This window comes from Triticum urartu, chromosome 2 (genome assembly GCF_003073215.2).
Source record: "Triticum urartu cultivar G1812 chromosome 2, Tu2.1, whole genome shotgun sequence".
Classification (NCBI taxonomy): Eukaryota; Viridiplantae; Streptophyta; class Magnoliopsida; order Poales; family Poaceae; genus Triticum; species Triticum urartu.
In genome coordinates this window covers 12367332-12439420 of record NC_053023.1, presented here as the reverse complement: position 1 = coordinate 12439420, position 72089 = coordinate 12367332, and the positions used below count along the sequence as shown (strand labels likewise).

The window sequence follows — 72089 nt, the reverse complement described above, 5'->3', positions numbered from 1 at the left end:
GAACAATCTAAACGGAACCCTTTTTTGTTTAAGTTGGAAATAAGAAACATCGTGTCAGTTTATAAAAGCCACGCAAAACATTACTTGTTGACTCATTCAACACCATAAGAACTCAAACTAAGTTCAAGTGGCTTCCTTAAAAAAATCCAGCATTGATCATGAATTGTTTAGCAAAAAAAGTGCATGAATATAGGCTATCACAGTATATTTAATATGCAATTGATAATTCTCGTAAGTGAGAAAATACATCCATTGCAAGAAGGTGCTTGCCTAACTTGATCTCAACTATTTTCATTACAGCTTTACAAATTTTACATATTGTATTAGATATGTCACTAGTAGAAAACAGGGCTTTGGTCCAAGCTCAATGCACCCTTTAGTCCTGGTTGCATTACGAACCAGGATTAATGTGAGCATTAGTCCCGGTTCGAGCTGCTAGGGCGTTGGGAAGGCATTGGTCCCGGTTTGAGACACGAATCGGGACTAAATGGTGCGATTCCCTCTGGTCCCGGTTCGTGACTCAAACCGGGACTAAAGATTAGACCTTTAGTCCGGGTTTGAGACACCAACCGGAACTTAAGGGGTTCAAACTCTACCCCCCCCCCAGTGTATCGCCATTTCAGTTTTGAAGAAAAACAAAAGAAAATGATAAAAACTTCAAAAATTAGAATCCGAGATGTAGTTATGTTACTACATCTACTAGTTAGGAAAATTTTAAAACTTAAATTTGGACATGTTTTGCAAAAAAGTGTGATGAAAAAGTAAAATGACTATATCTTTTGCATACGATGTTGAAAAAAGTATAATATATCAAAATGTTCATCACGAAAATCCGCATCCGTAGGCCGTTTTGCAAAGTTTTAGAATCCTCAAATTCTAAAAACGAAAAAATTTATGCTCAAATTTCAGTTTTTTTGAATTTTGGCTAAATCTGGTCAAACTACTTATTCAAGAAATATTAGTGTAACTAAGTAATTATTCAAGAATATTAGTGTTACTAAATAATTATTTCAGTTTTTTTGAATTTTGGTAAAATCTGGTCAAACTGTGGTCAAACTACTTATTCAAGAAAAATTATTGTTACTAAGTAATTATTGATTTTAAGAATAATAGTTTCAAACTCAAATAGTATAACGTGTGACTTCATGCTCAAGTTCAACTCCTAAGGGTTAATAGGATTGACAGCTTACTATTGTCAGGAAAACAAGTGCAGACTTGGAAACAAGGGGGAATAGAACTCAGAAGTTAGAGATTAAATTGAGCAGTGATGAGGGGGTGATTATAGATCGAGAAAAAAATTCAAAATTTTTTCCAAAAAAAATTTCAGAAAATTTCCTTTATTCCTAAAGGTGGAGCTCCAGACAGCGGCCACGTGGAGCCCCAACCCTTTAGTCCCGGTTCCAGAACTGGGACAAAGGCCCTCTGGAACCGGGACTAAAGGTCTGTTTTCTACTAGTGTGTCTTTCTGTTCTCAGGTTCTTAAGTTGAAAAAACATGATATTATGCAATTTCTCCTCACCCCCGCAGTCTGGTCAGTGGTATGGTCATGGCTCACCTTTGGCGTGCTTCGGTTGTGATCACGTTTGGCGTGTAGTAAGGTGCAGGTTGCGCTGAGTGATGCTATGTTGTCACATGATCATCACTACAAGAAATATGTCAACTTGCGACCATCACTATTGGTCACTGAAAGGTCATTGTTTTTCATTTGCGACCTTTTGTGACCAAAAACAGAAGGTCAAAAGCTGGCAGTCGTAAACTGAAATTAACGACCTTCTCTGTGATATGTAAAAGGTCTTGGTTCTTCGACCAAAATTTTGGTCACTAGCAGCCTCCCCAAGCCACGTAGGATCCAGCATGGCAAGCTGACGTGGATAAGAATAAGCCCGGTCCAATTCGGTGTTATATGGGCCGAGCCCATTAATTCAGCCTATTTATATATATTTTTCCTATGAATGTTTTGTCAGCTACATGGGCCTAGCCCAGCAATTCAGCCTTTTTATTTTCTCGGCCATGGCCTTTTTGGCTCAACAATTCCAATTTTTTTATAATTACATTTTCCTTTTCTTTTTCTACGATGGGTCAATTAGTCAGATGGGCCCCAACTGTAAGTTCTGGTAATTGGTCCCAGTTGTCAGGTTTTAGTAAGTGGGTCCCAATTGTCAAGGTCATATTCTTTGGATTTCAATTTCATAGTAAATAAATAGCCAATATTTAAATTGGCCAGACAAAAAATACAAGTAGTACTTCAAATAACAGCAGCCAAAATCTGTATGGAGCTGCTACTCTACACATAATACATTTTCAATCACGGTTTTACAAGCTCTATATGTAATAACTAGAGAATATACAAGCTCTACAAGTGTCTTCAATCTTCTTCAACATGGAGCTCATTTCGGTAGCGAGCACAAACTGGGCACCTGCATCATCACAGGAAGGCAATTTTAGATCATAAAAACGAATGTTCCAAGCACAGTTTAGAGAAAAGAACCAAGTAAATTTGCCCTCAATCATACAAACAAAGTTTAGAGAAAACCAAACACGAACAAGCACTTATTATGCAGGACACATACATACACATCTCAGGAAAAGCTCGAAAAGAGCAAGGTGTGAGAGCATGATGTTATCGGAAGCATGATTTACAAGTTTGTCTCTAAGACATACGATAGGTGCTTTTCATAGAAGACAGAATAAGTAAAACTATTCATGTTTGCCAACCCAGACTCTAAACAAGACGATCCAGAAGTGACCCGAAGAGTGGCCCAATATAGTGACTGCTACAGTTCATATTTTGATAGTAAATCTGATGTGTAATCATATAGATAATAAAATACATGGCACAATATCAGTACATCTCCAAACAGCCAATAAATCTCATAGTACCACAAGGACATGCACCTGCAGTACATCCTGCATTGCAGGTTCACATCAACAGCTAATAGCAAGGCTATCAGTTCAACAACACTAATACCACCTCAAGAATCATGAGTTTAAAAAGAATGAGCACCAAAAAAGGGCAGCAGATACCTCTTCAAACTTTTTTTCAAAAATCAGCTCATCCTCTTGAGCGCTCCAGATATCGTCCTTGTGCATTGCTCAGGAAATTACAAATTCTGGTATAGCACACAAGAAAATATCAGAGTAGAAAAGTGGCATAGAAACTACCAAAAAATTCTCATGCTTATTGTTTTTGCAAGAAGGCATCGATCAGATTTTGAAGCTAATAATAATTAACATGTACTTATCACTTGTTGGAGTTGGTTCTCTTCAATTAATAAATTCTTGAAGTAGAACAAGACATGTCATTCACGGTACAGTCAAATAGAACTAATCTTTGCTCAGTAGGGCTACACACGGCACAGTCAAGCAGCTAAATTATTCAACATGACAACATTCCCCAATTGTAAAAAGATATGGCAATTATGCACTTGAGATCATACCAGTCATACTGCAATAAAGAACACACCATCCTGAACTACATAGCTAAATAATTGTGCGTCAGTTGTTTCAAACAGAACAAATGAGGCGGTTCCACCAAACAACAAACACCACATGTCTACCACCGAGGAGCAAATGAGGCAAGGAAGAACAAAACAAACACTCGGCAAAATAATGAGAGCTCGGATCTTCCACAAGATGGGGATAGGCAGCAAGACCAGGCTAAACAGAGGCATGCGCGTGTTCATTCTAATTTAAGGGCAACAATGGCAGGCTAGCAAGAAAGTTTAGTCAATGCACTAATGCAGCAAGATGTTGTTACAGCGTTGACAGTAGGAAGCTTAGGCAGAGAGCCTAGAAATATCAAGTTTTACCTTTTACTTATTTATCTTTGAATGAGCCCCCATAAAATCTTTTAAGAAACAGAAATGCATTTCTATGTGGTAAAATGATGTGCCTAGTTGCTGAAAAATGATGTTTATTTATGTTGACAAAATGCTTTTGAGGAGTTGGCATCCAGTTCTTATTGAGCTATATAAGGAGGCTAGAATTGAGCACTGCCGTGCAACTAGGGACTTGAGTAGCTACGGCTGCTATGTGCAACATGTGCTCATCAACAACAAAAATTCCCACGCTCCTCAACTAGTAGAAATGAAACTGGTAGTAGTATAGTAGGTGTGGTCTGGTCCTAGCAGCAACAAAACCTGGGACTTATGGATCGGAGAAGGGGGGCTACCAAATTGAGCTGCTCTTTAGGGAGGCATCGGCAGCTCCAATCGGGACTTGAGTAATTTAGAAAGAGCTTCGATGGGGCACAGAACCTTGAGGCCCTGTTATGGGGCTGTGTCTGATGAAGGTTGCCCTTTGGGGCGGCATCGGCAGCTCCGCCAGATGCAGCAGCAGTGTTATCAGCACAGTTCACAATGGCTGCCATAGGCAGACCTAGAGACATCCTGAACTTGTTTCCAGCAGAATCTCCGTGACCTGCAGTTCAAGAACAAGCACATACAAGCTAGTTAGATAAAAGGATCACATATCTACAGTACACTAAACTAATAATCCAGAGATGCATGGCAGTCACACACTAGTGCTATGATTCATGAAAGTCCCTTCATAGCTAAGTAAGTATTATATCGATTTAGTGAGCCAGGATACATACAAGCATCTGAGAAACACTTGACCCAAGAGATGCAACTACCCGAATGCTTCATTCAAGATTTAACACATTAACTCTACAGGCAGAAAGTAAATTGAAGGCAACCTCTTTGCACATCACTTATTTATGAATGGAGGAAGTGATATTCAGCTTCCGCAGTCAAAGGAGACCCGTAAACTCATTGCGCACAGTTACAAAAACACATTATGCAACAGCAATACAGCATCAGCGTGTGTGTGTGTGTGTGCCACGGTTACCTACATATCCTACTAAGCGAAGCCGGCAGTCAGGTTGTTGGTCTTGTACTTATCGAACTAACAAGCTATGGATTTTTTAGTCTAAATGAGATCAGTATAAACTAATTGCACACAATTGCAGCAGCGCCATCGAACCAACGTACGAACAAACAGACCCAGGGAGACCAAGAAGGAAAACAAGCAAATCAGATGGGAGGGGGGTGGTTACCATCCTGGCGCGCTCGCCCTTCTCCTGGATGGCATCATCCTTGAGCACCCTCTCCATCTGCCCAACCATAGAGACGGAGAGAGAAAAATGCCAGGAACGCATCGCCTAAGCGAGTTTTCATTTTCTTTGCACGGAAAATTCATTTTCTATTTTTTGAGTGCCCGAAATGAGTTTTTTTTGTGAAGGACCTACCATATATTTGTTGCAAAATTGGACCAAATCAATTTTATAAAATACTAGGCCATATTTAATGCACAATTGACCAAATGGTTGGGTGTCAAAAGCCTTGATCCACCTATGGTGAAAGAGACAAATTTCTACCAATTCGGTTGGAAGCGGGTCACATTTGAACTGCAACTGCCTCATATTTTGCTCTTTATTTTTCCCAAACATCATTTCTAGGTACATAAGTATGTATTTAATCATAGAAACACCAAAAAGTTTCCATGATTCAACCACTAGCTAGGAATGGTCATGCCCGCCGTTTTGACCGCATTTTGAAACAGGCATAAAAAATTCAAAAAAAATATTGAAAAATTCAAAAACCTTCGCATTGTGTCATTACATGTGACCAAGTTTCCAGGAAAAATAATAAACTTGTAGTACGATAATTCATTTGAAAAAGTGTTCTCAGAAATGAGCTATCATGCATGAAGATTCATGGCTTTCAAGCCAAATGATCAATCTTATGGCCATATTCATGGCATAGTTTGTTCAAATGATCTCATATTGTGCACAAGGGTGCATCCTGAAATTCCAAACAATGTTGCCTAAGGGAGTTTTCATTTTCTTTGCACGGAAAATTCATTTTCCATTTTTCAAGTGCCCGAAATGAGGTTTTTTTGTGAAGGAACTACCAGATAATTGTTTAAAAATGGACCAAATCAATTTTATAAAATACTAGGCCATGTTTAATGCACAATTGACACAATGGTTTGGTGTAAAAAGCCTTGATCCACCTTTGGTGAAAAAGACAAATTTCCGCCGATTCAGTAGGAAGCGGGTCAAACTTAAACTGCAGCTGCCTTATAGTTTGCTCTTTATTTTTTTTCCAAAAATCATTTCTAGGTATATAAGTATATATTTAAGCATAAATACATGGTTTGCTGGCGATACGTTGAGGTTTGGATGGTGGCCCAGGGCCCTAACTCGAAAGCGCGTAGACTCGCATGCCCGCCGCGTGGTCACCGTGTGTCCGTGGCATTGCCATGCGTTCTGGGAAGCCTAGGCATGTCTAGTAGGTTTGGCACTCCCCACATAGGTGCTTGGAAGAAAATAACAATAGAAGAATCTCACGAGGAGATCGAACAATGCTCAAACATGAATTAGCACCCAAGTGTTTGATTAGTGGTACGAGAAATGCACATGGCCAATGGGCCTGAGTTTTGGCCGAGGATGATCATCTACTAAGGACACTCTTGGAAAATTTGCAGCGTACCACACTAGACAGAAATATGAATGTTGAAGCCACACTCACATGTATTGTTAGATGGGGCTAAAATTTTGTGGAGAGCTATGATTTGGGAATATAGAAGATGTGGCACAAATTCAGCTCATTAGGATATGCCTAATTAGTACTTCCTTCACAACAGTTCGAGTTGAACAAAAACTTTGGAAATTTGCCGAGGAAGATTTACCAGGAAAATGGAGTTGAATATTGTCATGAGGCAATGATTTGGATAGTAAAGAATGCCCAATTGTTTTGAGAATTTTGGGAATGACAGAAATATAGGTTGCTTCACAACCTAGGGCAAAAATTGACACATGGACATGACACATAGGCAAAACTAATGAGGTGGCGCCTAGTCATAGCAATCCACCACAACTTACAAGGTTATGACCATCTATATTGGTCGTGATCAGCTAGAAATAAGGCAGCGGATCAGTGTTGTCTGCTTTATGACCATTTCGTGTAAGGAAATTATGACCTTTATGGCCAAAAGGGTCGATATAGTTGAGGGTTTGGAGCCCCCCGAGCAGCTTTTGACCAATTGGTCTCAAATGGTCGTAGATCTATGACCAATTCTTCCACGGTCACTGACAGAAGGTCACTAGTTGACATATTTCTTGTAGTGCATGTACCTGTAATAAAAACTCTGGGTGAAAGAATATGTGCGGGAAGACAACTGGCCAGTTCATCATAATTTCCTGTCACCATCTACAAGATGTAACATTATCCACATGTTTTGTATCCCCTGTCACCAACTACAACATGTGAAATTGACAAGTCACAAATTGGTAACTGAGCAACATCTATGTTGTCATGTAAACAACAATGTCGAGCTTCAGAATCAAGATGTCATTGTGTTGTCCCGCACGCCACTGCTAATGTGAAAACAATTTCGTGTCAGCAGCTCAATAGTACTAAGATATACCTCTTAGCTAGTTTAATGGATGGCGCAACTTCAAAATAAAACAAAAAATATTCAAGATTGCATTTCTTACCACGTTTAGTAATTTTCTACTCACCTATACTCCATGAACATTTCTTCAAGACATTATTTTCCAAGTCCAACATTGTATCTTCTTTAAGTATAAGACACTCCATTCCAGCACACACACACATGATGATTGGCATTTTAATAATAACGTCGTGGCATTAGCCGGAACAGTGGAAGAAGACAGAGTAAAATAGATATTGCCCAGGGAATAATTTGGTGAGGATTTTTTTCCCTACACAACTCATTGCTCTTCTGCTCTATGTGTTTTTTTTCTTCAAAGAGTCAAAAGCCCACACACCTCACCTCAACATCAAGCTCGACCGAGCGCTTGCTAAACTGTAGCTAATATAGAGCTATGTTGTACAAACTAATGCTTGAATAAAATAAATTGTCATGGTGGTACCTTCAGTATCTTGCTAGCAAGTTCAAGATAAAGAACTATCTCTTCGCAAGGATTTTGGAGGAATGATACTTTGGTAGGAGCTACAGACAAATCAGTATTAAATTCACAAATCTCTTTCTGTATACTTGAGGTTTGACACATCTCATATTATTGTTTATGCTTAACGTTTCCCCAATCCAAATAAGATCATTCAAAGGAATAAGCTGTAATTTTTTATCACAAAAAGATTTATGTTAAATACTAATGTACAAAACATTTCCATGGACATACAGCTAGCATGGACAAAATATAAACAGTGGAAGACCATGTATATATCATGTAATTTGAGTCTCATGGTCATACGCAACTCATGAACTCTTTTAAAGATAGGGTAGTTCATAGCTTAATACCATTAAAGAACATAGGACGGTTCATAGTGATAGACGCCTCTATTCCGAAGTGGATTATCGTGGTAATTTCTCCTTTAGAAGGGCTATATCTGGGGAAAATCTAGAGTTATGGGAAAGTCTAAAGGATAGGTGTGAAGAAATCTAGATGTATGGAGGCAAAGACCAAATTAAATGGATGTTGACTACTGACAGAAAATATTTTGTCAAATCTTTATATTCCTTTCTTGTTAAATCTGGTGTTGGTTTGCCATAGAAGTTCCCGCGAAAAATCAAGATTCTTGGTAAGATTGAAGTTTTTCTTTGGTTGGTTAACACAAAAAGCATACTAACCAAAGACACCTTGCTGAAAAAGGTGGTAATGGGACAGAGGATGTGCATTTTGTTGGTGTGACCAATCTATAGATCATTTTTTTCGGTGCTCTACTGCTTGATTGGTTTTGAATATTTTGAAATGTGCGTTTGATTTGAACTCTACCCGTGTGAATTTAGATGAGTGCTTCTCTAGTTGGATCAAAACATTCCCAAACACATGGTAGGAAATTGGTCCTGGTGTGGATTTCTGCTATGTTTTGATCTTTGTGGAAGTGTAGAAATGATATGTGTTTTAATAGGAGATTTGATTTTGATCCTGTGATTCTGATGAAAATGGTGTGTGCTTGGATTTTCGACTGGTTCGTTTTGCACATAAAGGAGCCCAACAAAAATTGCTGACGCTGGGAGCAAGACTGGTCGAACTAGTAGCAAGTGAAATATATAGACCATCGCAAGGATGAAGGCCAGGGATGCTTCAACTAGGTGCTAGTTTCATCCTAAAGAAGGCTGGGGGTCTCTTTTCATGCATGTCTGCTTTTAGGCTGATGTTACTTGTTGCTGATGGTAGTAGTAAATGTTGGTACTAGACTCTAGACTTTATGCCCGTATTTTGTGGCTCTCGAATGGTTTCCAGCTGTGCTGGCCTTCGTTTGATCTTGCAAGACTAGTAGCAAAAATGGCGGCTGATCCGGGTCGTTGTGCCTCCCGGTCTCTATTGACGCAACTTATATTTTCATGCTTATAGTCTATCCTAAAACATATGATTTTTTGTAATGACTAAGACAGTGTCCGTGCGTTATAATGGAATATAAATATTCCAGCACGCTAGTTTGTGATTTACCAATTTATATTAATGTGATTGTGTAAATAAATATTTATCAAATCCTATGTGTAATTTACCTTATATTTTGATGAGAAACTTGGTAAATAAATTAAAATAAAATTTGTCGAGAAGATAGTAAATTAAGATGATTAATTATTTTATGGGGAATGTTGGACCAAAAGGTGGTGGGAAAAGAAAAGTAAAATATGAAACCTTACAATCATTTTAAATAATACTCCTTCCATCGCTAATTACGTGCCTAGATACATCTAGACAAATCTAAAAATAATAATTCAGAACGAAAGAAGTAATATAGGAAGAAAATGTCGAAGATGATAGCCTCTCTTTCTTCTTTAGAGGAGATGACATTTGCCCCGGTTCCATTTCATCAGAAACGAAACCATACAGGAGTACACATTAAAGGAAAAAATTTGTTAAATAAAAACAGACTGACAAGTGCCACACGTGTGGTATAAACACATGGCAACTATGAAAGTTTTTAATGGCAAATTTAGTGACGTGAGGATGGCAACTTTAGTTGTCAAGCATGCAACTTCTATTCGAATGGTAAGTTTGTGTATACTTTGATGTTTTTTGGACAATAATTTTAGTTGTAAAAATGTGCTGGAGTGTTTAATGCCACACATATGATACCTATCATTTTAAATAAATAAAAAAAGCTTATCATTTTGGATGGCAATTACTCCTACATAGGGGGCACAGTAGAATTTTGGGATAAGGCAAAAAAGAAGAAGCCTTGGGATGAGTGATGGTGGTGCGCCCCGGCAGCCGCGTGACCGTGGTCGCTGGGTCACCGGTATCCGCGTGGGAGCCTCCCGGGGAGTTTCCGGGATGCCGCCGTCGCGCCCTCCCTCCAGGGGAATTTCCGGGAAGCCGCCGCCGCCCCGCGAATCGCGACCACAAAGCGGCTTGCTTTACCCACAGAGACCAACTGACCTCACTCTCGCGGGCGACGTGTGGCGGCGGCTGGCGAACGAGAGCGTCGGCGGCGGCAGAGGTCAGCCTCCGATCCCCTCTATTCTCCCCGGCCTTCCCCGCTCTCTCTCCTCTCGAATCTCCTACGTCGCGGCGGCCACGGCTGGATTCGCCCGGCTGCGGCCCGGCGGATTTTGGGGCCGCGGGTGTCTCGGCGAATTTGGGGTCACGGCGGTCCGGTGGATTTCGGGGGGCGCGGCTGTCCCGCGGATTTGGGGGCGCGAACGACGGGGCCGGATTTTGGGGGCGCTGCGGTGGCGGGGATCTGAGGGTGAGCAAGGACAAGCACCCGCTAACCACCCGACAAAAGATAAAAAAGAGCCTACTGACCAGATGGAGAAAGGAGCCGGAAGATCCTGAAAAGCCGGAGAGGCTGATCGTCTACGAGTACATGGAGAATGGCACGCTCCAGGACCTCCTGCGTCCTGATGACGGCTCCTCCATGCTGTCGCCAGTGACGGTGTCCTGGAAGATGCGCATCAATGTGCTCCTTGGCGTGTCACACGCCATCGAGCACTTACACTGTCATGCCAACCCGCCGATCATCCACCGGGACATCAAGTCAGCTAACATCCTTTTTGACGCCAGTTGGGTGCCTCGTTTGTCAGACTTTGGCTCCTCGGTTGTATGGGACATGGCAACTCAGGAGGAGGGGATGGAGGTCGCAGTTATAGGCACATTTGGGTACCTCGCCCCTGAGTACCACTTTTATGGTCTTCTGAAGCCGGCGAGTGACGTGTACAGCCTGGGCGTGGTGATGCTCGAGGTTCTGACAGGGAAAAGTGCATATTCTCAATTGAAGGATGATGGGACAGGTGGACCTTTGACAGACTTCGCACTCCCCATCATTGAAGTCGGTAATATTGAGGAGTTGTTGGACAGGCGACCTGTACCGGAGCCAACGCCTTGGCAGCTGCAGGCGATGAAACGTGTGGCGCAGATTGCATGGTGCTGCGGGAAGTTGGATGCGAAGGACCGGCCGGTCATATCAGACATTGTTGCCAACCTCGAGATGGCGTATGAGTTACTCTGCAGAGACGAGCACGGTTCAGTTGACGAGCCATGTTTGTGGCCCTTCGTCGAACAAGTTGACCTCCCACTGGAGTCACCACACTCCAGGAGCTCGTCATCGGCAGGCTACCATTCCGAGCTGGTACGCTACAAACTAATAATTGAACTCTGTTCACATAAATTCAACCATGTTCATACGGTGATGAAGGGGGCTCACTACTCACTTTGTGGTCTCTTAATTAGGAATCTGAGGTGTTGGAGGAGGGGCGTTGACAACAATTGTTGAAGGCGTCCTCTGGAAGGTGGTTCTCTTAATACACTGATGAAGGTGCATTATAACGCTTGTTGTTGCTGGCAGTTTAGGAAGAGCTTGGGATGGACCCCCCAGTGTAGTTTCAGTTTGCTTCCTCACCACCCACACTATATATTCTCGTTTTATTTTTGAATGTCGATATTTTTTGTTAAAGTTGCACATGAAGGACCAACCAGCCACATCAGACATGGTTGCCAACCTCGAGATGGCATACAAATTGATAATCATCAGAGACGAGCCAGCTTCAGTTGACGAGTTAGTCACCGCGTGTCATCAGCAGGGTCCCAGTCCGATCCAGTACACTACAAAACTGATTGAATTCTATTCATGTTAATGAATTCAATCATGTTTATACACGAATTTTTTTTTGAAACTATGATGATTTTTATAGCAAATTCGGAAACTATACACCCTAATGGAGAAAAATCAAAAGTATCACCCCGTCGGCCTCTTGTTAGCCGAAAAGGGACTTTTCGGCCTCCTGTTGGCCGAAAAGGGACTTTTCGGCCTCCTGTTGGCCGAAGAGTGACTTTTCAGCCAACAGTTGGCCAAAAAGGACTTTTCGGCCAACGGTTGGCCAAAAAGTACTTTTCGACCAACAGTTGGCCAAAGAGTTCCTCTTCGGCCAACACCTGCTCTACTTTTTAGAAAATTCATATCAAATAGGATTTTTAGTATTTTAATTTGATTCTTTTTGCATTAGATTAGAAATTTTACGAAGTTTCTGTAGATATCAAGTTTGACTAGATTTGGAAGTTTGAATTTGAATTTTCATGAATTTTCTCAAATCACTAGATTGCCTATAATTTGAGCTAGGAGTACTCTTTTTAGATGATTCTTTTTGCTACTGGTTCTTTGTGACTTTGTTTATCAGTAGTAATTAATTGGTGAATTTTAGGATTATTTAAAATTAGGTTTTTACGTCATTCCCTCCCTCCATTTTCTCCCGCCATTTTATTTCTCGCCATTATCTCCCTCCATTTTCTTTCCCGCCATTCTCTCCCGCCATCTTCTTTCCCGCCATCTTCTTTCTCGCCATCTTCACTTCTCAACTTATAAAACGAGCCTCATGGTGTCCACGATCGTAGATAACATCGTCTGACACGGTCTGTGTCTCCTGCGTCGGTGCTGCTGGTGGAGTGTGAAACACTGTCAGAGAGAAGTCATAAGTGTTTGCAGCTTCGTCATCATCATCGGAGAGTGTTTCGCACTTATGACTTCTCTCACACAGTGTTTCACACTCCACATGAAGGCATCATCATCATCCTCCGTCGATGCAGCACTCCTTAGTGTGGCGGGAGAGAATGGCGGCAAAGAAAATGGAGGGAAAAATATTGCGGGAAAGTATTTTTTGTCATGTATAAAACGGCAATGGTTGTACAGGATTTACAAGACACTTTTAAATATAAACTCCTATGAAGCTCAAAACAAGTTTTCTAGTAGGATAAAAGAAATAAAATACAAAAAAATACTACAAATAAAATAGCTACTGATAACTAAACAGAAACAAAAAGAATAAGTCAAAAAACTAAAGAAAAAATTTGAAGCAATTAAAATTAAAAGAAATAGCATAAAACCTAACAAACACTAAAACAGAACTGTTTTCATAAAAACCTAATTTTAAATAATTATAAAATTCGCCAATTAGTTACTACTGATAAACAAATTCACAAAGAACCAGTAGCAAAAAGAATCATCTTAAAAAATACTCCTAACTCAAATTATAGGCAATCTAGTTATTTGAGCAAATTCATGAAAAAATTAAATTCAAACTTTCAAATCTAGTCAAACATGATATCTACAGAAACTTCATAAAATTTCTAATCTAATGCAAAAAGAATCAAATTAAAATACTAAAAATCCTATTTGATATGAATTTTTTTAAATAGTAGAGCAGGTGTTGGCCGAAGAGGGACTCTTTGGCCAACGGTTGGCCGAAAAGTCCCTTTTCGGCCAACAGAAGGCCGACGGGGTGATACTTTTGATTTTTCTCCATTAGGTTGTATAGTTTCCGAATTTGCTATAAAAATCATCATAGTTTCAAAAAAAATCCTTTATGCACCAGCTGAGGTGTTGGAGGAGAGGCGTTGACACCGATCTTTGAAGGCGTCCTTTGGAACTGTGCATTGCACTGGAGCAGGCTCCACAACGGGTCACAGGTGACCGTCATCTGCTTCAATCACCCGATGAGCATCCCATTACTGCACATAGGTAATGCCCACTTTTGGTAAATCTACGGGCGCTTGTTAGCTCGGGTGGTTTATGACCGGATCGATCCCACTATAGTTTGCTTCTTCACAACCAACCCTCCTTTGATTTTCCCAGTGGCTTCTTAGGAAAGGAACATGGGGTTGATGGTAAGCACTGACTCTGTTTTTTCATCACTTTCTTTTTGTAATATATCTTGTTTTTTTTTACCCTGGGGCTGTTCATGGGTACAGTAGCCTACTTTATTCGTGTAGCTTCTCTTTCAAAGCCATTCATTCCTGAAAGTGGTAGTTTTGTTATCTCTCTTTTATTTTGGAAAGGTAGGATTTTAGATAAAAATAAGACTATATCTGGTATAAAGTTGGTACTTTTGATTTTGAACTACTCCCTCCGTTCCTAAGTATAAGTCATTTTAGAGATTTCAACACGGATTACATACGGACTTATATTTAGGAACAGAGGACCTGGATTTGTTGATTGAGTATTTGATTAGCTCTCTAGTTCGGTGGTCGGATTTTTTTTTCCCGGAATTTCAGAGCCTGGACCCAATTGTACACTGTGATGCTGACCCAATCCGAAAGAGCCAAACCTATGTTTAATTTATTTGGAAATAGATGTGAGTGAAATGTTGCATCGATGTCGTGGCTGGGGCCACTCATGCAGAGGTTGGAGAACGGCGGAAGGTCTTTCTTCCTCTCCATGCAAGCAGTTTCTTCAGGAAAGAGAAATGATGATGTCCAACTATATATGTCGCTCTAGTTTAGAGAAGTCTGCTGTAGGATGTAGTGCGTATGGATTGATGCTGGCAGTTTGGCCTGCTTTTGCCTTGGTTTTTCGCTGAGTTGCAGTTTTGTGTGCTGAAACCATAATGCAGAGTTAGCTGCGGCTGAAAACCTGGAGGCAGAGTTCCCCTTGAACTGTTTTGGGGTCAGGTTGTCTTGTCGGTTCAACGGTATTTTCATATATTAATTAAATAGAGTACGTATATACAAATGAAGCAAAATACAAGAATGGTTTATCCAGTACCAGCCCTAGGTAACATATAAATCAGAGTAAGAGATCACAAAAAAGAGACACAAGCATAACAGATGGGGTGTCAAGCCACTCTTTTAGACAGTCTGCATTTTTGCCTTTAATTCTATGTCCCGGAAGGATCAGATCCTGCCTTGTTTCTTCCCCCGGTTTGTTAAAGAAACACATTGGGTTGATAATCACCATTGTAATTTGTTTGTTTTAGCCGGTTTCTTGTGGTAGTTACTCTGTTTCTAGCCTCTGTCTCTTTTTGGTAATTCCTTTCCCTTTTTTTTATCCTGGATTTGCGCATTTCATGGCCATAGCACAGCAGGCCCACTTTGTTTGTGTAGTTTCTCTTTCAAAGTGATTCATGTGGTAGGCCCCATCCTAGATCGTTGGTATTTCGTTATATTCATGGGAAGTCGGGATTTTAGATTAAAATTTGATTTGGATCTAGTATAAATTTAGTGTGTGTTGTGGTATAGCTATGTCGCTGTAAGGTAGTGTGGCCGTAGTTTAGAACAAGCAAGCCTGATATAGAATGTACTGTGTATGGATCGATGTTGGCTGGGCAGTTTGTCCTGTTTTCTGTTTCTTTGTAGAGCTGCAGTTTTCTATGCTGAAAGCCTGAAACTCAGATACTGTAATAAGAAGGTCGTATCGGCAGGTTGTTTGGCATAGTTTGAACTGTTTTTGGATCTGCTTGTCTTATCAATTTCAAATGAAATGAATTAGGGGACTGATGCTCCTTTTATCGAACTAAAAAAGATTCAAAACTGTGCTGGTGTGAGAAGAAATGAGTAAACGACCATAGGACATCATGATGTTAAGTTACAATGTGTGCCTATGGTGGACGACCCACATTAAAGGTTGTGATCAGATCTTGTCGGTGCTAGAGCCGCAGGGGCAGGAACGATAGGCTTGTGAGCCTTTGAGGACGAAGCACTTTGACATGGCGACCTATACCGGAGCCAACCCCATGGCAGTTGCAGGCACTGAAAGCGTGTTGCATGGATTGCATGGTGCTGCAGGAAAATGCATGGGGAGGACCGGCCAGCCATATCAGACATAGTTGCCAGCCTTGAGATTGCGCACGAGATAATCTGCTGGGACGAGCCAGGTTGAGTTGACCACTCACCGGAGTCGCCACATGCCAGCGGCGTCTCATCGGCGGGCTACCAGTGCAGTCTGGTATACCAGAAACTGATTGAACTTTGTTACATTATTAATGAATGATATCATAGTTCATACGGTCATGAAGGGTGCTCACATCATCTATGTTGTAAAAGTCCTTCCACAACATTACCTTTTTCGATAATGGGAATATATTAATGGACGCGTCTACACAGCGGCCGGCTGCTCCCTGACGTTCCGGAGCAGCCGGCAAAAATAAAGAAATTTTGATCTTTTCTGGCAAGTATTTGTTTCCTCCATCTGATTAGAAAAGATTTTATTGTCTCAAATGACTAAACAAAAACAACCCATTAACAGGGCATTAAATGATCCACATGCATGCATTCGGTTGTTGTCTTTTTCCTGCATGGTGTGGGTGGATGACTTTCTAGCATTTAATTCATGATTTATGAATTTTTGAAAAGCCATAACTTTTAAACCACGAATCCGAATTAAGATCCGTTTTCACCTTTGAAATCCTTACGACGTGCTCTTCGAAACTAGATCCCGCATGGGTATGTTTCGATGAAATATTTTTTGTGTAATTTTAGTACATATTTTGTGCAACCATCTAGCAGCCAATGTGCAACTAACCGTAGTGGATGTGCAACTTCGCACCTACCATGTGGACGTGCAGTTTTTACTAATGGCGCCTCCACCCCCAAAAGTACCCACTTGGAGTGAGATGTGCAACTTCGTCTCTTGTCAAGGCCAACTGTCTAGTAGTTGACGTGCAACTTTTCTCCTACCCGTGGATGTGCTTTCATTATTTACTGCATCGGCCAACTGCCTAGCAGTAGATGTGCAACTTCATATACTACGATGGCCAACTATCTAACAATGTGTGCAACTTTCTCTTGTATCACTCGTGGATGGTGCAACTTCGTGTGTTGCCCCGGCCAACTGCCTAGCAGACTATGTGCAACTCCGTCTATTGCCCCCGCCAACTAAAACTAATACGTATCCACAAGTAGGTAGGGGAAGGAGTTGCACATCGACTAATAGGCGGTTGGCGTAAACAACAGACTAGTTGCACGTCATAAAAAGTTGGTTGTCATGGTTTCTTTGTTGCAATATCAAAAGAATTGGATCGTGCAGCTGCAAACTTGGTTTTCAAAAAAGTTGCACAATCTGGTACTAAAGTTGCACCATGTGGTAATAGAGTTGCACAATATAGCGTCAAAGTTGGCATCAAAAAAATTTCGTCAAAACATACCCATGCGGGATCTAGTTTCAGAGATCTCGTCGAGAGGATTTCAATAGTGAAAACGGATCTAAATTCCAAAGCACGGTTTAAAAGATATGACTTTTTAAAAATTTGAAAACCCGAATAAATGGACATGCGCATCCATGTAATAATGCGGTGTCTTGCCCATGTGACGATCCTAGTAGTACATGTCACGTCACGAATAAAGACGAAATTTAGACTATAAAACTACATGCATGCGTGTGTATGACCGGCCGCTCGTTTTCTCTAATTAGTGCGTAAGCACTTTTTAGAATTTAGATATATTAATATCAAGCGGATATCAATTACACCCGGCCTCTGCAATAACATAATGTCAAGAGCTAGTCGAGACATCAAGGATGCACACAGCCAAAACAAAAAAGAAAAGGAAAACGCCGAACAGATCAGCGAAGTAGGAGGAACTACCACCACCAGAGACCACACAAGGACTGCAAAAAAGGTTCCACAACATTATCTATGTTGCGAAATAGTGAAGACGAAAAAAATCCCGCAACACAACCTTTGCTGAATATTTCTGCACATGAGCTCTGTTGCAACAGGTTATGCAACACTGACTTTGTTGCAATAATAAGGACAGGCTAGACCGCTGGATGGGCAAGATCTAACGGCTGTTGAGGCGGTGTATATTTTCAAATTATCCGCCAGTGAACGCCTAGCGCTGCCCAGGAAATTTACACACAAATAGCATTGGTTAAAAGGTTTTCCCATATATCAGATCAAAAACAAAAGTCTTTCCACATCTCTTTCACCTACACAATTAGAAGAAAAAGGAAAACAAGAATTTAGCGTGCATCTCATGCACGCCGCCGATGTTGTCATCGCCTCCTCGGTGCCCTATCCGGTCCATCGGGTGGATTAAGCGTGTGCTGAAGCACGACACCACGATGTTGCCCCATGTGCCGTTTGGTTGGTTGCCCATGCATCTACTCCTTTCTTGATTACTGCACATCATCAAGCGTGTCTTGATGTGTTCTATCACCGATCAAAATGTGTTTCCAACGTGCATTTTCTTTCTGGGGAGGAATCAATCGTCTAGCTTGGAGGTGGCCGGTGCTAAAGAAAGACATGGGCAATGATCATCATTGTCTATCATTAGTAAATACGTGGCAAATGCAAATGTGAGGAGCATAACTACTTGGAGGCAATTTAGGAAAAAAAAACATCCTTCAAATAGCTCGCGTAAGTCCTTGCTTGCATCTTTTGCCCTATTCATAGTTGCTTCCCTTCTTGGCTCCAATTTGGCTGTGTGCCAATGATGCAACTTTTCATCTATTATGAATAAGGCCAACATGACAAGGACGACTCAGTAGGGTGGGGGGCACTGAGTTGAATGATGCTAGAGGAAAGGGGAGATAATAGATTGCTTAACAAGAAGGCTAGCACGGTATAAGAAGTTGTTGATCCAAAGATAATATCATGACTGGTTTTCCCAAAAGTAATCACAAGAACAAAATGATGACAATATGGCATTGCTCTCTAGACTCTGCTAAGTGGGTGACCTAACCTAACACACATAATTTCCTCATTGTGGGCCTCCTATATTTTCCTTCAGTCTTCTTACCGGAACTCCGTAATAGGAACTGACCTTGCTAATTACTTAATAATCTGAATGTACCAATAGCAGTTGATGTTGTTTCTTACTAGCTAAATGTTTCTATACAAATGGCAACACAAGTACAAACTTGCACGGATGGAGTTCCGTGGGCGGGTAGATGCCGAATCAAACTAGAAAATCTTTTATCTGGTGCTTACACTAGTAGAAAACAGGGCTTTGGTCCAGGCCGGGTCAGCCCATTAGTCCCGGTTCAGTCCAGAAACTGGGACCAATGGGGGCATTGGACCCGGTTCGTGAGCCCAGGGGGCCGGCCGGGCCACGTGGGCCATTGGTCTCGGTTCATCTGGACCTTTTGGTCCCGGTTGGTGGGACGAACCGGGACCAATGGGCCTCGCTCCTGGCCCACCACCATTGGTCCCGGTTGGTGGCTTGAACCGGGACCAAAGGCTCCCCTTTAGTCCCGGTTCATGCCACCAACCGGGACCAATGAGGTGCCTATATATACCCCCTCGCGTAAGAGCAGAGCAGACTGCTCTGTTTTTTTCTGGCCGAGGGGGAGAGGGCTTGGTGGTGCTCTAGCTCACCTCCTATGCATACAAGGTGTTCGATGGAATGCCCGAGCCACACTACTTAAGCTTTCTCCTCTCCAAGCTCGACCTCCAAGCTTCATTTTCCACAATATTTGTCTAGGTTTAGTGGTCCGTCACGCCCCGTCCCCGTCTTCACCGCCGTCGATCACCCGCGCCGAGCTCATCGTCGGCACCACCGTGGTGAGCCTCTTGTTCTTATCTTCTTTCTGAAAGGAAAAATATTCTTACTTGTATGTTTACATAGATACTTGTATTATTTTCTTACTTTTATTATTGCATCTTATATAGTGCGATGGTTTTGGTATCCGCCCCCGTCAGCCCTCGTCCTGTCTATGATTCGGATGTGGTATATATATATTATTTTTATAACTATTGGTTCATTTATTGTTTATGAATATTATGCCGACCAACGTGACATAGATTTTATTTATGTAGGATGTATGTGAATCGGAAATGCCAACCAACCCTATTGTCGAGAGGTTAAATTTAGTTGAAGAAGAAAACAATTTATTGAAGGAAAAAATAAAAAAAAATTGAGGAGGAGAAGATGATATTGGAGTTGCATGTTGCGGATGTCGTCGATGGTCACACGATCAAGATGGATGCAATGCGCTTGAAGATTAGAAAGATTAGAAAATATGCCATTCATACCGAGGCTTGGTATCATTATGTTGTTGGATCAATTGTTACCTTGGTTGCGATTATGATCGCATTTGTTTTCGCATTGAAATGTTTTACATAGTTTCAATGTATGGTTTAATTAATTAGATGTTGTGGAGAGCTATATGTTGTTAGATGAGAACTATGTATGCACTTTGGTTTTAATGTGATGATGAACTTCTATTAATTTGGACACTTAATTATATATAATGCACGCAGATGAACCAGCAATGGATGTACGGTGACAGACACACCTGCGAGTACATTAAGGGCGTGCATGAGTTTCTCGATGCGGCTGAGGCAAACAAGCAGAATGGTTTTATGTGTTGTCCATGCACTGAATGTGGGAATACGAGGTCTTACTCTAACCGGAAAATCCTTCACTCCCACCTACTTTACAAGGGTTTCATGCCACACTATAATGTTTGGACGAGGCACGGAGAAATAGGGGTTATGATGGAAGACGACGAAGAAGAAGAGTACGATGACAACTATGTGCCCCCTGAATACGGTGATGCTGCAACGGGGGGAGCTGGTGAAGATCAAGAGGAACCAGACGATGTGCCCAATGATGCTGCAACGGGTGAAGCTGCTGAAGATCAAGAGGAACCAGACGATGTGCCCGATGATGATGATCTCCGCCGGGTCATTGTCAATGCAAGGACGCAATGCGAAAGTCAAAAGGAGAAGCTAAAGTTCGATCGCATGTTAGAGGATCACAAAAAAGGGTTGTGCCCCAATTGCGAAAATGGAAACACAAAGCTCGGTACCATACTGGAATTGCTGCAGTGGAAGGCAGAGAATGCTGTGGCTGACAAAGGATATGAGAAGCTACTGAAAATATTGAAGAAGAAGCTTCCAAAGGATAACAAAATGGCCGACAGTACATACGCAGCAAATAAGGTCGTATGCCCTCTAGGATTGTAGGTGGAGAAGATACATGCATGCCCTAATGACTGCATCCTGTACCGCGGTGCATACAAGGATCTGAACGCATGCCCGGTATGCGGTGCATTGCGGTATAAGATCAGACGAGATGACCCTGGTGATGTTGACGGCGAGCCCCCCAGGAAGAGGGTTCCTGCGAAGGTGATGTGGTATGCTCCTATAATACCACGGTTGAAACGTCTGTTCAGAAACGAAGAGCATGCCAAGTTGATGCGATGGCACAGTGAGAACCGAAAGAAAGATGGGAAGTTGAGAGCACCCGCTGACGGGTCGTAGTGGAGAAAAATCGAGAGAAAATACTGGGATGAGTTTGCAAAGGACCCAAAGAATGTATGGTTTGCTTTAAGCGCGGATGGCATTAATCCTTTCGGGGAGCAGAGCAGCAATCATAGCACCTGGCCCGTGACTCTATGTATGTATAACCTTCCTCCTTGGATATGCATGAAGCGGAAGTTCATTATGATGCTAGTTCTCATCCAAGGCCCTAAGCAACCCGACAACGACGTTGATGTGTACCTAAGGCCATTAGTTGAAGAACTTTTATAGTTATGGAATGGAAACGGTGTACATACGTGGGATGAGCACAGACAGGAGGAATTTAACCTAAAGGCATTGCTGTTCATGACCATCAACAATTGGCCCGCTCTCAGTAACCTTTCAGGATAGACAAACAAAGGATACCACGCATGCACGCACTGTTTAGATGACACTGAAAGTATATACCTGGAAAAATGCAGGAAGAATGTGTACCTGGGCCATCGTCGATTTCTTCCGACCAACCATCAATGTCGAAAGAAAGGCAAGCATTTCAAAGGCGAGGCAGATCATCGGAAGAAGCCCGCCATGCGTACCGGTGATCACGTACTTGCTATGGTCAATGATTTACACGTAATCTTTGGAAAGGGTCCCAGTGGACTAGCTATTCCGAATGACGCTGAGGGACACGCACCCATGTGGAAGAAGAAATCTATATTTTGGGACCTACCCTACTGGAAAGACCTAGAGGTCCGCTCTTCAATCGACGTGATGCACGTGACGAAGAACCTTTGCGTGAACCTGCTAGACTTCTTGGGCGTGTATGGGAAGACAAAAGATACACCTGAGGCACGGGAGGACCTGCAACGTTTGCACGAAAAAGACGGCATGCCTCCGAAGCAGTATAAAGGTCCTGCCAGCTACGCTCTTATGAAAGAAGAGAAAGAAATCTTCTTTGAATGCCTGCTCAGTATGAAGGTCACGACTGGCTTCTCGTCGAATATAAAGGGAATAATAAATATGCCAGAGAAAAAGTTTCAGAACCTAAAGTCTCATGACTGCCACGTGATTATGACGCAACTGCTTCCGGTTGCATTGAGGGGGCTTCTACCGGAAAACGTCCGATTAGCCATTGTGAAGCTATGTGCATTCCTCAATGCAATCTCTCAGAAGGTGATCGATCCAGAAATCGTACCAAGGCTAAGGAGTGATGTGGCGCAATGTCTTGTCAGTTTCGAACTGGTGTTCCCACCATCCTTCTTCAATATCATGACGCACGTCCTAGTTCATCTAGTCGACGAGATTGTCATCCTGGGGCCCGTATTTCTACACAATATGTTCCCCTTTGAGAGGTTCATGGGAGTCCTAAAGAAATATGTCCGTAACCGCGCTAGGCCAGAAGGAAGCATCTCCATGGGCCATCAAACAGAGGATGTTATCGGGTTTTGTGTTGACTTTATTCCTGGCCTTAAGAAGATAGGTCTCCCAAAATCGCGGTATGAGGGGAGACTGACTAGAAAAGGCACTCTTGGAAGTGACTCAATAATATGCAGGGACGGATATTCTTGGTCTCAAGCACACTACACAGTTCTACAGAACTCTACCTTGGTGACCCCGTATGTCGATGAACACAAGAATAGTCTGCGCTCCAAACACCCGGAGTAGTGCGACGACTGGATTACATGTGAACACATCAGGACTTTCAGCAGTTGGTTGGAAACACGTCTCAGAGGTGACAACACTGTTTGTGATGAGTTGTACTTGTTGTCCAGGGGAACATCTTTGACTGTATTGACTTACAAAGGATACGAGATAAATGAGAATACATTTTACATGATCGCCCAAGATCAAAAGATCACCAACCAAAACAGCGGTGTCCGCTTTGATGCAGCAACCGAGAGCGGAAAGGACACATATTATGGTTACATAGTGGACATATGGGAACTTGACTATGGACCTGATTTTAAGGTCCCTTTGTTTAAGTGCAAATGGGTTAATCTGTCAGGCGGCGGGGTACAGGTAGACCCACAGTACGGAATGACAACAGTGGATCTGAAAAATCTTGGGTACACTGACGAACCGTTCGTCCTAGCCAATGATGTGGCACAGGTTATCTATGTGAAGGACATGTCTACCAAACCGAGAAAAAGAAAAGATAAGGAAGCGAATACATCATACGATGAGCCAAAGCACCACATAGTTCTTTCAGGAAAAAGGGACATCCTGGGAGTGGACGGCAAGACAGACATGTCTGAAGATTATGAAAAGTTTCATGAAATTCCTCCCTTCAATTTCAAGGCTGACCCAAGCATCCTAATAAACGATGAAGATTATCCATGGTTACGGCGCAATAAGCAAATGACACAAGCGAAGAAAAAGTGAAGGCTTTCTCCCGCAACTATTATGATGATACCATGCCAACTTTGTAACACACGAGTATGCTATGCCAACTTTTTCAGAGTTCATTTGAAAACTATGAATTTAGGTCGAATTTTCTCTATAGGTGCATCTATGTTCATTTTTTAGTAAAGTTAATCACAAACTTGTGATTCACACAAATTTCAAAGAATTCAAATTTTAACTATTCAAATTTGAAAACTAATGGCACTAACAAAAAGTTTATAATTTTTCTAAAACTAATGGCACTAATAGAAAGTTTATAATTTTCGGAGTTCATTTGGAATTCATTTGAAATGCTTTTCAATTTCAGGGTCTTATAGCTCAAAAAAATCAGTAAATGCATGAAAAATAACAAATGAAGTCAGAAATGGTTGAAAATTGATGACGTGGCTTTGAATGGTGCATTTTGAACACAGAAAATATATGGAGTTCAAATAAGTTCAAGAAAATGAAATCCCTTTGTAACAGATGATCTTTCGTCCGAAACCCTGATACTTCGAAAGAGATTGTCCGTTTTGTACACGAAGTGCATCCAGTTTTTGTCGTAACCATCTCAACTTTGTTGCACATGCTATGTGGGTGAAATGATGATACCATGCCAACTTTCAACCTTTTCGGAGTTCATTTGAAATGCTTTTCAATTTCAGGGTCTTATAGCTCAAAAAAGCAAAAGGAATCAACTAAAAAGTTTTTATAAACCTCTAGTATTTTTGAAACTAAACTTATATAAAATTTATGCAACTTAAATTCAGAAAGTATTTTTTGTTCAACACATTAATAGCAAAAAGAATTTAATAGCAAAAAAATAACAAAATTTGTTTTTGATTAAAACAGATATTAAAAATAACCTAAAATTACCAAATAGAGTATAATGATAAAACACTGTAATATTAAGTAGCAGGAAAAAGAATCACTCAAAAATCTAACTTCATAGTAAAGTTATTCATAAACTAGTGATTCACATACATTTTAAAACTATAAGTATTTAGTACAAATAAAAAATAAAAAGCAAAAATGAAAACAAAAGAAGAAAACAAAAAAAATTCAAATTTTAAAACTAATGGCACTAACAGAAAGTTTATAATTTTTGTGACCTAAAAGAAAAAAGAAATCACTAAAAAACTATAAGTATTTAGTACAAATAAAAAAATAAAAAGCAAAAAAGAAAACAAAAGAAGAAAACAAAAAAAATCAAATTTTAAAACTAATGGCACTAACAGAAAGTTTATAATTTTTGTGACCTAAAAGCAAAAAGAAATCACTAAAAAACTATAAGTATTTAGTACAAATAAAAAAAGAAAAAGCAAAAAAGAAAACAAAAGAAGAAAACAAAAAAAATCAAATTTTAAAACTAATGGCACTAACAGAAAGTTTATAATTTTTGAACCTAAAAGCAAAAAGAAATCACTAAAAAATAAGTATTTAGTACAAATAAAAGAATAAAAAAAAAAAAGAAAACAAAAGAAGAAAACAAAAAAATGCCACCTACTAGGCCTCCACGGCCTGAATACGACTAGAAACCCTTCCATGGACCAGGATTCAGGCCCGCAGAAGGCCCAGCAGGCCCAACAGGCATAGCAGTGCACAGATTAGGCCCGTAAGCCTGCAGTTGAGAGGAGCTCGAGTGGGTGGGCGCAGCGCTTATAAACCACTGCGAGCCCCTCTCAACTAGCGAGGTGGGACTAAACTTATGACCGCATAGCGCCAGCACAGGACAGGCAGCTATGGTCCCGGTTCGTGGCATGAACCGAGACGCACTAGTAGAAAAAGGGTCAAACGTGAAGCACATTAGTGCCGGTTTGAATTTGACCGGCACTAATGGTACCATTAGTGCCGGTTCGAACGACTATGCATTAATGCCGGTTCGTGTTGAACCTTTAGTACCGTTCGTGGCACGAACCGGTACTAAAGGGGTGATGGCAGGGGCGTCAGGCTGGGCCCCACGATCACCTTTAGTTACGGTTCGTGCCATGAACCGGTACTAAAGGTCTGACCTATAGTACCGGTTTGTGACACAACCGGCACTATAGGGCAATTTTCAAACTCTACCCCCCCCCCACGGTGTGTCGCCATTTCAACTCTGAAAAAAATCAAAAGAAAATGATAAAAACTTCAAAAAATAAAATCCTTTGAGAGGTAGTTATATTACTACATCTACTAGTTAGGAAAATTTGAAAACTTAAATTTGGACATGTTTTGCAAAAAGTGTAGGGAAAATGTAAAACGGCTATAACTTTTGCATACGATGTCGGAAAAAAACGTATAATATATCAAAAAATTCAGCACTGAAAAATCCGCATCCGATGGAGACCGCCTATGGCCTGTTTGCAATTTTTTAGAATCCTCAAATTCCAAAAGGAAAAAAAGATATGGTCAAATTTCAGTTTTTTTAAAAAAATTTGGTTAAATCTGGTCAAACTACTTATTCAAGAAGTATTCATGTTACTACATAATTAATTCAAGAATATTAGTGTTACTAAATAATTATTTCAATTTTTTGAATTTTGGTCAAATCTGGTCAAACTATGGTCAAACTGTGGTCAAACTATGGTCAAACTTATTCAAGAAATATTAGTGTTACTAAATAATTACTGTTTTTTAGAATAATAGTTTCAAACTCAAATAGTGAAATGTGTGACTTCATGCTCAAGCTAAACTCCTGAGGGTTAATAGGATTGGCATCTTACTATTGTCAGGAAAACAACAAGTGCAGACTTGGAAACGAAGGAGAATAGAACCCGAAAGTTAAGCGTGGTGGCGCCGCTTAAACCGGGGTGGCGCACGGCGGCTCACAACGAGGTTGACCGGCGAGGGCGACGGCGGGGGCGGCGAGGGCGTCGGCGAGGGCGGCGGATGGCGTCGGGGCGGCACGGGATCGGGAGGAGGGCTCGGGGACGACGGTGAGATCGGGAGCGGCACGGGCTCGGGGCGGCGCGGGCTTGGGGACGACGGCGAGCTCGAGGGGCGGCGTGAGCTCGGGGAGGAGGGCTCGGGGACAACGGCGAGCTCCGGGGCGGCGCGGGCTGGAGGGTGGCAAGGGCTCGGGGGCGGCGCGGGCTCGAGGAGCGGGCGGCGGCGGCGACGAGGAGCGGGCGGTGACGGTGACGGCGACCTCGGGGTGGCGACGGCGAGCACGGGCAGCCTGGCGGCGTCGATGAGCTTGGCGTCGTCAGGGGGAAAATGGCGATGAAATCTGAAAATGCTAAGTGTTGGGTATATATACGGGCAGCTATGGTCCCGGTTCGTGACATGAAATCGAACTTTCGGGTTCTCTTTTTTTCTTCTTCTTCTTCCTCTTTATTTTATCGGGAACGAGGGTCGTCGAGGGTCAGGGTCGCCGAGCGGTAGAGGAAACCCTAAATAGCAAGTATCGTCGATGTGAGATACATGTGGCCGTCGGTGTCGGTGAAGGAAATATGCCCTAGAGGCAATAATAATGTTATTATTTTATTTCCTTATATCATGATAAATGTTTATTATTCATGCTAGAATTGTATTATCCGGAAACATAATACTTGTGTGAATACATAGACAAACTAAAATTCACTAGTATGCCTCTACTTGACTAGCTCGTTAACCAAAGATGGTTATGTTTCCTAACCATAGACATGTGTTGTCATTTGATTAACGGGATCATATCATTAGGAGAATGATATGATTGACATGACCCATTCCACTAGCTTAGCACCCGATCGTTTAGTATGTTGCTATTGCTTTCTTCATGACTTATACATGTTCCTATGATTATGAGATTATGCAACTCCTGTTTGCCGGAGGAACACTTTGTGTGCTACCAAACGTCACAACGTAACTGGGTGATTATAAAGGTGCTCTATAGGTGTCTCCAAAGGTACATGTTGGGTTGGCGTATTTCGAGATTAGGATTTGTCACTCCAATTGTCGGAGAGGTATCTCTGGGCCCTCTCGGTAATGCACATCACATAAGCCTTGCAAGCATTGCAACTAATGAGTTAGTTGCGAGATGATGTATTACGAAACGAGTATAAAGAGACTTTCCGGTAACGAGATTGAACTAGGTATTGAGATACCGACGATCGTATCTCGGGCAAGTAACATACCGATGACAAAGGGAACAACGTATGTTGTTATGTGGTCTGACCGATAAAAGATCTTCGTAGAATATGTGGGAGCCAATATGAGCATCCAGGTTCCGCTATTGGTTATTGACCGGAGGCGTGTCTCGGTCATGTCTACATTGTTCTCGAACCCGTAGGGTCCGCACGCTTAAGGTTTCGATGATAGTTATATTATGAATTTATTAGTTTTGATGTACCGAAGTTAGTTCGGAGTCCCGGATGTAATCACGGACATGACGAGGAGTCTCGAAATGGTCGAGACATAAAGATTGATATATTGGACGACTATATTCAGACACCGGAAGTGTTCCGGGGAAGTTTCGGATAAAATCGGAGTACCGGGGGGTTGCCGGAACCCCCGGGGGGTTAATGGGCCTCATGGGCCTAAAGTGGAGAAGAGGAGAGGCAGCCAGGGCAGGCCACGCGTCCCCTCTCCCCCTACTCCGAATTGGACAAGGAGGGAGGGGCGGCTCCCCCCTTTCCTTCCTCTCTTCTCTCCCTTCCTTCCCCCTCTCCTACTTGGACAAGGAAAGGGAGGGGAGTCCTACTCCCGGTAGGAGTAGGACTCCTCCTGCGCGCCTCCTACTAGGGCCGGCCGCAACCCCCCTTGGATCCTTTATATACGGAGGCAGGGGGCACCCCTAGAGACACAAGTTGATCCACGTGATCGTTTTCTTAGCCGTGTGCGGTGCCCCCTTCCACCATAATCCTCGATAATATTGTAGTGGTGCTTAGGCGAAGCCCTGCGACAGTTCAACATCAAGATCGTCACCACACCGTCGTGCTGACAGAACTCTTCCCCGACACTTTGCTGGATCGGAGTCCGGGGATCGTCATCGAGCTGAACGTGTGCCGAAACTCGGAGGTGCCGTAGTTTCGGTGCTTGGATCGGTCGGATCGTGAAGACGTACGACTACATCAACCGTGTTGATATAACGCTTCCGCTGTCAGTCTACAAGGGTACGTAGATCACACTCTCCCCTCGTTGCTATGTATCACCATGATCTTGCGTGTGCGTAGGAATTTTTTTGAAATTACTACGTTTCCCAACAGTCGAACACTACATCCACGTCCCACAAGTGACGCGGGCTTCGACGCCCACGTCACTTGTGGGACATGGATGTAGTGTCCGACACCGACGGCCACATGTATCTCACACCCACGATACTTGCTATTTAGGGTTTCCTCTACCGCTCGGTGACCCTCGACGACCCTCGTTCCCAATAAAAAAAAGAGGAAGAAGAAGAAAAAAAGAGGAGAAGAAAGAATAGAGGAGTTCTTACTCCTCTTTTTTTTCTTCCTATTCTTTATTTATCCTTGAAGCGTTGTCAAGGCCACCCCAAACCCTAGAGAAGCAGCGTCGAGGCCACTAATTAATATTAGTTCTACGTTTGCTACTAATATATCCATCTGTCATGTTTGAATAATAATTGCCATGTTGTCAATATTTGTAGAAACTATGGACACCGCCCGAGACAAAGTACAAGAAGAGTTGCTGGGGGACATAATCGCACGAGGAAGTGATGCCGTCTGCTCGTTGTTTCTCAACGACACCGATGGTCTAGAAGCAGCTGGCTATGATTATGATGGCTCCGGTGACCTAATGCCTGTGCAAGAAGGAGACCATGAGGACGGCTTCGGTGACCTAATGCCGGTGCAAGAAGGAAACCGTGATGACGTCTCCGGTGACCGAACCGAGTCCGGCCAGGTATATATATTAGTTAAGCTTCTGCTGACTAGCTAATTGATGCATTCATTGTTTTGGTATGTACACATATTAATTAAGTCTTTGTTCTTTTTTCTAGCCATCCGGATCGAGCACAACTTCGGTAAAGAGACGAGGCCCGAAGAAAAAGTTGAGCTCGGATGAAAAGTTTGAGATCATAGCAATCGCGCCCGACGGCCAACCGATTGAACCCCTCCGGACAAAGAGCGCATTTGTTGCTTAGTGCGGGGTTTTGGTTAGGGACAAGATCCCGATCAGCATCCAGCAATGGTTAAAGCCGGCTACAGAAGACCCTGAGGTGTCTTATGTCAATGATATGCAGAAAAATGATCTTTGGACTGAGCTGAAGTCAAATTTCACCCTACCGCCAGAGGATGATCCGGAGAAGCCAGTTAAAGAGCAATTAATCAAGTCTTTTGCTCTTAAGAGGATGGCAGAACTATTCGGGAGGTGGAAGAAAGAGCTGAATAAGTTTGTCGAAAATAAAGAGACACCAGAATTCAAGGGCAGATATGAGAAGATCAGAGATCACTGGCCCGCATTTGTGGCCCACAAGACATCGTAAAAGAGTAAGAAGATGTCGGCGACAAACAAGCAAAATGCTGCGAAGAAGAAGCATCACCATCGCACGGGGTCAGGTGGCTACCTCGTAGCCTGGCCTAAGTGGGCCAAGACTGAGAATGGTCTGGTTGATAAAGGGATCGAACCAGAGACAATTAACTGGCCAGACCGTTGCCGGACTTGGTTCTTCGGGGCTGGCGGAACCTTGGACCCTGTATCAGGGAAGTGCATTTGGACGAATGATCAAATGGACATACCAGTCAAGAAGGTTCAGCAGTATATCGAAGCAGCGCAGCAAGGGACGTTCTTTCCAGACAGAGAGAACGACGAGCTCACAATGGCCCTCGGGAATCCTGAGCACCCTGGACGGACACGAGGCACACTAGGCTCCATTCCGTGGAAGGTTGGGTTTCCGGACGCAGGCGGTTACAAATGCCAGGAGAGGAGGAAAAAAGTGCAGCAGACCCAAATGCAGGCGCTGCAAGCAAGGGTACAAGCGATAGAGGAACGAGAAGCAAATCGCAGCAAACGAACTGCCGAAGTTTCCCCCGAAGCTACCCCGCCATCTCAGCGGAGAAGCAGCGTGGCTTCCACCGAGCTGCTTCAGCCGGAGCATGCCTTGACGGCTCCTGCCAGCTATCCCGTGGATGCTATCACGGAGTCTCAAAATTGCCACCTTATGACGCAATGGATGAATTTGAAGGTCAAGGCGGTTGTTGGCTCTGTTTATCCTACTGAACCCGGCACAACTTTTCACTGCCGGCCGATTCCAGAAGGATATGCTAGGGTGATGGTGGATGAAATAACGGAGGGATTTGAGGACCTCCAGCTTGACCACCCTACTGGTGAAGGGGAGACTAGGCTGGGTTCTGCTCTGAAGACTCCATGCCTATGGCGGAAGGAGCTCATCAACCTTCCGAACTGGACGCCTCCGCCACCTCCTCCTCCTCCGGCAAGTCAGGGCACTCCGCCTCCTCCACCGCCTCCTCCTCCGACGAGTCAGGGCACTCCGCCTCCTCCACCGCCTCCTCCTCCGTCGAGTGACGATCAGGGCACTCGGCCGGCTCCTTCTCCGGCGCATGGCGGCACTCCGCCTCCTTCTCCGCCTGCGCCGGCGCGCCCGAGCAGCCAGCCTCCTCCTTCTCCGCCTCATCAGCAAGGGCGGAAGAGACCTGCCACCGCTCCGGCTGCTCTGGCGCGTCGTAGTCCTTCTCCTACGCCTCGTAAGCAAGTAAAGAAGACAACCGCTCCGTCTGCTCTGCCGGCGTCTAGCAGTACAGCCAGAGGCGGGAGGACATACAGATTCGTTCCTTCTCTGAAGACTCCAGAGAAGTTACCATACGAGAGGACCCCGGAGGAGAACACCGAGATCGCGCGAGAAGAAGTGAGGAACTTCTTTGAAGGGGTGAAAGCAAAGAAACATCCACCTCCAGAGGAGAAGGCAGATCCGGTGAAAGCGAAGCGCACTCTGGCTGCCCTGACAAAACCACCCAAGTCTCCGCCGAAAGGAAACTATGAGCGCATTATTGGAAAGGAATTTGCCGAAGCGGAGCGGTCGGGAAGTACTGTCAGTGATCAAAGGCTGAAAGAACGACGAGCTGGGAAACAAATTGCCCAGCTCGGCGAACAAGCGAAGCAATCGTGCCCCCCGCTCAAGGTGCCTAGCGACATCGTCGCTAATGATCCGAGGATGGTGCCTGGTTATAGCAATCTTGGCGATTACCTGCCCGACGATGTACATTATGATTTCATGGAGGTGCAGATACAAAGATACGAGTACGGGAAGCCTCTCGTCAAAGATGAAAGATCTCTATCAATGATGATGCGAAGATTGCATGATTGGTACTTGAAAATCTACAGAGAGTCTGGGGGGAGGAGTACTTTGTATGTGAGAGTTAAAAAGGAGCATGACCTCGTTGGAATTGAACTGTTGCCTGTTCCATTTGAGGAGTTCTTTTAGTTTTTCAACCAATTGGCCCTCGATAAAGCAACGGTCACCTGCTGCTGTCTGTAAGTAGTATTACTTCTGTCATTAAGTCTCTCTATATAGCTCAGCTCTTTCATTGCATGTATTTATAATCATCCTCACTATATTATGCAGATTGAAGATCGCCGAATTGAAGAAAAGACAAGTCGGTGATATTGGGTTCATTAACACATATCTCATAGATGCAACTGAGGTTAAATTTCATGCTGCAGATACCGAGGCCAACTTGCTATGATCATTGGTAAAAAATGAAAACAAAGATATAATACTCTTTCCTTACAACTTCAAGTGAGTGTTACTGTCTTGTGCGTATTTGGTTTCCCTTATATATTAGTCAAGGTTATAGTAATGTAATTGATGAGTTATGGATGCGTGTGCAGTTTCCACTATATTCTCCTAGAGATTAAGCTTGAGCAGGGACGAGTAACCGTCTTAGACTCAAGACGAAAAGATCCCCAGGACTATGCGGACATGACTCAAATACTCGAGAAGTAAGTTAAATCGATCATTATCCACCATATCAGCAACTTTGTTCATTTCCTGATATATCAAGTAATTGTTTTCTTTGTCTGGCAGGGTTTGGAAAAAATTCTCCAAAAAAGCTCCAGGACTCCTGAAGAAGCTGCAATTTAGACACCCGAAAGTAAGTACTATAGTAGCATGTTCCGCGCATCTCCTATTGATTCAAGCGCTAGTTTCATCAATACCATTTGGCATTCTTGCTTATCAGTTTGATTGACCTCTATTTCTTATAAAGTGGTTGTGGCAGGAACAAGGGAATGATTTCTGTGGATACTACGTTTGCGAGTCCATCCGCCACACGACCTGTGAGCGGGGCTACACTGACGAACAATATGAAGTACGTAAATAACAACATTCACAATTTTATTTTATTACCATCATTTGTGTTGAGTTTCATTCATTCATATATATATGTATTGACCCCTTCTTCAAATTAGATGTTTCGGAAGCGGGATGAACTCCTAGCACCAGCTTGCATGCGAGCAATTCAAGAGGAATTGGCGCCATTCTTTCTTGACCACGTGATCGCTGAAGACGGAGAATACTATGTGGACCATGAGTCCGTATGATTATATCTGTAAGAGATAATTATTGTATATATGTAGCCGGTAGTGTCGGATAGATATACGAGAACTTGTTGTTCGACCAATATCTCGGAGAAGGAGAGGTGGTCGATATCACTTCTCTCTGTATGCATATATGTTCATGACGATCTTCTGTTTCCTTCGTTTGCTTACTAGCTAGCTAGCATGTCTAGTCCTCTCTATACGTATGTATAGTACGTAGCGTCGACCAAGCACGGACATAAGAGAGGACACTTCTCTCTATTAATTATAGCTAGCTAACACAATATATGAAACACCTAAATTAACCCCCAAAACCCACAACCCCCCCCCCTTTAAAAAAAATAAAAACCCCAGCCACAGAAATGCTGACGCGTGGATGCCTATTGGTCCCGGTTGGTGCCACCAACCGGGACCAAAGGCCCTCCTGCCTGGGCTCCGCGCACAGGCCACGTGGAGGACCATCTGTCCCGGTTCTGCATTGAACCGGGACTAAAGGGACAGGGCATTAGTACCGACCCTTTAGTCCCGGTTCAGGAACCGGGACAAAAGGCCCTTACGAACCGGGACAACAGGCCCTTTTTCTACCAGTGTTATTTGATTTATTGGATCTTTGATTTGTAGGTATTAAGCTAATTAAAGCCTTTATTTATTTATTTTTTAGTGGGAGCCCTTGTTTCAATTGAAGATAAAAATAATACGTGTTCCGGCTTTTATTTTGTCTTTCCATTGATAGCCATATTTCTGTTTTTAAGGAAACATGGCTTAGTGCTTGTGCATGGACACGCCTAGGACCCCTTGTTTGCATGGTTGTTACCCACATTGATGGAATGTATAGGGAATGTGTTCAACCGTGTCTTGTACATTCATACGCCTCTCTTACAATAGTTAGTTTCCAAGTAATGTCGTGAAATACACAAATTATAATGGGTTGGATTAGTTTGAGTGGTTAGCACACACTTTTTTGTGTGCATTGGTTCCACCCACTAGACATTCTATATTAGTAATGTAACACCCGTGTGTTACTTAAGGATAATTAAAATGCATTAGAATTATACTTTGCTTAATATCATTCTTCTAGGAGCTCTGACATGCTAGTATTTGTTAATAGTTTTGGATTGATTAATATCTTACAATCCGTGCATGCTAATCAGTAGTAGACTTTTCTCTTCATAAGCTAGCTTAGAAGATGGTGGAGTATTACATTTGCTTGAGCAACCTACGTACACTTGCATGCATGCATCAATGCATGACATGCACCACATCCATCGTCTGTACTCGACGCACTGTATGCATGTAGCATCCATCTAGTCACCCAGCTGCCCAAGAAAGCACTGCAGAGGCCGGTCTGCAGGGCGCTCTTAATCCACTCCGCCGAACAAGCACGGGGATATGTGCTGCCGGATGTATTACAATGCAGACCTGCAAAGGCTGTATATTGCTGTATTGTGTAGGCCCCATGGCCATACATGCATGAACAAGTGGGCTGGCGACAGGCACGTGCCACTGTCGGGGCTTCATTGTTTTCCGCAGAACGACACATGTATGTGTTTGTGTTTAATCTTTGGATACACTTGAGACGTTGGATTTAGGCGAGCTTTGTTAAGGAGGCATATTAAAAAAGCGAAACAGTTATCTAATTATTTGTTTAGAAAACAGTAGCTAATTGCAGACTAGTTAGAGGATTAGTTTGTAGAAACAGAGGAATCCGTGATGAAAGTGTGTTATTAGCACCCGAAGGCACAACATTTTTTAAGAAAAGAGGCACAACTAGCTAATTATTTTTTCAAAAAACAGCATCTAATTGCACACTAGTTTGAGAATTAGTTTTATAAAAAAGATAAATCACCGATGAACGTGTGTTATTAGCACCCGAATGGCGGCACAACTTCTTTTTAGAGAAATTTCAAGGTGGTCCAAAGCAATATAGACCGTTAAATTTTAATTATCTAATGGCTGATATAACTATTGCCCACTCCGTTTTTATTTACTCTGTATATTAGATTTGTCTAAAGTCAAAATTTATAAACTTCCAACAAGTTTGTAGAAAAATATAATAACATATACACCACCAAATAAATACCATTGGATTCGTAATTGAATGTATTTTCACATCATATAAATTTCGATTTTCTACAAACTTGGTCAAACTTTATAAAGTTTGACTTTAGTCAAAGATAATATGCGGAGTAAATAAAAACCGGGGAGTACCTCTTAGCAGGTAACACGAGGTAATATTCATTAATGATGGCATGGGGGGTTAGTATGGACATTGTTGCGGTATAATTAAGAAAATAAACTATTATAATTTCTTCCTTTCCTTTTAAGCCATGGTAGATACAACACATACGTACCGGGTTCAGATGTGAACTTTTGTTATATTGGAAAGAGATGTTGGAAATAATTTAAACATTCGTTTGTGACAAGTTTTTGCCATATTATAATTTTCTGTGTGGTCAAATATATCCTTGATGAATGGACAAATGAAATATTTCTCTTGCCTATTAAGGGGCAAGAGGGACCATCTTAAGAGAGCTCTTTAAAAAAACGCATGCGTTAGTTGATTGTTTGCTAAACAAATAGTAGCTAATTGCACACTAATTTGAAGATTAGTTTATATAAAAAGAGACAAATGCTCCGACGGTATATACACAGAAGATAGCTGAATAGAAAATTGATACTTTTTGAAGTTGGCTGTTCGTTGGGCCAGTGCAACACTTATTGCTGCTGCAACTTTGGCAGACGGGGCAGATTTATCCTGTATGACGGCACTATTTGTATAGATGTATATTGGGCCGTATACCTCCGAAACGCTGACAGGAATGAATCGTAAAGTCCTTTCCCACGAAGGGGATACCGAGCTATCTGACGCTCGGCCTCTGCAACGCCGCTCTCCTGTAATACATGTACGAGTAGCCTGCCGACTAGCTTGGTTAGCTGCATTTCCTTCGCTGTATAAGCCAGCCAGCTCTTGTACTGCATTGTACTACCGTCTAGGGCAGTAGATATTTTTGCATGCAGTGATGAGAAGGCTTGTTGCATGTCTACGTGTCTTTTCCTTGGGAGATAGAATGTACGTGTCATTTGCTCTGGTTAGAAACATATGCATGCATGAGCTAGTAGGTGCATCAAACCAGCCATTAGGTGAAGCAAAGGGGCACTAGCTTATCCTTTGGAGCGAGCAGGAGTTACGGCGGCAGCTGGACGGCGATTAATGCGTTCACAAGAAGCTACTAATTTTTTTCAGTATATAAGGCGACCAGGTGCTGTAGCATAGGGCCATCGACACACTAGTCAGAGTCGTCTGACGGAAGAAGAAACTGGAGCTCGCGCTGGTGTTCTCCATCGCAACCGCGTGATAGACGGGTACTGCTGTCAGGCAAGTAGCAATTCCTCTGTTCATATTCCGTTGTTGTGCTTGGTCCTACGACTTGCACTCTGTTACACTGATCTGGAGATGTACTGCTGCTAGTATTTATTTTGCTAGCCACTTTACCATGATATGTGAGTTCTTCGGCAACAGCTATCTGTTCGTTGGCCACGGTACTGTTGAAAGGAGATATGTTCCGGTAAGCAAGTAATCGTCGTGATTATTTGGGCTTACACGGAGATGTGAGGATTACTACATAAGCTTCATCATATCACTGACCTCCTTATTTCCATATTCACATGTTGTCTATATTGGTGTCACGACCGCAAACATATTGTACCGGTCACAATTCAGGTATGGGACTGTCTGAATTCTCCGCTGGGGGCGACACTTGTTCCGAACAGGGTATCGGTGATGGATCCTTGGGAACGACCCATACTAGTAAGTCAAGTTGCCGTGCCTCAGGGGACCAATGGGCTCTGCTTTTCTAGAATCCACGTGGTTCTGGTTGAGGCTGTCGATGTCGGAGTACCTCTTTTATTCTAATTACGTCGTGGAATAAAAGCTTTGCGCCGGGCGCGATTCGGATAGCGTGTTTTTGAGTTTTTTCTCTGCACTACTTCTACTATCGTGTCACTGCATGGTAGGTTCTGGTATGGCGGGGATCGATGTCAAACATCCGGATGAGGGAAAGGGAACCCAGTGATGATCGATGACGGCATTCCTGGGCGTCCATTCACCGCTACTGATCGGTGAACAAAATAATGATTGTCTGATTTGACACAATGCCATGCAGGATCCTAGATCCGGTCACAATTTGCCCATAACTATAATATGTAGCATGAATGTATAGGAAACTCCATCGTGGTATAAGATGCAACCTGTAAATTCTGTAGAGGGCCGAGGAAGTGACGTGATGGTCCCGTGGAATGCTTATGTGACAATCAGGACATCAATTGGTGCCTTTGTTTTGGCCAATGATTAATGATTTTTGGATGTGGCTAGGTCTCAGTCGATTAAGACTTTGCGAAGTCTCACTCAAGTGACACATAGTGTATAAAAGGAAAAGAAAAAGATGAAAAAAAACTTTACCCAAATCTCCATGCAAGATCAAAGGAATATAACATCGACTGAGACTTGGCGAAGTCTCAGTCGACTGAGATTTAGCAGCACCGATGATTTTTTACAGACAATACTATAAAGGCAAAATAGAAACCCAAAAGAAATTGTCTCTACACCATTTTTGAGCAAACACAAATTAAAAAATGTAGTCAACAATGCAAGACTAGGAGTTTTAGGAAGATATCTATTCTATTCTCCTCATATTTTCCCCACGGGGTTTTTTGGGGAGACTCTCAAGATTATACGGAAGATTTCTCAAGATGGAAGATCTATATGCAAGAAGCTTTCAACGATGAAACATTCAAGGAGCGTTGTTGTACAAGGGGGAGTGTTAGGAATTAATTAGTGGATTAATTAGCACATGCTAAGTAACAAACTGTCATTAGCAAAAGGGAGTGTCGAACCCCGAGCAGTCATGTATCTTCTCTGAAGAGTCATGCCACTTCTCTCTCTCTCTCTATTGCCAATAGGCACATGTCCTAGAGGAATGCCTCCAAAAAAATAGATCTTCTGCCCATCTATTATAGATGTATATATACTTGAGAACCAATAGAAATTTGGACTAATCGTCCATTCACTTTCAGTCTCGTTTTACCCTAATAGTTACAGTACCATGATCTACCACTTGAATACGAGGAACACTGCACGAGGACGGCTCCCTCAAGCTCATCGCCGGCCGCCGAATCATCCTCAAGCTACATTAGCTTCCATCTTCACCACCCCTTCGTGTCGTGCACGTGTAGGAAGTCCACGATGGAGGCTGTCCGATCTCCTGCACATTCTGCCATAGGCTCATCTTCGTCGCGCATGGCGACCGGACGAGTTTCGCGGGCCGGTGAGTCAAGACCAGCTCTCTCTCTCTCTCTCTCTCTCTCTCTCTCTCTCTCTCTCTCTCCCTCTCTCTCTCATAAATAACTCAGCTTAGTTTCTGTGCCTACAAGTTGTTTGATGGAAGTTCAACAAGGCTGTGGGGAAATATTACTCTATGAAATGTCTAGGCTATCCTGCAACTAATCTTGCTGAAACGATCGTTGTGGGATTTACTTTATTTCATGAGTATGTTCATTTGGAATTTTTGAAGCTAAGATTTAATCATGTTTCTTGGATTCTTGTAGTGTTTGACTGAAGCTGGTCGTGAACTGAATGTTGATGTGTGCAAAGTGGAAATGCATAAGGCTTAAAAGATTATCTACAAATTTCCTTTCGCTTCAAGATCACTGCCTGTTAGGTAATGCCCGGTTTTGGTAATCTATACGCACTTGTTGGTATGGAAAGTTTAGCATGATGATGATCTCCAGACCAGCTATATGTGTCGCTGTAGTTTAGAAGTCTTCTGTAGGATGCACTCACCATGGATTGATGTTGGCAGTTCGGCATGCTTTTGCATTGTTTCTTTGCTGAAACCATAATAAGCAGGTAGAATCGGAGGCCGTTCATCAGAGTTTGCTGCGGCTGAAAACCTTGGAGATAGAGTTCCCTTTGAACTGTTTTTGGGTCTAGTTGCCTTGTCAGTTTTATAAGAAATGAAATTGACCGGTATATCTTTCTAATTTTGTTCATGTAAAATAGACTAAACTGCCCGGTTTAATGAAAGGGTATGTTAATAGTCTCCACCATGGATAGTGTATCAAAATTTGTAATTTTTTCTATATTGGGTGTACTGAAGAAAATCTTACTGAATGCAGTGTCTCCACCTTCATTTAGTACCACGTTGCTAGTTCCTTCTGAGTTACGTTCTGCGCCAAGAAGTACTACTGTGAAGTTTATTCTTCATTTAGTACCACGTTGCTATTTCATTCTGAGTTACTTCCTGGCCCAAGAAGTAATACTATGAAGTTTATTCTTTTACATGATGAGAGAAAAGTGTAAGTGAAGCCTTTTTTGAGCCGCAGTTTATTCTGAAATAGTTAAATTTATCTAGGGCTTCAACATGGGTGGCCTCCTAACTCCGGTTGCCTGCTCGAAAGCATATGCCGTCTCGATCAGCCTCGGCTCATACACCTGCAGCCCGCCAAAGCATATGCTAAAGGGCAACCCCTTCTTGTCGTACTCCGCCAGCACAACAACGCCAGGGTGGCCACACCGATGGCGAGAAGGATAGAAATATCAATGTCAGGCACAACAATCGCGTCCAATTGGTGGTCCATCATAAGCTTCTTTATTCCATTCGCGTTCAGCTCCATCAGGCGACAGATCGCGGCTCTCTCTAGTCTCCACAAGGCCAATGACGTTTGTTCTTTGGGCAGCGATAAGGTCGGGCTGCCCGAAATATTTCACCTTCTTCTGCACCAACATGTAAAAAAATAATCTATATGCATCTCCTAGATGCAGAGGCCGGGGGTCATCCTCCTTTTCTAAAAAAAGAGCTTAAATAAAGAGTAAGTTCCATTAACCGGTGTGTTGATGCTACCTTCTTTAGTTTTATTGCCTAATGATCAGTGCAAAAAAATTGAGCAAAATTTGACAAACCTATTGAAATTTATGTTCGGGAGTGATTACATCAAACTAGACGAGCACACGCACACGCGCAGGCGCGCGCGCGCGCACACACGCACACACACTTACTTTAGCCAAGGACATGTAGCGTGCTTTTTATTTTTCTCTTTATTTCTCTTTGATTTTTCCAGTCTTACAATAGCTAGCTCTACCGTGTATACATACACGCAAAAAACAACGTACACACTCCGTTTTTTTCTTCTAAAACAGTAGTATTACAAAACCTCGGTATTCTAGCGCGTGGACGTTGAATACTTCAGTATCTAAAAACCGCAGTTTCTCGTGGCTTTGGCAAAACCACTGAGGCATTTGCCAAATCGTTGTTTCTCAGTTTTCTTCAATTGTCACATGTTGTTAGGTTGCATGGATAACGCTGAAGATATCGAGTTGAACCGAACTCAGCTACACGATCTGACCAGCTTGTGCTCATGGCTGATGTATGCATGCAGCGCTGTGTAGAGAAATTGACAAGATCAACGACAGAGTAGGCGTACAAGGGCGCGTACCTTCCTTCCCCTGTGCTGAGCTTGAATTGTTTATTCATAGCTCCAGAGAAATGAAGTATAATCACACTGGTTGACGGCCGGAAAGATGGAGTTGAGAGACCGACGAGAGCAATCGTTTCTCGGTTTTTAAAAAAGGGGTTTGGACCTCTTTTTCTAATACCGTGAAAAAACCATGGTTTTGAAGATACTACGGTTTTGCAAACTGGAGTATTTCTTGGCGCCAAACGCATCAAAGTATTTTAAACCGTGGTTTCTAAAAATACCATGGTATTTTTCTAAAACTTCAAAAATACTGTGGTGCCAAACGCAGCCTAAGATTTGTCTGAAATCAAACTTTATAAACTTTGAACATGTTTACAGAAAAAATATCAACATTCACAAAACCAAATCAATATTATTAAAACCATTATGAAATTAATTTTTGTATTATATAACTTTAGTATTGTAGATGTTGGTATTTTTTTAATAAATAATTGGTCAAAATTTACGAGATTGGACTTAAGACAAATCTTATATTATGTGGAGTAAAAAGTAACAGAGGGAGTAGCTACAACCAATAGTAATCGGAGACGGCAAGACCAAAGTAGTAAGCTATTACTCCCTCCATTTCTTTATGTAAGGTGTATTATTTTTGGTACGGTGACCGAGACACATAACTATAGATAATTTAGGACAAAATTACCCTTGTCTAATTCATTAATTAGCGAGGAAGAGATATTTTTCTTTTTTTTCTCTACAAGGAGAGGTACATGCAATCGACAGAGAGATGCTTTTTTTTCTACAGGGCCAGAAACATAATTAAGAGGAATTAGAAGAAATACACCTTACATTGTGTAATTTTATCCAAAAATAAATACACCTTATATAAAGGAACATTGGGAGTACTATTCAATTTAGACTACTAATCCTATATGATACAGGTTGACTCAGATTAGTGGTACTAATCAGTATGAAAGCCAAAGACGCTTGTAAACTTACCAACTAATTTAACGTTTATATTATGGTGACCGTTCACTGGGAGAGCATGACATTTCAAACGTTTTTTCTAACAATTTAATTATATCGAGGGCGATAAGGTCGGGCTGCCCGAAATATTTCAGCTTCTCCTGCACCAACATGTAAAAAAAAATCTAAGAGCTTACATAAAGAGTAAGTTCCATTAACTGCCGTGTTGATGCTTCCTTTTTTCGAGTTTTGTTGCATCATCATCTCTGAAACAAAATTGAGAAATTTTTGGCAAACATGTATCGTGCACACACACGGAAACGTTAGCCAAGAACATGTATTGTGCCTTTATTTTCTCTTCATTTCTCTTTAACTTTTCACGGTCTTACAGTAGCTAGCCCTACCATGTATATATGCCCACAAAAACCAACGTACTCTCTCGCTTTCTTTTACTAGGCATATAAGGTTTGTGTGAAGTCAAACATCATTAAGTTTGATCATGTTTATAGAAAAAATATCAACATTCACAATATCAAATCAGTATTATTAGATGCATTATGAAATTAGTTTTTATCTTTTCAGAAACATAGGGACAGCTCATGATTTCCCTGTGGGGTCGCGCATTGGTGGGTGCTGTCAAAGCGGTATGGGTGCTCGGGTGATGGGCAGCTGGATATCCACTCACACTTCTCTGTGTAAGCAACTCAGCATGCATCGCGTGTATCTATGCCATCATAGTCTTAGCTACTAGTCCCTCTATAAACTAATATAAGAGCGTTTAGATTACTACTTTTAATAATCTAAACACTCTTATATTAGTTTATGGAGGGAATACTAGTAGTGCATACTGCTGGTCTGCCATAAACTGGATGGTGGGTTAGCAGTGCCAGGGTCCCAGCTCTCCGTTCTTATCTAGTGCAACCCCCTATAATCCGGCACGCCCGCATCACCTACATTCGCGTCCTGCATTTACAACCACCGTTTACCGCTCAGGTCGGAGATCGTAGAATGATCATGGCGTATGAGCTGGCCACCAAGGCTCTTGTTGTTAGCCTTGTGCTCGGCGCCGTCATCGCCGGCAGCATCACGCCGATCAAGGCCATCGTGTGGCAGGTGCCGGCGGTCTACGTGTTCGGCAACTCCACGCTGGACGTCGGCAACAACAACTATTTACCGGGGAAGAACGTTCCCCGTGCTAACATGCCCTACCACGGCATCGACATGCCGGGCTCCGGCAAACCGACCGGGAGGTTCAGCAACGGCTACAACACCGCCGATTTCGTTGGTATGTACATCGTCCATACTAATATACTATACCACTTCACAACGAGATATTCTGAGCTAGTCCATGTGATTTGGCTGTATATATATATACGACACGCCACAGCGATGAGCGTGGGTTTCAACTTTCAAGAGTAGCCCTCCGCCGTATCTGTCGCTGGAGTCGAGTCCCTGCCGTCTTGTGCTCACCGCTCTCACCGCCGGTGTGAACTATGCGTCCTCAGGAGCCGGCATCCTAGACACTGGCGGAGGAGCCCAGTGGGCAAGGTGTGGCAGCCGCCACACCTTGATTTGGCACCAACTTTATATATATATATATATATATATATATATATATATATATATATATATATATAAGCATATACTTTTCTTCATGGAAATGCAAACATATACTGCTCGTTAGTTTTAGACCACGCTAGATTGATTCATCCAAAACAAAGCTAGATGAAGCACATAAGTTAGATCGAAAGCACACAAACTGGCAGCTTGATGATGTGTTGCCCAGCACATGCCCATCTCACTACGTAGACGTACGCGAACCAGCTCGCTTCCACTGCACATACCCATCTCACTACGTAGACGTATGCAAAATAACTATCTTTTGCATCTCTAAGGCCAAAAATACCTCCCCAACAGATAGTGTAGATGCAAATAATAATAATAATAATAATAATAATAATAATAATAATAATAAATAATAATACATTTCCGTCTTCCGAAGATGCAAACTACAACACCTCACGGTGCAAATTTGCTTCTACACCTCTAGGAGATGTAAAAGGAACGGCAATGCGTCAACCGCCCAACCGTCTTCATTGCATTTCCGCCAGCCCGCCCACCGGTGATTTTTGCCCTGAAATGCGTTGCCGTCGCCTGTCGGCCCATCCCCGACCCCACCGCCGGCAGCAGCGTCGTAGCCGTGGCCGACCCGCCGATTTGAGTCTGCTACGCTGATGACTGCCCGCCTCCGCCGCCGGCGATTTGTGCCCGAAAACGCCGCCGCTGCCGCCTGTCCATCCATCCCGAACTCCATCGCGACCCCACGACCTATCCCCACCACTGCATGCGTCTTCTCTAGACATCATTAAAAGATTATGTGCAGTGCAGTTTGAATTGGCTATTATGTTTTTGCATCAAATTTTTTTTTGAGGGGGCATCAATTTTGTCTAGTTGACAGTTTGCCACATCTTAATTTTTTTTTCGTCCTCCGCCTCTGATCCTAGACTCCACCGTATGTCTACTTAGTGCATCTTACCGAATACACACAATACCAAAAGCATGGATGGTACAAATATACTATATCATACTTAGTACGTACGTGTGGTGAGTTAGCTATATTCATGCATGCACGAAGAACGCGGGCGGCAACATCCCGTTGTCAAGGCAGGTACGCTACTTTGACGCCACCCGGTCCAAGATGGTGGCCAGCAATGGCTCCGAAGCGGTGAGCGCCCTGCCCTTAACCGGCCAACATGTCAGGCGATGGGGAGCATCCCATGGGAGAGGAGGGGGAGCAGTTGACGAGATGGGATGGAGACCAGGCAGAAGACCGGAGCCGCTTTAACTTGGAGCAGCGGAGCTATTACAACGGTATAGCATGGTGGCTGGCACCAATGAAGACCTGGCCAGCGAACTAAGTCGGGAGGGGATGGGAGGAGCTCGACGGGTCAGGAGGAGGGCCGAACCCTAGCTACTGAGGACTTGGGGGGGGGGGGGGGGGGGGGGGGGGGGGGGGGGGGGGGGTTCTCACGATTTAATAGGCTATTCAATTCGTCCATCCTACGAGTAGCGATTAACTTATCAATTAACTGATTAATCGGATGAATTCTTAAACAGTGGTTTATAGTATTTGGAAGTTTAGCTTCATATAAATAATTAACATATATGTCATCAACATATACAGAAGAACATCTAATAAGAAAGAAATTCTCCACCTTTAGAACCACATTGTCGATTTATTCGGAGTAGCATTTGCATATAGTCCTTGTTGGCCCAAGAAGTAACTTATCAGATTTATTCTTTTACACTAAAAGAGAACAGGCAAGTGGAAGCTTTTAGGGCCATGCTGCACCACATTATCGCTACTCAAGAAAGTCACGCGTCCTAGCTAAAGCTTGAACATGGGTGGCCTTCTCACTTTAGTAGCCTGCTCGAAAGCATATGCCATCTCGATCAGCCTCGGCTCGTATCCCTGCAGCCCGCCAAAGCATATGCCAAAAGGGACACCCTTCTCGTTGTACCCAGCCGGCACAATGATGCCGGGGTGGCCGCCAATGGCGAGATGGTTGGAAGCATAGTGCTCGGGTGCAACGATCGCGTCAAGTTGGTGCTCCTTCATCAGCTTCTCCAGCCCATTCGCGGAGAGCTCCTTCAGCAGCCGGATCCGAGCTCTCTCAACATGACCAATGCCGTTTGTATTTTGGGCTAAGATAAGGTTTTGTTGCCCGAAATCTTTTAGCCTCTCCTGTACAAAATGTAAATAAAATATCTAAGAAAGTATATACATAATAAATGTCATTAGCTACCATCTCCTTGTTAGAGTTTTATTGCCTGATGTTCTCTGCAACATGATTGTACACTGTTTGAATCTATAACAAGGCCGAAGAGATGAAAGCTAGAATGAGTTTTTTTTTCCAGTATGCTTGCCTCTATAGGATGCGCTTTGTTGAAGGCTATGATGTCTGCAAGAGAATGGACTGGAGAGTAGGACAAGTCCGCCAAGTACTCGTTTATGCTCAACTTGAACTCCGTCAGCATGGCAGTCCACTCATAGGAAACAATATCTTGACTGTCGATGCCGATGTCAAGGTTCTCGATCACCACGGCTCCGTGTTTCCTACAACAAAATTAATAACCGATCCAATGTTTCATGTACGTATAATTTACACACTGCTAGTCAGGGAGATTTGAAGTATGATAATAACCTCATTCTGCCAAGGTGCTGTTCGTAGACCCTCATCTGCTTCTCTCCAAGTCCTTGAAATAATACATTGGGGACACCGATCCTCTTCCCTCTCAGCCCATCCTTCTTCAGGAACTGCAGATATCCGCCGTGAGGTATGTACTTGGATGCTGCTCGAGTGGCCGCGGCATCGAGCTTGTCGTAGCCGACGATGGCATCCAGCACATGGACTGCATCCGACACTGTCCGACACATCGGTCTGCAACATTGCAAACAGCATGCTGAACTTTTCAAATTTCCAACTATTTTTTCAAAATCTAGAAATGCCCGGTCAGATTCAAATTAGATCTAAACAAAATTGAAGTTAAGTAAACTTAATTGAAATTTTATACTAAGTGAGTAAAGTCAAAGATTTTTACATGCTGCCTAAATTTCAAAGCTCGGTGATGGGGACAAAACTAAGAAATATGAGAAGTATACCCAACGCTGTCTTGTCTAGGGGTGATGGGGACGACGCCGGCGCGGCTGGTGAGCCCGACGGTGGGCTTGATGCCGACCACAGAGTTGAACGACGACGGGCATAGTATGGAGCCGTCGGTCTCGGTGCCGAGCGTCACGGCCGCCATGTTCGCTGCCGCGGCCACGCCCGACCCGGAGCTCGACCCGCATGGGTCGGACGACAACACGTACGGGTTGCGCGTCTGGCCGCCGCGCGCGCTCCACCCGTTCTTGACATTGCGGAAGTTGGCCCACTCGGAGAGGCTGGCCTTACCGAGCACCACGGCGCCAGCGCGCCGCAGCCTAGCCGCCACGCCGGCGTCGCGCTTGACCATGCAGCCGAGGAGCGCCAGCGAGCCGGCCGTGGTGTTGAGAGCGTCGCGGGTGGCGATGTTGTCCTTGAGCAGGACGGGGACACCGTGCAACGCGCCGGTGGCCACGCCGCGACGGCGCTGGGCATCGGCACGTGCGGCCTGCCGGAGTGCATCTGGGTTGACCTCGATGACGGCGTGCAGCAGCGGGTTCAGGCGGCGGATCTGGTCCAGGTAGAACCGGACGAGCGCGGCCGAGGTGAGGCTGCCGTTGCGGAAGCCGAGCTGGATGGCGTCCACGGTGGCCTCATGGAACTCGAAGCTGTGCGCGACGCCGGCGGTGGCGAGCAGAGCTAGGACGGCGGCGACAGCCTGCAGCCGCAGCCAAGCCATGCTTGCTTAGCTGAGCCCTGGACTAGACAGTGTCGGTGTGCTGGTTGTTTTAAGTTAGTAAAGTATGACCAGCTGCACATGCTCCACGAGTACTATGTCGGATCCACTCAGTTTTTGTCTGTTTGGCACTTTCCATATGATGTACTATCATCGTATGAAAAGATGCTCCATGAGCGGCGGCCGGCGGGAATCCTATGAAAATTGGGGCCGCCAGCTGCGCGTGCTCCACGAGTCTGTTGGATCCACTCACTTCTTTTTGTCTTTTTAGCACTTCTCATATGCTGCTTCATCGTTTGAAAAGATTCTCCATAGCGCTGGAATCCTATGAAAATTCAGGCTGGTAGTATCACTTGGTTTGGGCTTTTGGCGTGCTCTTCCTCTTCTTGGGCTTTTGATGAAGGCGGTGCACATATCTCGCTTATAAAAAACAACCGCCAGAAGGCACCACCGGCTGATGTGGCCAAAATACATGTTGATGCAGGGCTGTTGCGACCGGCCAGAGGAGGTGCTGCAGCGGCCATGTGCAGGAGGGATGACCACGGCGCCTTCCTTGAGAGATCTGCATTAGTTGTACAAGGCGTCCTAGATCCAGCAGCACTTGAGGCTATCGTGTGCAGGGAAGCATTCTCCTTGGCAGAAGACCTGAACATTCAGCGGATGGTGAATGCATCGGACTCCAAGCAAGCGGATGGTGATACAAACACAGGTAACCAAGGAAGATATGGCACGGTGATCAAGGAAATTCGGCAGAGACCTTCTCATTTTATATGTAGTTTTACCTATGAGAGTCATGAGTCGAACGTTGAGGCACATAGTCTAGCGAAAATTGCTCATTCCTTGGCCCATAACGCCATGTGTGGCTAGGCCATTCTCATGATCCAAGATTATCCAGCAAACCGTGGCTTTCGATCGTTAATAAATCTTGGATTACCCCTAAAGACATATCTTGCTTATAGCGAGAGTACCTAACCAAAAGGTACCCCTTATACCTAAATAAAAGGTAGCCTTTTTCTACTTTTTTCGGCTTTTTGGTTTATGTCTGGTTTCTCATAGGTTGAAGAGAAAAAAAATCGTAAACATATTTTTTTCTCACGAAAAATAATTTATACTTCCGCAAGAAGCATATATTTGCTTCTTGTGAAGGTATAGATTTATTTTCTTGAGAAGCAAAACTATGCTTCTCAGAAAGGGGAAAAAAAGTCATGATTCTTTTTCGCGATTTCTTTTTGTCTCCACAAAAAACACAACTTTGCTTCTCGTGGACGCACAGATTTAGTTCCACGAGAAGTTGTGCTTCTCCAAAAGCGGAAAAAAAATTCATGAATCATTTTTTTTGCCTAACCTGAGAAACATAAATGTACTTCTCATGGAGGCACCGATTTTCTTCCGCACTATGCTTTTTGCGAAGGAAAAAAACACAAAAAAATGATGTTTTATTTTCTCGCGGAGGCACAAATTTGCTTCCTTGAAGGCACAGATTTGCTTCTGCGAAGCACATCTATGATTCTTTGGAAATGAAAAAATCGTGAGTATTTTTGTGCATATTTTTGTGCTTCCACAAGAAGCATAGATTTGCATCTCACGAATACGCGGATCCGTGCTTCTTGAAAGGGAAAAAATGGAGAAGAAAAGCGTGCCTCTGGCTCCGGTTTTTCATGAAAAAGAAAGTTCATTAAAACCTATTAACATGGGATATAATTTCGAAGATCTCGAAGTGAAAAATCCAACGGTTAAAACCATTCATAATTTGAACACATGGTTTAAGAGAGAAAAGGTTTTAAAAATGAATCTACAAATAATGGGAAAACTCCCATGTTGCAGTGCGCCATTTGTAAGCGCTAGAGAAGATGGGAGTGACCTTTGCAAGGGGTACCCCTTAACTACTGATTCCGGAGTACCTACCGTCTCGTTTGACACCTTCTTCTGCATATTACAGTACTGGGTCGGCCCTTTTCCGTGTGCTCCTTCGCTGGCAAATTGTCTCTCGTTATGTTTACTTCGCTAGTTCGATTCTTTTTTTCGGGTTTTCTCTGTTTTTCTCTGGGGGGGTCTTCTTAGTTTCTTTATTGGTTTTCTTTGTTTTTTTTCATTTTTTACTTTTAAATCCTTTTTTAAGACATATCCTATTTTTATTTCTACATTTCTCTGATTTATTTACATTTCTTTGTCTATTTTATCATTTTTCCTTTTTTAAGACATATCCTATTTTTATTTCTACATTTTTGGAAATTCATGTCCATATTTTTCATACATGTTGTACATTTTTTATACATCAGAAACATGTTTTATATACATGTTTAAACTTTTCCGGCGATGCGCATTCATTGGAAGGAGACATTCCCGTCGACGACGAGGTTCCTACGGTAACTTTGTAAATTTCAAGATGATATGCCGGCTCAGTCTTTCGGAGGTGCTCATAGGGGTAGGGTGTGCGTGTATGTGTTCATAGGGATGAGTGTATGCGTGTGCATATGAGCGCTTGTGTCTGTACTGATGTTCAAAAAAAATACATGATTAGCAGTTTTTCATATATATGTTTTGATGTATACTTTTTGCCATACACACAGTACATTTCTTGTATACATCAAGAACATTTTTCTATGCATGTTTATCATTTTTTAAGTGGGTGATCAAAATTTATCAATTCTTTATGTAAAGTTATTTATATAGTAGATATATTTAGAACATTTAGAAATATAGGAAAAATAAAAAACAAAGCAAAATGAAAAAAAACACAGAAAAGGCATTGAAGGCCTCTCTATCCCGCTGGTCCGGCCCATTTTTGCAGCTGTTGACGCGAGGCTGCGCTTTGCCTCACATGAAGCGAGAGGAAGTGTTGCTAAAAAAAAGAGGCGAGAGGAAGTCACGCCCATGCACCCAACCTTAATGTGTATGAACTACTAGTTTGAGAAAAATGATTACATCATAGGCGTGCATAAATGTCGCGACACAAAAATAAATAAGTTCCAACACCACCTTTCCGCATTGCCAGTTCTATTGCAAGAACGTAGGCGGCTTCCTGACCATGGTGACCTGCTCGAAGGCATATGCCATCTCGATCAGCCTTGGCTCGTACCATCTTAACCCGCCAAAGCAGAGACCAAACGGCACCCCCTGCTTGCCATACCCGGCCGGCACGGTGATGGCCGGCATACCGTCAATGGCGAGCACCGAAGATGCTGCATTGTTAGGTGTCACGATGGCGTCTAGCTCATGCTCCCTCATCAACTTCTTCAATCCGTTGGCGGACAACTTGTTTAACTGACTAATGGCCTCTCGCTCTGAGGCACCGATGCCGGTCGTGTTCTCAGCCACCAGAAATACAGGTTGACCAATTTCCTTCATCTTTTCCTACAATGCATGCAATTCTCACAATTTAAATTGACTTGTTTTCCAAAAGGCTAAAAAATGTAACTACAAAGAAAATATGTATCACAATGAGAAACAAATACATGAAAAATAATAATTAACTCTAAATCAAGCTGACCTCAACAGGATGTGCATTGTTGAAAGCTATGATCTCTGCAAGCGACCGAACTGGGGAATATAATAAGCTTGACAGATAGGAGTTGAGGCTTAACTTGAACTCTGCTGGTAATGCAATCAGTTGGCCATTGTTCACAAAATCCAGTAGGACACTTAAATTTTGTATGTCAAGGTTCTCAATCACGATTGCTCCTTGTTTCCTTCAAACCAAAAAAATATACAGGTTGATGGGATATGACCAATGTTTTAAATAGCGGGCTATGGCATTTAGCGGCGACACTTAAAAACAACTATAGCTGGGCTATAGCGGAGCTATAGCGGTAAATTATACATGAAATCATTTAGTGGCAACACCCTCAAACAGCTATAGCGGGGCTATAGTCGGCTATTTAAAACTATGGATATGACACCATAGATGGAAAATGTTTTCACCCCCCCCCCCCCCCCCCCACCCCCCCCCCCCCCCCCCCCCCCCCCCCCCCACACACACACACACACGCGCGCGCACACACGAACTTAGCCATATAAGTTGGGGCATTGTGCCTCTCACGATTAAGAAGCCAACCTATTTCGCTTGTATGATGAAAATAAAATTAATGAAATTAGCTAGTTAGTACTCCTTCTGTAAACAAAAGTAGTGATCTAACACGTCTTATATTTGTATACAGAGGGAGTATCCCATCCATATTGAGTCAGAAGGCTCATTTACCAAGCCATAAATTACAACTGTATAAGTTTGACTGAATTTGTATAGATAACTAAAATTACCACCTGCGATTTTGTGAAAGTATACTTCATAATAGATCTAGTTATATGGATTTCATATTGTGAATATTGATATTTTTCTCGATAAAATCAAACAAACTTAAAAAGGTGTGACTTAAGACAATTCAAACGAGCCTTGTAAACCCAGACAGAGGAAGTACCTCATTGTGTTGAGATGTTGCTCATAGACTATCTGTTGCATAGTCCCATTTGGAAAGTTGAAGAAGCCATTAGGAACGCCGAGCCTCTTCCCTCTAAGGCCATCTTTTTTCAAGAACTGCATGTATCCACCACGAGGGATGTACTTGGAAGCTGCCATCGTGGCAGTAGAGTCAAGGGCGTCATAGCCAGCAATGGCGTCCAGCACGTGGACCGCATCAGCCACAGTGCGGCAAATCGGCCTGTTGTTGATAAAATGTCAATTCCATTTGTTTAACATGACATAAATTTCCTTGACAAATCAATGCAAACAACGGCATGTGTTGTAAAAATGAAGCAAAATAATGTTATATCTACAACAATAAAAATCAGAAGAAACAAATCATATAACGGCAGTATGTCAATAAAAAACAATATGAACTTCATCAAAAAGAAAATGTTAGTGTTAAAATTTTAGATTTTACCTGTGAATACATACCAACATATACATTAATATTATGTTGCTTTAATATGATCGGTAAGAATAAAATGTAAATGCGGGATAATCAAAATAAAGAGACATGACAATGATTATACAAAAAAAAGCAACTATATATATTATGGGCTTTATGGGCAATGAGAAATCACAAGGTCCGCACAGAGATAAAATAAGAAATCACGAGGTTTCAATACAGGCCACGTGAATATTTCAACTCAATTAGTATTGTTGAGATATCGTAATCACTTACCCGACAGTATCTTGGCGTGGTGTGATGGGGATAACCCCAGCCCGGCTGGTCAACCCCACCGTCGGCTTGATCCCCACCACCGAGTTCAACGACGCCGGGCAGAGTATCGAGCCGTCTGTCTCCGTTCCCAGCGTCACGGCCGCCATGCTCGCCGCCGCCGCGATCGCCGACCCCGTGCTCGACCCACACGGCGTCGCCGACAGCACATAGGGGTTCTACACGGAAGCGAGAGAAGATCATTCAGTCATCATAACAAAGGATCAATTAACTGAAACTACAAGGACTTGAGAAGTTACCCTGCCCTTGCCCCCGCGGGCGCTCCAGCCGCCGCCGGAGAAGCTGCGGAAGTTGGCCCACTCGTCCATGTTAGCCTTCCCGAGCACCACGGCGCCCGCGCGCCGCAGCCGGCGCACCACGCCGGCGTCCCGCCGCACCACGGACCCGAGCAGCGCGAACGACCCGGCCGTGGTGTTGAGCGCGTCGCGCGTGGCGATGTTGTCCTTGAGCAGGACGGGCACGCCGTGCAGCACGCCGCTGGCCCGACGGCGGCGGCCGGAGCAGCGCTCGGCGTCGGCGCGCGCAGCCTGCCGGAGCGCGTCCGGGTTGACCTCGATGGCGGCGTGCAGCAGCGGGTTGAGGCTGCTGATCAGGTCTAGGTAGAACCGGACGAGGTCCACCGAGGTGAGGCTGCCGTTGTTGAAGCCGAGCTGGATGCTGTCTACGGTCGCCTCCTCGATCCGGAAGCCATGAGCACCGGCGAGCGCGAGCACGAGCACAAGGGCGGCGATGACGACCGCGACGAGCGGCCGAGGCATCCTGGAGGACAAAGAAATGTGAAGTCAATGTGCCGGCTGAAGTGTGCTCAGCTCAGCTGAAGCTAGCTGCTCACTCAACTAATTTTCTGCACGTCCTTCGATTTCTCCTTTCCCTCACTTTGTACCGTGCGATGGACTCCAATTGGCAAATCATATACTATACAATTAGGCAAGCAAGCACACAGGCCGTTGGTGGAAAATACAAAGGCAGCTGGTCAACACAAGTTTCCTTCGAAGAATGTCACGGGCGATCGTACAACCGGGATGGTGGTCCAATAAAAATAGGTGTTTACACATTACTAGCAAAAGTGCCCATGCGTTATAATGGGGACATGAATAAACAAATATGCTTCAAACGGCAGATCTACAAAGCTTTGCATTGCTAAAATCAATGGCGGTAGCTGTGGATCGATGGGCGGTTGCTTGAAGAGAAACTTTGGCATCAAGGGTTATTTGGTGGTTCGCTCGAAAAGGATATGTGATGTAACGGAGCATTCCGGTGTTGTTGTAAGAATATAATGAGCATTAACCAGTGGTTAGATCGACAAAGAGAATATATTAATATTGCAAAGATATCAATTACACTAGTGATTAGATGGTTAGGAGGCAGTGGTACCCTAGCTTAACAGAGATCAAACTGTAGACTTGACGCTTCGCTGTCTTGTTAATATTGAATTTTTTTTTCTCTGTAGGTAGCAAGTTGCTCACGTTGACATCGTCAATCTTAAGGCTCCGCAACTTTGACCCACGTCTTTAGTATAGACCCGGTATTCAGTAGACGTGTGCGTGTGCGTGTGTCAACATTATAATTGATGCCCTACTTATTGCACATCTAAATGACTCAATCAAATAGCATTAAAAAATGACTCAATCAAATATGAAAAGAAAAAGGAAAGTAAAAAACAAAATACACGCATGAATCTCCAGGTGAAATCAATGACATATGATTTAGATGTGCAATACTTACAGCACATCTAAATATGCTTTAGCAAAACCTGCAAGCATAATGATATGACTACTTATGAACTGAAAACTCTCTACAATAACAAGTTTAGTAAAGTACTATTATTAAACATGACATAGGAGAGAGCTGCCAATCTGGTAAGTGATGTAATGCTTAGCATGGTATACCTGTCTTGCTTATTTGAGAGTTGTATGAGGATCAGACTAGTCTGTACGATGGCCACCTTCCGCGCGCCTGATCTCCATGTTCCGGAGCTTCAGCGGCAGCCATGGGAATCACTTAATTCACGTCTCCGACGCAAACACAGGTAGTAGTACGTATGCTTGGCTGCTGAACAAGATTAAAACAGGCATGCTGCCCTGCTCCCGTGAGGTACATTGAGGTACATGGAAAACGGAAGGGAGGAGTAAGTCGGATCCGAGGTTGGATATGATCATTGAGCTGACATCCAGGTTTCGTTCATCTTCCTGCTATCCGCCGCGGCCCAGTACGTACTCCATCATCTCGGGCTAATCCTGCTTCGTCAGGTGACTTGTCGCACCATAGCCATGTAGCCGTTCCAAACAGGTTGCACCTGCGCCAGCCGCTCTAGCTAAGCCGCCGCATGCACGTATCGACCGTGCTGACTGCTGCTGCGCTTTGGCTGCGTAAACCACCATGCTGGTTCGCCCCACTGCTGGTTTTGGCCTCGCAGCCTGATGCTGCCGCCACTGTGTTGCCGTCTACCGCTGGTGTACTGATATGCGTCACCTGCTGGCCTCTGCCGCGAGCTTCGCGCCTACACGCAAGAGTCACCGCACCGCTCCTGGGCATGGCAACCATGTGCTCGAGCAGCCCACGCAGCTTGGCCCTGCTAGTTACGAGCACCACGTATTAGCTAGCCACCACCGCGTGTCGCAGTGCTGCATGCATGCTTCGGCAGCGTCGGATACACAAGCTCTTCCCTGGCCATCGCCGCTCCGGGAACTCGTGCAGGCGGCCGCCTCTTCGCTTGGGTGATCCTCAATGACTCGGCCATAAACCACCGGCCGTCCTACACGCTGGCATCTCTGATCTGTCACAGCAATCCCCTTCCAATCTCCTAGACGCGCAATCGCTCCCGATTCGATGAACCCTAGCAAAATCCCGGTGCGCTTTTTTATTGAAAGAGGTGAGGTAGGAACCAGAGGTATGTCCGATTTTTTTATGAAGGGAAAGGCTAGAGGTTGTTTCTGAATTTGTTTTCCAAACCCACCTGCCACAAGAATCGGTGAAACTTGCCCAAACGGCCCATCCTGGCGACGCACTATTAAAATCGATTTGAATCAGAAGCCACGGACTCCCCTTAAAAAAATCAGAAGTCACGGACAAAGAAACACTCTAAATTCAATAAGAAGGGTCCTTCATTTATACTTGAACAACATCATTGGTTAGTTGAGTTGGTTTCTGCGGGCGTGTGCTTTCCTTGTCACCGTGGTTTGAGTCCTGTTCATAGCAGTTTTGAATATATTTTTGACGCGTGCAACGACGTACGGAACTTTTTGTCAATGTGGCAAGAGCAGGCCCATTAGAGGAAGGATGCGGCCCGAAGGACGTACGAAACTTCAGGTCGAGGCCCAACCAGTTGAGCATGTTCTTGACCAAAAAATCACATGAATAGTACCACCTTATGAATAGTACCACCTTGGATGTAGAAAATAATATAGGTGGAAAAAAACTGAAAGCGTAAATTCACGGGAAGAAGCGTATTGTGACGGTGAACCCACGGAGTCAATCCGTGCTTTATCTCCCTATATATATATACTAGCAAAAATGCCCGTGCGTTGCACCGGGAGTGAAAAACACATGCATTTAGATCCATCACCGCCAATCATAAGTCGACTGCCCTCCGAAACATGACAACTCTTAGAAAGCCATTATATGATGCACTACTACCACGTATCATGATACAGTAACAACCCATCTAAAAAATATACAGTAGCAGCTGGAACCACGTCGCATGTCATCATGCGACGCGAAAAGACCATGCAATGCAACAAACAGGGGAGCCATTATGCATTCAAATAGCCTCATATACTCAAATTATTTTCCCTTTATGTAGAAAGTCACTATACAGTTGTCATAGTAAAAGCAAAAGGACATAAATAGCCTCATATGAAACCAACGCCTAGCTAGCAAATATAAGACTTACATGATTTCGAATTATATGACAAACTCATCATATATAGAATCAAAGTTGAACTATGATATATAGTAGATGAGCCCGAGCTGGGGCCATGCATGCACACACGATTAAGAATATCAACTGCTGCTAACATGAGGTCAGAACTAACGGCCCCACAAAAGATGATTAGTTGATCAGAACATAGTTCTCCCAAATATTCACCTTTGACAGTAGCAACTGCAACCGGATTCGATTGTCCATGCATGGGTAGATACTGCATTGCAACTGCATTACACCTAACGATCCTAATTAAGGTTGCCGCCACAGCCACAACCGTGTCTAGAGATTAAAGGAGGCATCATCAATGGATTAATTACTGAAAGGTTGCATAATGTCATCCACGAAGGTGAATACTCATAGAACAAAAAACGTGTTACTTAAGAAACAAAGTAGATGAATTAGAACATCGATGGATACCATATTACCACCTGCGTTTAGGTGAGCCAACCCGTTGACCCCGCCATGGTCTCTAGATGCAGCTGGCAGTCGTGGTCTAAAGCGACCCGGCCGTCGTCGACGGCACGTAAATCGCTGAGGCTGAGCTCGCGTGTCACCGCCGTCCCTGGACTGTGCACACCGCCTCTGTAAGCTAGTGCGCCGATGTTCCTGTCTGTCAGAGCTCGTGCGTAGGCGGACACAACCTAGGCATGGGCATGCACACTCTGCTTGGAGCCGAGCCCAACACCTACGTCATGGCATCAACCATCGAGAATCTTACGAGCCTGATATTGACCAGATCGATATGAGGATTGATGGAGACTCCATCCATGGCAACCAATGGGACAATTTGTGAACTCAGATCGTGTTGCACAGTCAGGGGGTCCGTGACGGCGCACTTCATGGAGTCGAGGACGCATGGGAGACAGATGCATGGCATGCGACTCTATGATCGTGAATTCCGCAGGGAGTGTTGGCTATTGGGGTGCGCAGGACGGCAACCACGACGGCATCGGCGACGGCGGCTGCTCGTGGTCAGGCAAGGAAGCAACACGGCATCGGCGGCGACTGCTCGTGGTCGCGCAAGACGGCAACCATGACGGCGTCGGCGGCGGCTGTTCGCGCTCGCGCAGCGAAGCAACACGGCGTCGGCGGCGACTGCTCGATGTCACGCAGGGAAGGAGCGCCTGGGACAGGGGGAACTCGAATCTAAGAGAGGAGAGGAGACAGGTTAGCCCCGGCTGGTTTTCTCCCGATTTATGTAGCAGACTTTTTTTAGCGTGGCGTGCGCCTGCGGAGGCTGGTTCCTGTTGTTTTTTTATCTGACGGTGATACACATACTAAACTTATCTTATTTGGTGACTGATTCCCGAGCCCGATATAGACGTGTGGTGAGTTACAACACTTCGACGGCTTATAGGGAAAGATTGATTGTGGGTTAATTGTCTAAGACAATAGGGATTTTTTGCAAAAATGTTGCGACGGTGAACCCGGAGACTCAATCCGTGCTTTATATATATTACGCCATCCTGGATGAGGAATTCATATTCCTCACCCCAGTCGAACCAAGCGCCACGTCCAGAGAAGAAGTTCATGGAGTAAATTTACGTCACACATGATGTTACGGCCTGAGACAGGGGACCAGGCTCCGCAGGAAGAAAAGCCTCGTAAGGCTTAGGTTAATTTACCTCGTCGTATCCACTTTTTTTTTTGTACTTACCTCGTCGTATCTACTTAAAAATATCTACACTACTACGCGGAAATCCACTATCCCCGACCTTTTCTGCACGCAGCCATGGCGGTTCCCCTTTTTGGAGGCGAGCGGAGCAGGTCACAAAATCCCCTCCGACCGTGAGCCGGGAAGGTCGCCCCGCCGTCAGGCTCAGCGCCAGGACAGAGCGATGTTTGACCCATCAGCTATGTGCTATTGGGCTTTCATATATTTTGTTTAGCTTATGCTGAGATATGCAGCATTGTAGGTGGTAACTAAATCAAGTAATGTAGTATGAACTAATATAGTGCAGGGGGTTCTACAGATGCAGAGCATCAAACTGTGCCGCGATGAAGCCTAGGATGCTTTTGTCACCAACGAGAATGAGCACAAGCACAATCACGTCCAGCCGCTTGACCTATCGATGCTCGCCACAAATTCAGAAGCCTGACCGAAGCTGCCAATGCGAGAAAAAGATAGAAATACTCCGAATTTCTATGCCATCGATGGCACATGTCATTCAGCTGGCCTTTGGTTATTATGTCTTGACAAAAGATCTGGATGCAAGTGAAATTTGTAATAGGATCACGGGCTGTCTGTCATGATGTATAGTCAATACTTGATTGGAGTGCAATGCATGTACCTTACGAATTGTTCCATCAATAAAATCGTGCTTGTCAAATATCCTTATATAAGTACCACTGGAAGTAGATCCGCGCAGATTGATTGGCTGAGCAGAAAATGTAATAGGCTGGCTGATAGCCTTGCTAGCTTGGCCAGAAGATCGGGAGACTTTTTTCTTTTGGCAGCCGTTCCGTTGGAACTGAGAGCTGTTGTCTTCTGATTGTAACGTTGATAGTTGACTAATATATCACTCTATTTCTAAAAAAAAATGTGTGTTGTTTTCAGAAGATTGTGATAGGCTTGTCAAAAAGTGTTCATGTTGAGTGTATCTGAGAAAAATCATGTTGATTTCTTTGTTTCATATTTCTGCTCTGCATTTTCCTCAAATTTATTACACAACAGTTACCTACTAGATCATCACGACGTGTTTTCACCTAATTAGCTCCAGGTGACACACAGAAAGATTCCTGAGCGTTATTGCCAAAACGTAAGAATTACTGGAATGGTGCATTACACCAAGTCAAAACTACTCGAAAAGCACTTGGATTTCATGACATAAGTCTGTCAGTTTACAATGAACAAAGACGATGTGAGTCATCACTCATATATCATAAAAAGAATAAATTCAATATGATGCTTGACAAAGTAGCATCTAAAAACAATCAACTTCATTTCTGTAGTAGAACACCCTCCCGTCAATCTTGAGATGGGCAGGGTCTTTTTTTGGCCAAACTGCAGACATTTGTGTTTCAAATTAGAGGTTGCAAAATCCCATCTCGATGTCCCTATAGTTTCTGCAACGATTTCTGAAATAGTTCCAGAGCTTGGAGAACTGTTACATGTACGCACATCATTGTAACTCCTCATGGCTCTTCTGTCAAGTTTCTTTGTCGGAGATCCATGGCAAAATGTAGGCAAGGAAAACTGTAAGCTGAAAAGTGGAACATTAGTTTGAAAGGTACTCTCCATAATCCATCAACCACATATATTACAAGGAACTAAATAAACACTTGTCTATGGCAGTGGTAAAAAAATCCCAAGGAAAAAGAAATCAATCATATTTGAATAGATAGCTCTGTAGGATAGGTTGAAGATGAGCAAAACCAACACTTCACAGTATATAAGAACCCAAGGAAAATAATTATATTTGTTGCGAAAAAGTAAAATTAAATCTGCAAGCTCAAATATAAAGTAGATATTGGACAAATAGGAATCTTGTTTCAGTAATACATGGTTGATTTTGTGCCTTACCGCGCCACCCGCATCTTCGGGTGATGGTTCAGCAGGCGGATCATTTTTTTGATCGCTATTCATGCTCTACGCACTTATTTTAGGAGCTATGCCTTTTGAGGATATAGTTGAACAAAAACAGAAGGTAATGCTGGGTTTTTATAGTGTTGAACAAAACCTTAAGCTACAAACCTGTTCTCCATTTGACTAATGTTTAGCCGCATACAGTATGGATTTTGAAATTGGAAAATAGATCCTAATTTAAAATTTCAAAGGAAGTATATGAATAGTACCTAAAAGGGGAAATTAAAATAAAGTCGGTACAGTTCCTCGTTTGCTAAATGAGATGAGAGTTGGCATCCATTCTTCACTGGATGGTGAAGCTTCAGTAATATGGACGACCACCAGTTTCAAACAAGAAATCAAACAGAGATAATTGGACTAAGAAAACAAAATTGTGGGACTTCCTCCTTTACCTTTACGTATTAAAAAGGACTACTCTCATCTCATGGTGGCAAATAAAGAAGGAGGAAGCATGATCTACTTCGACCTATCAATTGTAATGGTCTTACGATGGTATATGACGATGTTAACACACTTTTTTGTACCATTTGCAGGGCATTGTTTTAAACCTGTGGATTCAGTCATGATGCAATGGGTGCCACAATGATTATGTTCACTGGAAACATGCAAAAAAAAAAACTTCTTAAAGATGATTGGCGATCTGCACAGTGATATTATCAACAGCTCATGTGCTGGGTAGCTGCTCCTACATGCTGACAGTAAAGAGAGTTCTGAGATTCAGCAGTGATTTTTACACCATCTAATTTGATCTAGCATGAGTCGTGCACAACTCCTTTGGCGTTACAATAGTGGAAACCAACTGAGGAACTGGTTTATACGGTGGTGCAGTACATTGTATTATTATGTGTGGAAGATGGTATCCAACTCTAAAAGCTTGTTGTGTAAATAGAGATAAATATGTATAGATATTTTTTCCATCTTTTAAGTTTATGTATCTCAGCACTAGAACAAGGAGGGGATCACTGAAAGAGAACCTTGATATACAAAAACTGTAGATTTCTGGAATGTTGGTGCTGTCACTAATGGTTGATATACTCGGTGATTGCAAGGAGTGGTTCCCTGAAAGAGAAACTTGATATACATATATAAACCGTTTAGTCTGAAATCCCCCAGTTCCTTGAAAATGTACAGTAGAAAAATGAAGCGGACACTAGTTTGCATTATTAATTGATGAAACAATATGTGTACTGAAAACATATCAAACTGGACATCTATGCAAATGCAGAAAAATAAAATTGGGCACCTGCTCGGCGCCTCGGCGATTTGCCCTCTAAATAAATTCAACAAAACAGATTTCTTATATTAATGGTTCTTCAACAACGTCTTTTATCTCTTCTATCCAAATCTCTTCAACAGATTCTTTACAATGGAACTTATGATGAAATTTTCTGATTTTGTTCATGCGGACAGGTTGTCAGTTGTCACGTGTGTGAATCTGCCTTCAATTAGCTTCTTTACGCGCATGAACAAATGCAGACGAGTTGTTCAAGAGGTTTGGATTAAACTCACCAGCGCTTAGTGGAGCAACCAGCACGAATCGGTCGCCGTCGAAGCAGCGCCGAGAACACCGCCTGAACCTTCGCCGTGGCCAGCAGACCACCACAAGCTGCGTTGCTCAACACTGAGGCCACGCCCCACACACGTCGCCGACATTGCTGCCGAGCACCACATGGTCAAGCTCCATCGTGGTCAGCCGCCGATCCCCGCGCCGCCTAGCCGCTCGGCCGACCACCATATCATCGCGCCCACCCGCCGCGCAAGCCAGTCTCCGTCTAAAACCGCAGGCCACCAGCCCACCAAGCGGGATTTAGATTAGGAAACGACGAGAGACTGGACGTGGGCTAGAAACAGAAACGGTTTTGCCAACGTAAGAAAAAGGAAAATTTACGCCGGACATAAAAATTTTACCTCGCGCGTGGGGTAGTCATCGGAGGCACAGCGCACGAGATCAAACCAACAGAAGTATGGCTCAGTCGATCGGCTCGGGTGAGGAATTACTTATTCCTCACCCAGGGTTATTAATAGACTTTCTATATATATATATATATATATAGCTAGCAAAAAGTCCGTGCGTTGCAACGGTTATAAATATAATTTAAGGTTTGTGTGGTATTTGAGAGTTACCTCCATAATGCATTATTGAGGTGTACTCCTCCATTCCTAAATACAGTCTTTTTAGAGATTTCAATATGAACTTACATATAGCAAAGTGAGTGAATCTAAATCCTAAAGTATGTTTATATACATCCGTACGTAGTTCATATTAAAATCACTACAAAAGACTTATATTTAGAAAGGGAGCGAGGGAGTAGCTTCCAATTCGCATGCTTCTGCCTTGCCATATCTTTATTTTTAATGCAAAATTGCTGTGCAGCCATGCCACTATCAATATGCACTTTCTTTGTTGATTAGCAATACCAACATATGTCCACTAAAGCATTATCTGTTTGCAATATTCTACTAAAAAAATTAACACTTGACATCAGAAACCACTCCAAATATATAGTGAAATTGCAATCATATTTCGGGTCATCAATTTAATTAGATAAATTAAATTATTCTAAATATGCATGTCTATGTGATGACCAAGCAAGATGTCAATGTGAGCACGTCGAAATAGATTCAATATGCTACTATATATATCATGACCAAAAATAGACGGATTATATGGAAAAAAATAGTGTAGGAAGAATGAAGTAGAAAAATATCAACTGCTTAAAAATTACCAGACGTGGCAGATGCCAGGGAGCCTCCATAGCAAGCAGCACGGACATGACGGAGCCAGGAGGCAAACCACTGCTCCACGGGACTATATTTAGCACACTGTTTTGTGTTTTTCCAGCCCACTTGCACTCATAATTTTCTCATAAAATATAAACTTCCCAGCGGAGCTCTATGTTTTTTTACGAAAAGAAGGTTTACCCCGGCCTCTATATCAGAACGATGCATACGGCCATATTATTGATAATCAAAATGTCCAACAGACTGCAGTAGCTAGTAACAATAATCCTAGACCTACGGGCCTATTATAGGCAAGTTACGGAAGCCCTTCGCTAATTCTCTTTGGCCCCCCTGATTTTCACCGGGGTGGCCCCGCTTCCTCCCCTTCTTGCCAATCAAACCATGCCATGTCAGCGTGTAATTAGTCTCAGCCTGTAAATGTCCATGCATGTAATTAGTCTCAGCCTGTAAGTGTCCGTAATTAGTCATGGTTTTTCTCCGTTAAATTTCCATATGCCTGTAATTAGTCATGGACTTTCTCCGTTGAATCTGCATGTGCATGTCAATTTCCTGAACATAAAGCCTGTCCACCTGCCATACCGATCACTAAAAATTGAAACTTTAGTACTATGCTTCAAATTTTATCTGCCATACCGATCATTGCTTAGAAACTTTGGACAAAGATTAGTCAAGGAGATACTACCCCACCAAACTTGTACTTGGTGCATACTCCATGGCCCATGCACGCACACCGTGTATGTACGCTGCTCAGGGCTCATGTGGCCACGAGAGCGTATTCCTGGAGGGAGGCCATGGGGATGAGCAACACGCCAACACCACGTGCACCTCCATCGCCATGTGAGCTTTGCTGCCGAGATGATTTAGAAGGACAATGAAGGCTCCTCTACATCCTTCTCCTTGCCAGCGCCATGCCCAAACGCGCAGTCGCTTGCCCTCACTCCCAAGCCTGTACCATGGCTATCTACCATGGCTGCAGCTGTCGCGCCCCTCGCCGTAGCCTGCACCTCGCCGTGGACCCCGGCCTCCTTGAGCCCCCTGGGTCGCACCAATCTGATGAGCCTTCTCCTTCCTCCCTTCTCCCATGTCCACCATGGACGCTGGTCTTTTTTCTACTGCCAGGCCCGAGCTCACCTCGAGTCTTCCGGCCAAAGGCCTCCACTGTGACCAGCCTCTGTCATGACTCATGAGTCTCCTGCCAGCTCTGCCTGCTGCTTCCCGGCACCTTGTTACTGCTCCGGCCATCACCACGACATCGGATGCCCGCGTGCTGTGCCCTCTAACTAAACCTCCAAGTCCACCCCAAGCCCCTTGCTGCTCCACGGCCACGGGCCCTCGACCTTGCCACCATGTTACCCGACCGACTGAGGCCAGGCCTTTTGCCAAGTCCTATTCGCCAGAATACGCGACAGCAGCGGTGTTGGAGACATGACCAGCCAGTGGCCGCAGCTGCAGCATCCGCTAAAGCTTTCGGCAGCTCGGCAAGGGGGGAACCTGGCAAGGCGAGCGGGAGGGGGGTTGGGGAGTACTCGCCGGAGTGAGGAGCGGGGCTGCGCGGTGGACGGGAACTTGGCGGAGATCCGCCCTGAGCCCGAGGCGAGCATGAAGGAGGAGACGACGGCTGCCTCGTCCTGCAGCCCCTGGAGCGCACACGAGGGGGTGATGGGAGGACGATTCGGCAGCGTGTTGGCACTTGGGAAAGGGACACGGTTTGGGTCGGGAGTCTTTCGTGGGCTATCGAGGCTTTAAATCTATTGATTGATGATCAGCGAATTAGTACGGATCGAGGGGATAAGGCAGCGAAGGAGCCCGTGATCAAAGCCTTTTCTCAGATTTTAGCCACTAAAAAGTTGGACGGCCCGTCTCGGACGACGAACTAAAATTTGAATTAATTGTGTGCTTGGAGATTAGTACCACCTCGTTTATATTACGATTTTACCAATACAAATCATGAAAGCGTATTATGACATGAGAAGAAAGCGTATTGTGACGGTGAAACCACGGAGTCAATCTGTGCTTTATTATTAGGGAGATATATATATATATATAATAAAATAGGAAAGATAAAAACTGAAAGCATAAATTCACGGGAAGAAGCTATTGCGACGGTGAACCCACGGAGTCAATCTATGCTTTATTATTACTATCACAAATGCCCGTGCGTTGCAACGGGAGAAAAATGACGGGCTGCTAATGACAAAAATGATGGACCAATTGAGAGCATGATATGCCAATGCATTTGTTCCACGTAGGAATGTTGATGCATTTGAGGGTAGATTTGTCATGTGAAACAACAGTCAAACCTTTTTTAGGAAAAAATGGGACCTTTGAAAAGCTTACACTGATTTTACCTTTTTTGCATTGTGCAATAGATCCAAACAACAGTATTTTCTGCATCCTTTCAAAATTTAATAGGTTTTATTGTTATTTCTGTCAAATTTGAATATAGTTGCTAGTGTAGTATAACTATCACTCAAACGTTTGGCTATGTGTAAGGCGAAACCTGATCGAGTTACATGGTTCAGTTTAGCAACTGAATTACAATGAGCAATCTTTGTTCCTCCATATCTCTTGATTTTTCCGTAACACTCTAATTTCACCCCGGGAGGTGGCGAGCTGCGGGGTATAGAAACTGAGAGAGGCGAGTTGTGGTGTGCAATGTTATCTCGGGACAGTGGCTGATAAGTGGGGGCGCGCCGCATGGGGTGGTGAGTAAGGGGCAGGCACCCGGAGGGTGGGCAACCTTGGAGAAGTAGGCGGGATAGGGGCATAGACGGCAGAGACATGTTGTGAGGGGCAATGGTGGAAAACCATTTGGGTGGAGGTGGGGGCTATAAAATAAAGAATGGGGAGGAGAAGATGGGCGGCTGGAGCGCCGCCGTCGTCGTCGGTGAACCACGCCCTGCCGTTGCGCGGTTCGTCAACTCACCCTCCGAAAGCCACGAGTTCAAAATAGACAGGAGCAAATATGCAACTTTGCAGTGTTTTTTCTCTAAATAAAAGGTGGTTGTACGGGAATTTCTGAAAGAATTTTAATGTGTATCTATAGCATCTTGACTTGATCTCCGGCCAGATGTGCAAGCAGCACAAGCATGCGACAACACACAAAACACACATACATAGAACATTTTTCTGGACAAGAAGACTCCTAAATGCTTATAAATTTTAGGAAAAAACTATTTCCTCATGCCACTTATTAACATGACATTTCTGGGGGTGAAATGAGACACCAATAAAGGGAAAAAGAAATAAAGATAGATATGTCATATGTGACAGATAAAAGTCCGTGAACATCATGTTAATGAGGAAGCCAAGATAAGGTATCTAACTGGCTAACTATCTGGAGGGAACATAGTAAAGACTAAAGATAATCAATACAAATGCTGTTTCAACCATAGCTTATGAGGAAACAAGGTCTAGTATTTTGCATAGCATGAAAATATTAGTCAGAATATCTTACAGATACATGTAAACCTGAAGGAAACACATTTGTCTAACTAAAATAAGACAAAGAGAGATGCTTACTGTAATTGTTGTTCCCAACCAAGTGAAATACTACGCCTTGCATGCCTATGAGCTCATCAAAACGCACATCCTCGGCACCATCCATGTCATCTAGACCATCTAACATATGCTCAACTTGGCCTATTAGAGTTTAATTGGATGTTTGTCAGAAAGCTTCTTCACCCAGCTAGCAAGTCTTCAAATCAAGCATGCAAATGTAGATTCTTTTCCTTTACAACATTTCATGCATGATCAATAATCTATAGTCCGATGATCTGCTTGCCAAAAATCAAATATCAAAATTAATCGCAGGTTAATTAAGCAGTGTAGGAGTAAAGCAACAGACCTATCAGATACACAAATCGTTTCAGGTTTTTCAACCACAGAAGTGTACAGAAAACATCAGAGCATCTCCAGACAAATTGTCATTGGTAAGTTGCTCGGTCTACCATATGTTTAACACTAACTACTTCTTTCTGCGCCAAAAAGAAAAACAGTAAATGCAATTCTGAATTTCAAAGCTCGTATACCACAAACACTAATAACTGACACAGATCATTCAAGCGCAACATTTTCTGATATATAAGATGTACATGAGAAAAATTCCCCACTGCATTATCTAACCACGTATAAGACACTACTTCAGACCATCAGTTACAGAAACTAAATTTTGCAAACTGTTCGTACATACTTAGTCTTGACATGATTCATTAGTCATATAAATAGGAATTTTCAGGTTGGGATAGGGCGTAATTAAAAAGCAGATGACATGTGAGCTTGGCTTCAACAACCATGAAGATATATCAGGAAATTGCAAGGTTTGCTTCAGTGAATACCTAAGTGCAGAACCGACAGATGGAGTTCCGACAAAGTCTGGACCAGGGGCGAACGGCGGGTGGTGTGCCGGCAGCTCGATCCCTCCTCCTTCCCTTGTGCGCCGCGCCCCCTCGGGCGCCTGCGCGTCCCGCCCGGCAGTGACTTTGACGACGGCGAAGTCCTCGCACCTTGCGGGAGTGGAGACAGAGGTATCAAGGAGAGCCGGTGGTATCCTTGGTCCTTGCACACGGCCGGGAGGCGGATGGCAGACGATGCTGGGGGAGTCGCGCGGTGGCGAGGTTAGTCGCCTCGGCGGGGTCCTCACCCACGATCAAGGATGTCACCGGCGCTCCATCGTGAATATCGGCGGGCGCCGTGCTCCAGGGAGACGGTGGCTAAGGCTCCTTCAAGGCTATTTACCGGCGGGGAGGACTACAACGGCGATGGGGACGGAAGATGGTGGCAAGGGCTGCCGGAAGCGGCGGCGAAGGGAACCCTACCGTCGGGGTGTATCGCGTCCTCGTACGGGGGAGAGAGGGCCTCTGCAATCTTTTTTTTCCGACTTAATAACAGATGAAAGCTTGTGTAGTGCGGGTTGATTATCCACAAAAAGCAGGGTCTTTTATGCAAAAACGCCACGCGGTGAACCCGAAGAACTTCATCCGTGCTTTTATTATTACTAGTACAAATGCCCGTGCGTTGCACCGGGCGAAAAAAGAGACACAACCAGCTTCATATTCCATTGTGCACCATTTTATATATCCAATTTTAATAAACTTTGATGATAAGGTAAAACTGATTATTGCTTTTTGTAGAATCAAGTTTGGACGTGAAAAAGGCAACTTAGGGTTCTTCATTAGATGGAAGAGCAGTTTTGCATGGAGTAGTTTGTCAATCATTTTTTTGGCTTTTCAGGAAACCATGAAAATTTGCTTATTTTTAATAGAAGTTCAGGTTTACATAAAAGTTGGAACACTTCTTTAAGAATCTTAAACGTTTATGAAAATTAGAACATTTCTCTAAAGAAACACATTTTCAACAGATGTTTTTTCTTCAAAAAATGCTTGTTTTTTTATACATTTCTAAATGAATTTTTTAAAGTAAAAATGGAAATATTTTGGGGCACGCTAGGCTCCATTCCGTGGAAGGTTGGGTTTCCGGACGCAGGCGGTTACAAATGCCAGGAGAGGAGGAAAAAAGTGCAGCAGACCCAAATGCAGGCGCTGCAAGCAAGGGTACAAGCGATAGAGGAACGAGAAGCAAATTGCAGCAAACGAACTGCCGAAGCTTCCCCCGAAGCTACCCCGCCATCTCAGCGGAGAAGCAGCGTGGCTTCCACCGAGCTGCTTCAGCCGGAGCATGCCCTGACGGCTCCTGCCAGCTATCCCGTGGATGCTATCACGGAGTCTCAAAATTGCCACCTTATGACGCAATGGATGAATTTGAAGGTCAAGGCGGTTGTTGGCTCTGTTTATCCTACTGAACCCGGCGCAACATTTCACTGCCGGCCGATTCCAGAAGGATATGCTAGGGTGATGGTGGATGAAATAACGGAGGGATTTGAGGACCTCCAGCTTGACCACCCTACTGGTGAAGGGGAGACTAGGCTGGGTTCTGCTCTGAAGACTCCATGCCTATGGCGGAAGGAGCTCATCAACCTTCCGAACTGGACGCCTCCGCCACCTCCTCCTCCTCCGGCAAGTCAGGGCACTCCGCCTCCTCCACCGCCTCCTCCTCCGGCGAGTCAGGTCACTCCGCCTCCTCCACCGCCTCCTCCTCCGTCGAGTGACGATCAGGGCACTCGGCCGGCTCCTTCTCCGGCGCATGGCGGCACTCGGCCTCCTTCTCCGCCTGCGCCGGCGCGCCCGAGCAGCCAGCCTCCTCCTTCTCCGCCTCGTCAGCAAGGGCGGAAGAGACCTGCCACCGCTCCGGCTGCTCTGGCGCGTCGTAGTCCTTCTCCTACGCCTCGTAAGCAAGTAAAGAAGACAACCGCTCCGTCTGCTCTGCCGGCGTCTAGCAGTACAGCCAGAGGCGGGAGGACATACAGATTCGTTCCTTCTCTGAAGACTCCAGAGAAGTTACCATACGAGAGGACCCCGGAGGAGAACACCGAGATCGCGCGAGAAGAAGTGAGGAACTTCTTTGAAGGGGTGAAAGCAAAGAAACATCCACCTCCAGAGGAGAAGGTAGATCCGGTGAAAGCGAAGCGCACTCTGGCTGCCCTGACAAAACCACCCAAGTCTCCGCCGAAAGGAAACTATGAGCGCATTATTGGAAAGGAATTTGCCGAAGCGGAGCGGTCGGGAAGTACTGTCAGTGATCAAAGGCTGAAAGAACGACGAGCTGGGAAACAAATTGCCCAGCTCGGCGAACAAGCGAAGCAATCGTGCCCCCCGCTCAAGGTGCCTAGCGACATCGTCGCTAATGATCCGAGGATGGTGCCTGGTTATAGCAATCTTGGCGATTACCTGCCCGACGATGTACATTATGATTTCATGGAGGTGCAGATACAAAGATACGAGTACGGGAAGCCTCTCGTCAAAGATGAAAGATCTCTATCAATGATGATGCGAAGATTGCATGATTGGTACTTGAAAATCTACAGAGAGTCTGGGGGGAGGAGTACTTTGTATGTGAGAGTTAAAAAGGAGCATGACCTCGTTGGAATTGAACTGTTGCCTGTTCCATTTGAGGAGTTCTTTTAGTTTTTCAACCAATTGGCCCTCGATAAAGCAACGGTCACCTGCTGCTGTCTGTAAGTAGTATTACTTCTGTCATTAAGTCTCTCTATATAGCTTAGCTCTTTCATTGCATGTATTTATAATCATCCTCACTATATTATGCAGATTGAAGATCGCCGAATTGAAGAAAAGACAAGTCGGTGATATTGGGTTCATTAACACATATCTCATAGATGCAACTGAGGTTAAATTTCATGCTGCAGATACCGAGGCCAACTTGCTATGATCATTGGTAATAAATGAAAACAAAGATATAATACTCTTTCCTTACAACTTCAAGTGAGTGTTACTGTCTTGTGCGTATTTGGTTTCCCTTATATATTAGTCAAGGTTATAGTAATGTAATTGATGAGTTATGGATGCGTGTGCAGTTTCCACTATATTCTCCTAGAGATTAAGCTTGAGCAGGGACGAGTAACCGTCTTAGACTCAAGACGAAAAGATCCCCAGGACTATGCGGACATGACTCAAATACTCGAGAAGTAAGTTAAATCGATCATTATCCACCATATCAGCAACTTTGTTCATTTCCTGATATATCAAGTAATTGTTTTCTTTGTCTGGCAGGGTTTGGAAAAAATTCTCCAAAAAAGCTCCAGGACTCCTGAAGAAGCTGCAATTTAGACACCCGAAAGTAAGTACTATAGTAGCATGTTCCGCGCATGTCCTATTGATTCAAGCGCTAGTTTCATCAATACCATTTGGCATTCTTGCTTATCAGTTTGATTGACCTCTATTTCTTATAAAGTGGTTGTGGCAGGAACAAGGGAATGATTTCTGTGGATACTACGTTTGCGAGTCCATCCGCCACACGACCTGTGAGCGGGGCTACACTGACGAACAATATGAAGTACGTAAATAACAACATTCACAATTTTATTTTATTACCATCATTTGTGTTGAGTTTCATTCATTCATATATATATGTATTGACCCCTTCTTCAAATTAGATGTTTCGGAAGCGGGATGAACTCCTAGCACCAGCTTGCATGCGAGCAATTCAAGAGGAATTGGCGCCATTCTTTCTTGACCACGTGATCGCTGAAGACGGAGAATACTATGTGGACCATGAGTCCGTATGATTATATCTGTAAGAGATAATTATTGTATATATGTAGCCGGTAGTGTCGGATAGATATACGAGAACTTGTTGTTCGACCAATATCTCGGAGAAGGAGAGGTGGTCGATATCACTTCTCTCTGTATGCATATATGTTCATGACGATCTTCTGTTTCCTTCGTTTGCTTACTGGGAAGCCGTCTCATGTTGCCTGTAGAAGATGAGGCGAGCTTTGGGGGCTGGGGCATTCAAGTCCCCGTTGATGGCCGCCGAGAGCCATCGGTGTCCTTCGCTCGTATCCGGCTGGAGCTACTCTCTTCCTCTGCTTCGACGGCCAATCTTGGCTGAGGCTCTCGTTTGCCGCCGCCTGGCTTGGCGAGCTGCTGCCTAGGTCGCAGCACCGCTCCTACTTTCTCCCTTCTCCCCGAGCACAGTGGCCGGGCGTCGCGCGAGATGCAGCCGATCCTGCCGATCTCGTCCGGATTCGGCGACGGCGGGGAGAGGACGAGCACCGGGGTTAAGAAGATGTGGGCGCGGCGGCGGCAGCAGAGGAACCCTCGTCTTTTCGTGCGGGGCAACAATCGTACGAAACCTTTTTTTTTTCACTTACGGTCCAGCTACGGTGGACTGCGGGTCGATTCCAATAAACCCGACAGGGTCAATCGAGTTGATAATATTGTAGATACAAAATTTAGTACCACCTCGAATATGTTTTAAATTCAAATTAAAAGCGTAAAATCATGAGAAGAAGCGTATTGTGACGGTGAACCCACGGAGTCAATCTGTGCTTTATTATTAGGGAAAAATTAGGGAGAGATTATTATTATATTAGGGAAAGATATGTCATGTTTTTGCCCGTTGTGGCTATTTGTTTTTATCTTGTCTTTGTTTGCCTACTTGAGTTGTTTTTGGCACTTTGATTCTTTATCCGTCTTAATAAATGGCTATGTCCGTCGCTTGATGTCAGAGAGGCTGGGGATAATCCTTCTTTTCAAGAAAAAAAGAACGTCTATGGTTCATTCAAATGGTCAAAAAAAATGGAATGATCTACGTCAATCTAATGGTCCTGTTGCGCTTTCTTGGATGATGTGATCAGAACTGTCATACAAAAATCATATCAGAAGTGTCGTATGTGTATCATGGTTCAACAACAATTGCAAAACTACACCGCATACGATATTTAGGTAAGATTTATGTGTAAAATAGTTTGGGAAACATAGAACCCTTTTCTCGAGTCGCGTTTTTATTTATACAAGTGATGCCGTGGCTTACAAGAAGATCGATCAAGAGTTTGATCGAGAGTTTACAGAGAAGGTCGGTAGCGGGAGGAAGAAACAGAAGAAGAGATAGAATAGGTTTCCAGGAGTTTAAACCTCTAGTCCTATCCTATTACAATGTATTTCAACACTCCCCCTCAATCTGAACCTAAGGGCATCTCCAGCCGTTG

At 43.8% G+C, this 72089-nt stretch overlaps 4 protein-coding genes across 4 annotated transcripts; 2 read left to right on the top strand and 2 right to left on the bottom strand.

Moving 5' to 3' along the window:
• The first annotated feature begins 10175 nt into the window (after window positions 1-10175).
• On the top strand, window positions 10176-11903 carry LOC125540669 (serine/threonine-protein kinase-like protein CR4). The gene is made up of 2 exons (XM_048704258.1): window positions 10176-11573; window positions 11675-11903. Exons 1-2 carry the CDS (start codon window positions 10194-10196, stop codon window positions 11702-11704), a joined length of 1410 nt encoding a protein of 469 aa, XP_048560215.1. The 5' UTR covers window positions 10176-10193; the 3' UTR covers window positions 11705-11903.
• A 30747-nt stretch (window positions 11904-42650) lies between these two features.
• LOC125535101 lies at window positions 42651-48003 on the top strand. The gene is made up of 2 exons (XM_048698151.1): window positions 42651-42976; window positions 47558-48003. Exons 1-2 carry the CDS (start codon window positions 42700-42702, stop codon window positions 47938-47940), a joined length of 660 nt encoding a protein of 219 aa, XP_048554108.1. The 5' UTR covers window positions 42651-42699; the 3' UTR covers window positions 47941-48003.
• On the bottom strand, window positions 44899-47140 carry LOC125535100 (probable amidase At4g34880). Its single transcript, XM_048698150.1, has 4 exons — window positions 46355-47140; window positions 45897-46133; window positions 45619-45808; window positions 44899-45436 (listed from the first exon to the last, which is right to left on the bottom strand). The coding sequence occupies exons 1-4, from the start codon at window positions 47074-47076 to the stop codon at window positions 45080-45082; spliced, it is 1506 nt and encodes a 501-aa protein (XP_048554107.1). The 5' UTR covers window positions 47077-47140; the 3' UTR covers window positions 44899-45079.
• A 1892-nt stretch (window positions 48004-49895) lies between the features above and the next one.
• LOC125535099 (probable amidase At4g34880) lies at window positions 49896-53158 on the bottom strand. The gene is made up of 5 exons (XM_048698149.1): window positions 52511-53158; window positions 52215-52429; window positions 51489-51728; window positions 50564-50762; window positions 49896-50427 (listed from the first exon to the last, which is right to left on the bottom strand). The coding sequence occupies exons 1-5, from the start codon at window positions 53027-53029 to the stop codon at window positions 50071-50073; spliced, it is 1530 nt and encodes a 509-aa protein (XP_048554106.1). The 5' UTR covers window positions 53030-53158; the 3' UTR covers window positions 49896-50070.
• Between the last annotated feature and the right edge of the window lie 18931 nt (window positions 53159-72089).

Bases quoted from the DNA above. Each gene is read 5' to 3' on its own strand.
- LOC125540669 (XM_048704258.1), top strand. From the start codon at position 10,194: ATGGTGGTGCGCCCCGGCAGCCGCGTGACCGTGGTCGCTGGGTCACCG. The intron at 11,574-11,674 runs GTACGCTACAAA...TCTCTTAATTAG, and splicing joins CAGGCTACCATTCCGAGCTG to GAATCTGAGGTGTTGGAGGA.
- LOC125535101 (XM_048698151.1), top strand. From the start codon at position 42,700: ATGATCATGGCGTATGAGCTGGCCACCAAGGCTCTTGTTGTTAGCCTT. The intron at 42,977-47,557 runs GTATGTACATCG...ATGTTGATGCAG, and splicing joins CAACACCGCCGATTTCGTTG to GGCTGTTGCGACCGGCCAGA.
- LOC125535100 (XM_048698150.1), bottom strand. From the start codon at position 47,076: ATGGCTTGGCTGCGGCTGCAGGCTGTCGCCGCCGTCCTAGCTCTGCTC. The intron at 46,134-46,354 runs GTATACTTCTCA...GCAATGTTGCAG, and splicing joins CCTAGACAAGACAGCGTTGG to ACCGATGTGTCGGACAGTGT. The intron at 45,437-45,618 runs GCAAGCATACTG...CATTTTGTACAG, and splicing joins ACAAAGCGCATCCTATAGAG to GAGAGGCTAAAAGATTTCGG.
- LOC125535099 (XM_048698149.1), bottom strand. From the start codon at position 53,029: ATGCCTCGGCCGCTCGTCGCGGTCGTCATCGCCGCCCTTGTGCTCGTG. The intron at 52,430-52,510 runs GTAACTTCTCAA...GCTTCCGTGTAG, and splicing joins CCCGCGGGGGCAAGGGCAGG to AACCCCTATGTGCTGTCGGC. The intron at 50,428-50,563 runs GTCAGCTTGATT...CATGCATTGTAG, and splicing joins ACAATGCACATCCTGTTGAG to GAAAAGATGAAGGAAATTGG.